At 34.8% G+C, this 71,559-nt stretch overlaps 8 protein-coding genes across 9 annotated transcripts in view; 4 read left to right on the forward strand and 4 right to left on the reverse strand.

Annotated features, from left to right (window-relative positions):
* The window catches only part of LOC131002324 (uncharacterized), a 2,799-nt gene extending 2,233 nt beyond the window's left edge, over window positions 1–566 (reverse strand). The window contains exons 1-2 of the mRNA XM_057928814.1: window positions 138–566; window positions 1–56 (exon numbers count right to left, since the gene is read on the reverse strand). The exon at window positions 1–56 is cut by the window's left edge and continues 175 nt beyond it. Of these exons, the coding sequence (XP_057784797.1) occupies window positions 1–56; window positions 138–566 (485 nt within the window). The remainder of the gene's footprint in view (window positions 57–137) is intronic.
* A 14,423-nt stretch (window positions 567–14,989) lies between these two features.
* LOC131002307 (NAD(P)H-quinone oxidoreductase subunit N, chloroplastic-like) lies at window positions 14,990–18,247 on the forward strand. The gene is made up of 5 exons (XM_057928802.1): window positions 14,990–15,319; window positions 15,533–16,050; window positions 17,598–17,714; window positions 17,811–17,896; window positions 17,980–18,247. The coding sequence occupies exons 2-5, from the start codon at window positions 15,691–15,693 to the stop codon at window positions 18,053–18,055; spliced, it is 639 nt and encodes a 212-aa protein (XP_057784785.1). The 5' UTR covers window positions 14,990–15,319; window positions 15,533–15,690; the 3' UTR covers window positions 18,056–18,247.
* A 1,052-nt stretch (window positions 18,248–19,299) lies between these two features.
* Window positions 19,300–19,977, forward strand: LOC131002309 (uncharacterized). Its single transcript, XM_057928806.1, has 2 exons — window positions 19,300–19,654; window positions 19,742–19,977. Exons 1-2 carry the CDS (start codon window positions 19,351–19,353, stop codon window positions 19,756–19,758), a joined length of 321 nt encoding a protein of 106 aa, XP_057784789.1. The 5' UTR covers window positions 19,300–19,350; the 3' UTR covers window positions 19,759–19,977.
* Window positions 19,978–20,347: 370 nt separating this feature from the next.
* Window positions 20,348–27,844, reverse strand: LOC131002308 (probable inactive purple acid phosphatase 27). Of its 2 annotated transcripts, none has more exons than XM_057928804.1 (12): window positions 27,486–27,844; window positions 27,328–27,358; window positions 26,158–26,424; window positions 23,029–23,140; window positions 22,474–22,588; window positions 22,260–22,392; window positions 21,806–22,180; window positions 21,667–21,734; window positions 21,471–21,570; window positions 20,901–21,089; window positions 20,723–20,803; window positions 20,348–20,593 (listed from the first exon to the last, which is right to left on the reverse strand). In XM_057928804.1, exons 1-12 carry the CDS (start codon window positions 27,809–27,811, stop codon window positions 20,531–20,533), a joined length of 1,860 nt encoding a protein of 619 aa, XP_057784787.1. In that variant the 5' UTR covers window positions 27,812–27,844; the 3' UTR covers window positions 20,348–20,530. The 2 variants fall into 2 exon arrangements, with proteins under 2 accessions (XP_057784787.1, XP_057784786.1); XM_057928803.1 differs by having other exon boundaries at window positions 27,328–27,415.
* Window positions 27,845–39,838: 11,994 nt separating this feature from the next.
* Window positions 39,839–43,307, reverse strand: LOC131002310 (protein trichome birefringence-like 38). Its single transcript, XM_057928807.1, has 5 exons — window positions 43,009–43,307; window positions 42,726–42,903; window positions 42,137–42,312; window positions 40,318–40,476; window positions 39,839–40,233 (listed from the first exon to the last, which is right to left on the reverse strand). Exons 1-5 carry the CDS (start codon window positions 43,293–43,295, stop codon window positions 39,921–39,923), a joined length of 1,113 nt encoding a protein of 370 aa, XP_057784790.1. The 5' UTR covers window positions 43,296–43,307; the 3' UTR covers window positions 39,839–39,920.
* Window positions 43,308–54,460: 11,153 nt separating this feature from the next.
* Window positions 54,461–57,859, forward strand: LOC131002311 (NAD(P)H-quinone oxidoreductase subunit N, chloroplastic-like). The gene is made up of 4 exons (XM_057928808.1): window positions 54,461–54,903; window positions 57,195–57,311; window positions 57,404–57,489; window positions 57,574–57,859. The coding sequence occupies exons 1-4, from the start codon at window positions 54,544–54,546 to the stop codon at window positions 57,647–57,649; spliced, it is 639 nt and encodes a 212-aa protein (XP_057784791.1). The 5' UTR covers window positions 54,461–54,543; the 3' UTR covers window positions 57,650–57,859.
* Window positions 57,860–58,711: 852 nt separating this feature from the next.
* Window positions 58,712–59,300, forward strand: LOC131002312 (uncharacterized). Its single transcript, XM_057928809.1, has 2 exons — window positions 58,712–59,063; window positions 59,152–59,300. Exons 1-2 carry the CDS (start codon window positions 58,751–58,753, stop codon window positions 59,166–59,168), a joined length of 330 nt encoding a protein of 109 aa, XP_057784792.1. The 5' UTR covers window positions 58,712–58,750; the 3' UTR covers window positions 59,169–59,300.
* A 600-nt stretch (window positions 59,301–59,900) lies between these two features.
* LOC131002325 (probable inactive purple acid phosphatase 27) lies at window positions 59,901–68,690 on the reverse strand. Its single transcript, XM_057928815.1, has 12 exons — window positions 68,194–68,690; window positions 68,036–68,123; window positions 66,824–67,090; window positions 63,244–63,355; window positions 62,134–62,248; window positions 61,924–62,056; window positions 61,143–61,517; window positions 61,000–61,067; window positions 60,804–60,903; window positions 60,293–60,481; window positions 60,121–60,201; window positions 59,901–59,963 (listed from the first exon to the last, which is right to left on the reverse strand). Exons 1-12 carry the CDS (start codon window positions 68,517–68,519, stop codon window positions 59,901–59,903), a joined length of 1,917 nt encoding a protein of 638 aa, XP_057784798.1. The 5' UTR covers window positions 68,520–68,690.
* Window positions 68,691–71,559: the final 2,869 nt, after the last annotated feature.

Consider the following 71,559-nt stretch of genomic DNA (forward strand, 5'->3'; position numbering starts at 1 on the left):
ATGAAGTAGTGACTCGACAGATCGTCAGCATCGGGCTCCAGGGGCATGACACCACCCTAGAAAGCAACAAAGATAATATATTAGAACATAAGTAAAACCAGTAACGGTGTGGAGGATAATCTTAAATAACTGATTACCTGTCCCTCGAATAGATTGCGCAGACCATGAAGCTTCGGCTTACCCCTGAAAGTCCATCTCAAACACCGAGGGTGCGCTGTCGGATCACCGCTAGATGCTGCGACCATGTGTCCGAAGCCCGGGACGCGCTCCAATGCCCAGACATATAAAGCCCACGAAGGACCGTAGAAGTGATATTTCTCGCCGGTTCCTACATCTGTCGTATAATGGCATAACATCTTATACGAATACGCGCCCCAGGGGAATCTATCAAACGCAGCCAGATCATCCACCAAAACCCAAAGCCACGGCTGTACCCGCGCATCCAACCCAAGAACAAGGGTGTGAGCCACACACACGAGGACAGCACGAAGGTACAGGCTCCCATCCTCATCATCCACTCGACGATCCAAATCGCACACGCGTTTGATGAGCGACTGTATGGTCATGCTTCGCGTACCGCAGAATCGTCGGTATGCCTCCACGCGACTGCAGTCGTGCTGTAATGTCGCATCGAACCTCGATCCCCCGAAATTGAGCCCAGTCACTAATGCGTAGTCCGCAGGGGAAAATCTGACTCGTGCTCCGCACAGAAAGAAGCAGATCTCATTTTCTTCTGACACAATCTGCCTCGATACAATCTGGTGTAATGCTTTATTGCTCTTCGCGCCGGGCCTCCAATCAGTGAAATGCCCAAAACATGATGCTCTAAATCTTCCCAATAAATCTGAATTGCACTGTTCGCCGACCACATTTAAAGTTTCAACCAGGTCCGGAAAATGTGAATCCCTATAGTAGGTGCTGATAGCAACCTCCGTCTGGTCTATAGTGTCGCGACGAAGATATGGGACATTCGCCTATTCATTTACAAAATGAATACCATATTAAATTCAGTAAAAAAATTAAAAAATAATACAAATAGGCATAATTAAATAACTACAATTTAATCAATACCAACCAATTTAATTAAACTGCAATTTAATACTAAATTCAGTAAAATTCAGTAATATTAAACTGCAATTAAATTCCGCAAAATATTAAAATTCAATAATTCAGTAAAATACTAAAATTCGAGAAAAATAGTCAAATTCTGTAAAATATTAAAATAGTAATTCAGTAAATTCAGTAATATTAAACTGCAATTAAATTCAGTAAAATTCAGCAATTTAATATTAAATTCAGTAAAATTCGAGTAATTCAACAATTTAATATTAAATTCAGTAAAAATTCAGTAAAATATTAAACTGCAATTAATACCAAGCAATTTAATTAAATTCAGTAAAATATTAAAAAACTGCAATTTAATTAATACCAAGAAATAACAGTTTCATTAATTAATAATTCAACAATTATAATTAAATTAAATTCAGTAAAATAGTAATAATTAACGTAAACATACAGATAGACGGAAAAAAGTATTTTATACCTAAATAACAACTATCCGGCCGGCGAAGTGTCCGGTAAAATGAATCCGGCCGGGTAAATTTCAGATTGAAACTGTCCCGGCCGGACTCATTATTCCGGGCATAGTGCCGGCCGGGTAGTTGTTCTATCGGCATAAAATACTTTAATTTATTAAATCGCACAAAGCCCACATACACAATGCAATTATAATTACTTAAACAAATATTTCAGATTGAAACAAATTCAGTAATACCCAGCAAAACTCGCAATAATAATTACTTAACCAAATATAATTAAATTAAATTCAGTAAATTACTAACTGATTAATATAAACATACAAATAATTTTAATGGAATATTTTATGCTAAAAAACGATCGGTCCGGCCGGTGAAGTTCCCGGAAAACTCAATCCGGCCGTATATTTCATTTAAATAATGAATTCGGCCGGACCGATTTATCCGGCCACTTCACCGGCCGGACCGATCGGTTTTTAGCATAAATTATTCTATTCTATTCAATTTCATGAAAATTAAAAATAAAAACCTGTGAAGAAGATGCCATTGATGAGTACGACGTGCTTCAATATTTTGAACTCTCTCGGTGGGTAAAAAAAAGTGAAGAAGCCGATATGTGTGGTGAGTAAAAAACCCTAGTGAAGGAAGGTAAATATAGTGGTGTTAAAAGCTTCGAAAAAAATGTGATTGAAGCCGATTGTATCGGCTTTATGTCTATCAAAAGAGAATCAAATTTTTTAGAAAGATATTTTTGACCTTTATGTATCGGTTGTTGCAAAATTCACTTGGTAACATGCATGATTTTTTTGGGTAACACGCATGCATTTAATTGGGACGGATTTTGAGTGTATATATATATATATATATATATATATATATATATATATATATTTTAAATTTAAAGATATGGATTAATTAACACGATATATATAGTGTTATATACTATATATCAACATTCAAGAATAACACAATATATACAAATAATTTCAAAGAATATATGTATTGAAATTAAGATATTAAAGGGAAAAAAAATAAAAAATTTAAGATAGATACGCATGGATATATATTATTAGCTTCTTGATTTTTTTTTTTATGAAATTGAATAAACTATAATATTTTATGCCTAAATAATATCTATCCGGCCGGTAATTTTCAAGGAAAAATGTATCCGGCCGGGTCATTGTTTTTCGGAAATGTACCCGGTCGGATACATTTCTCTGGCCATTTCACCGGCCGGATCGATGGTATATCAACATAAAAGTGTTTTTTCTATCTATTGCTATCTTTATATTAATTTTTACTATTTTGCTGAATTTAATTTAATATATTGTTTAAGTGTTAATTAGTGTCCGGTCGATAATATTTACACTTTAAATTATCCGGTCGATAATATATATATACAGTTTAAAAAAATCATATTACACACTCAGTGTGTAATCATTTCGGTCAACATCACAAATTATTGTACAAAAATGCATTGGAACTTAAAAATGTGTAAGATTGTGTAAGAAGACCGAAATGATTACTTAAGATGTTGACCCACTCAAGGGTTAATTAGTAATTTAGGGCATGGATAGCTTTGTATGATAAGGGTGGGCATTTTTCAAAATATGAATAAGGAATGGGGCACTTTTGCCTATTAACTCATTAAGGAGAGATAGTTTAAGTGATAAAGTGTTGTGACCCACATCATTAGTGTATTTGATTCAAGGGTTGATTAGAAGCTTTATTTACTTTCATTTTAAATTTATTCTGAAAATATAACAAATTAAATTAATAAAATTTGAATTTTTTAATTAATTAAATAAAATTATTTTTTTTAATTTACTGTTATCCAATTTTTTTTATACTCCCGCGGTCAAGGGCGGAGCTAGGGGCGGGGCAGGGGGTCACTGGGCCCCCCCTGGGATTTTAAAAAATACTAGGATATTTTCGTAATTTTATATTAAAAATAAAAAATATATAATTTTATCTACATTATTATCTTGTTGAGCTATTTTATACTGTAACTTATATGTAAGCTTTAGAGTTAAGATACTTAGAATAAGTAAACACATAATTAATTTATGCATATCATGTTTGGATTTGATTCTAGAGATTTATTTTTTGAATTTGACATTGAAAGTTGCTTTGCCTTACAAAGTTTCATGGGATTTTGGAAAATAAAAGCACAAACTATTTTGAATTTGCAATTTTAATGTCTTTTGAGTGTGGCGAATTAAATCACTATTTTTTCAAGTTTTGCAATTTCGTCCCCTAATTTTTTTCGATCGCTAGAGTGTTGAATTGGAGCTTATGTGGATTAGTAAAGACGACGGCGTTTTTGTGAGGCCTAAACGACATCGTTTCGTAACATTTCAATTAAAAATTTCTCCAAATTAGAAAGAGACTGTATCCTGTATTTGCACTATATATAATATTCAATATTTAGTAATTTTATTTCAAAATACATCGTAACATGAATATGAGCTTGAAAATCTGTTAAAATGTGTTTTTTGTAATTTAAATAATATTATAATTATGTTATTGATTATCACTTATTTTTAATTTAATTTAATTTTTTTTTATTTTTTATTTAATTATTAATTTTCTTTAAAAAAATTTAGACCCCCCTAAATAGAAAGTCTGGCTCCGCCCCTGCCCACGGTCAACAATTGCAAGTCAAATAGGCTGTGATTCTAAAATGAACAATGGACTGAAATAAAAAAACTGAAATTTAAAGGCAGAGAAAGTGAAAATCTGAAAATGCACAAAAAAAGGGCGGTTCCCTTCACTTTTTATTTCCACCGAAAATTTGTTCAAAATTCCCACTAAAATCATTTACAGCCTTATAAAGGCATTACATTTTCTGCCAGAAGGAGAACAATCAGCCTCAACTTCATTCTACCAAAATCCAAACCAAAAAAAAAAGATAACTAGAAGAAATGATTTAACAAGTGAAGAAAGACAAGTCATTGCATTGTTTTTTCTTCAAAATTCAACTGATGGGACGCATATGGCTGCCATGGCGAAATGGGGCTGTTGTAGGAGCTACATCGCCGTTTATGGAAGGCTGCAAAAGAGGAACAAGCACAAGTCAGTTAATAAGTGTTCAAAGCAAAAAAATCAACAAGATTAGAAGAAAAAAGAGTTCAAATAGATTTAGAACTCATATCAAGACTAGAATTACACAAAAGGGGGACCATTCGAAGGTTAGCAACCGGTATCAACTGCTCAAAGAGTACAGTGGGTAGATGGATTTCAAAGGGGCTGATCAGAGCTCATACTAGTGTTATCTGATCTGATTTGATAGCCCCCAACAAGTTACTGAGGCTTCGGTTCTCTCTTGAACAGATTGAGTATGATAGGATATGCAGTGTCCTAAAGTTCAAGAATATGCACAATAAAGTGCATATTGATGAGAAGTGGTTCTACATCACCAAAACAAACCACAGATTTTACATGACTCCAGCAGAAATTGAATCACATCGCACATGAAGAGTAAAAAGTTCATTAAAAAAGTTATGTTCATGTGTGCAGTGTGTAGACCTTTATTCAATGAAGATGAGAGTGTGTTATTTGATGGCAAGATAGGGATTTTCCCTTTCACTGAGATGGTACCAGCCAAAAGAACAAGCAAGAACAGATTGGCTGGAACACTAGAGAAAAAGTAAATTGAGTCCATCACTAAACAAGTGATGAAGGACTGCTTTATTTACAAGGTATGGAAAACAGCAGCCAAATGTATGCATTGTACTTCTATTTAGTTGGTTTTATTCTTTTGAATTCATATGTATTTTAATTTTACATGTAAGGAAATTTATTTTCAGTTTCTTGCCTATATATATAAACAATGCCAGCAATTATGGCCAAATGGCCCCAATTTGCAAGCAAAACAATATTTATACAACAAGATAATGCTAAGTAGCATATTAAAGACAATGATCCAGATTTCAGGGCTGCAGCAACAGCAAATGAGTTTGATATCAAGATTGTTCATCAACCTCAAAATAGCCCAGACACCAACATCAATGACTTGGGTTGGTTTAGGGCTATTCAAAGCTTGCAATTACAATCAGTTTGCACAAATGTAGGGGAGCTAGTAAAGGCAGTTCATAAATCATTTGAGGACCTTAGTCCTAGTACTTTAAACTCTGTATTCTTGAGTCTACATGTATGTTTAACTGAAATTTTGAAAGTAAGAGGGCAGAATTGTTACAAGCTCCCACACATGAAGAAGGGAATGCTTGCAAGACAGGGTGCACTTCCAATGGCATTGGAAGTGTCAAAAGACCTTGTGAAAGAGTGCATTGGATATTTGCTTGAAAAATGAGTGGTGGAGGGCATAGACCAACTGAAAGTGCAGTTGGGATTAGAGCCTAATGCATTTGCACATTATTCACAACTCTGGGTCCCTGCTCATTTCGTGGAGGTTGGAGAGCCGCTTGTATTTCTCCCTGCATCACCCTAGGAGGTAGCCCTCGGAACGGTGCCCGCCCCTGGTATCGATTGCCAACTTGACTCTCCTTGGCCTCTACATTTTTTGGTTTCTAATTCTCATACTCTGTCCTCCGAGCACTCTGGCTTCTTCCAGCTGTATATACCCTGGCAGACCAACCATGATATCGTCGAAGTCCTTTGGTGGATTAACTTGTAAGTTGTCAAAAAAAGCTCCGAGTCTTAGCCCCCTAACAAAAGCGTAGCCCTTAATCTGCGATTCAGCTCTGGGTACTTCTAGAGATGCTGTTGAAGCGCGCGGTGAATTCCTTCAATGTCTCATTCTGTCCCTGTCGCATGTCCATTAGAGACATCACGGTTTTTACAGTACGTCGAGAGCTTGCAAATTGGCACATGAACAAATCGTGAAGATGTTCGAAAGACTGAACTGAACTGGGTTCCGAAGTTCGAAACCATTGTTGAGCAATCCCTGTTAATGTAGCAGAGAAGATTCTACACTTGATCTATTCGGTGTACAGGTGGAGCACTACCATAGTTTCAAATCTGGCCATGTGCACCTCTAGATCTTCCGAACCATCATAATCCATAGTAATGGGTTTACAATGGCGGGGCAGTGGGTCAACCAAGATGTTATTTGAGAATGGGCTTGAGTGCAGCTTTGAAATAGTTTCAGGATTAACTGGACGGTGTTGACTTTCTCCCCTTCCCTCCCGTGGGAATTGTTGGGTGGTATTCTTTCGCTTACTGCCCTCGGCATAGTTGGTATGCCTCTCACTCTCCCTCTTGTGTGGACGAGAATCTCTTTCACTATGACTCTTAAAGCTTCAGTGTACCATACTTCTTCTTCCAAGACATCTAACATCCTGATTGCTTTCCTCATATGCTCGTTCTGGGCAATGTGTGATTTATGCCTAATTGTTCGTATTTTGGGGGTTTGATTGTGCTATATTTGAGCTAAATATTCTGGAAGTTGGTGCGTTTATGAGTTTGTTAATGCTTTGTAGGAGCTTTTGATAAAACAGGAGGAAGAATGCTAAGTTGGAGTTTTTGGATCAAAAATTGATATTTTGGGCTTAAAGTGGTGCCAGCGCTGACTCCGCATACTTGCTACCTCGCCAGAGCTGATGTTCATTCGTCAGAGTGGATTTCTCGTGCAGAGCCAGAGCTAACAATTCCAGAGTCGGCAGAGCTGAATTCCAAAATCGACAGAGCTAAAGTTCCAGAGCTGACCAAGTGGAGCGCCAGAACTGACCAAGCTCGACAGAGCTGAATTTCATATGCCAAAGCTAGAGCTGAACTTCTATGTCAGAGCTGAACTTCTTATGACAGAGCTGAACTTCTTATGCCAGAGCTGATCACGCCTCCAGAGCTGAATACATCTCCAGAGCTGACTACGTCTCCAGAGCTCACCGCTTCTAGAGCTGACAATTCATACCCAGAGCTCACCGTATCCAGAGCTGACTACTTCCAGCTCTACCATGACAAACTCCAGAGCTGGAAATCTCCTTATCCAGAGCTGACTATTTCTACAGAGCTGACTTCCAGCTCTGCCATGACTTGCCGGAGCTAGGGGTGTAAGTGAGTCGAGCTAGCTCGCGAGCTACTCGGGATCGGCTCGAAAATTACTCGAAATCGACTCGATATTAGTCGAGTCGAGCTCGAGCTCGAGCTACTCGAATTGGTACCGAGCTCGAGTTCGAGTTTCGTGATACTCGACTCGTTAGGCTCGCGAGCCTAATCGAGCTCAAGCAATTATTATATAATATATTATATTATATATTGGGCCAAAATTAAATATATTTAAAATACACAAAATGGCCCAAACCCTAAGCCCATTATAACAAAATCTGAATTTGAATTCACTAGACTTGGAAACCCTAAATCCTAACTCCTAAGCTATCAGCCGCCCCAAGTTCCCAACCCCAATCGGCCAATCCCCAATCTCTCATCTCTCTCTATCTCTCAGCTGAATCTAACCGGCGACGCGCACCCCGGCGCGCACGAGACAGTAGCAGTAACAGAGCAACACGGAGCCGCTAGCCTGCCACCTTTAGCTCTCATTTCCCCAATCTCTCATCTCTCTCTCGACTGAATCTGACCGGCGACGGTGACGCGGCACCCCGGCGCGCACGCGACAGCAGCAGCACCAGAGCAGCACGGAGCCGCCGGCCTGCCGCCTTTAGCTCTTATTTTTCCAATCTCTTATCTCTCTCTCGGCTGAGTCTGACCGGCGACCGGTGACGCGCCCCCGGCGCACGCGACAGCAGCAACAGTAGTGCAGCACAGAGCAACAACATCTACCAGCATCAACTGCCCTTTCCCAGCCCGGCGCGACTACTCTCCTTCCACTGCACTACTGCTCTCCTTTTCCCAACCCCGCGCAACTGCTCTCCACAATCGAGCTTAATCGAGTCGAGCTCGAGCTCGAGAATATGGCATCGAGTCGAGCTCGAGCTCAAAAAAATCAAGCTCGACCGAGTCGAGCTCGAGCTAGAGCTTCATGAAAGTAGCCGAGTTCGAGCCTGAGCTGAGCAATACTCGACTCGACTCGGCTCATTTACACCCCTAGCCGGAGCTGCCAAACTTTCCAGAGCTGACTACTTCCAGCTCTGCCAAGACTTGCCGAGCAAGTTATCCAGTGCAATCCCCTATGCACGCACGCTGCTTTGATGCTTATCTTTTAAGCCCAGTTTTGATGGGCCGTTTTTAGAGTTTTTAGGGTTGATCGGTAGTCTATATATAGGGCTTAATGTTCTTCATGATAAATAATCCTTTAGCCTTAGGAACAAGAATAACTTCGACCTTAGGCAATCAAAACAATCTTTAGTTTAATTCTCGTTTTTCATAGTTCTTTAGTTTTGAGTTTTAGTTAATATTTAATTCAGTTTTAGTTAGTTCTTCGTTTAGAGTTGTAATCAAGTGACAGATTTGCTTCTCGAGACGATTTCGGTATTTGTTTTATTTACGTTAATTCCTTGATTCTACTTTAATTATGTTTTGCTTTCAATCATGCAATTTCGTTGATGTCTAGTTAGATTAGAAGCTTTTAATACAGTTGTTTAAATTCTTAGCGTAGTAACTTTTAAATTCAACTCGCCTTTACTTTATGCTTTTAATTCTGCCTAGGTTTAATAGTTTATTTCTACATAAGTTTTTATGCTTTGTTATTTTCTGCCTAGTTAATTTTAAGATTAAGTTTTAAGTTTAAGTTTTAATTACAAGCACTAGTTAATGGTTCTTTTCTGCCTAGTTAATTCTTAAGTTTAATTTACAAGCATTAGTTTAATTCTTTTCCGCCTAGATAATTCTTAAGTTTAATTTCAAGTTTCGCCTAGATAATTCTTTAGTTTAAGTTTCTAGTTAAGTTTTAATTCCAAGCTTTAGTTAATTTTACTGCTTTCAATCCAATCTTTACCGCTTTCTTGTGATACAATTAGAAGCCCTTTAAGATCTTCCTTGATAGACGACTTTGGGTCAACTTACCATTGCTAGAGTGTCCTTGTCCTATTGCAAGTCAATCTAGAGGTGTTTTAGGCTGAGTTAATATGTTTTGTCAAGCCTCCTTGAATCACTACATCCATTGGATCGACAGATGTTATTTGAGGTAACTGATCCTCCACAATTTGCTCTACCAAATCCATGCTCTTGACAGTCTCAGTGTACATAGGGTGCTTCATGGATTGATATATATCGAAGGTTACTGTTTCCGCCGCAAACTGACATGTCAATTTGCCCGTAGTACAATCTATGTGTGTTCTGGCGATTTTCAAGAACGGTCCCCCAAGCAGCATCACCGGTTCTCGTGCCTTCGATTTCCACATATCTAGTATGTAAAAATATTGAAATTCGATCTATCCCACTTTGAAAGATTTATCGTTGACATGAGAATAGCCTGGTATGTAGAGGTTCTCCCCCACGCCAACGCCATTCCATAAGTAAATCTGTAGAAAACGTCTCGTCAAGCATCCACTTCTGCTCGAAATGGAATTTTTTCATACCCCCGAACGCCGAACCTTCGTCACGGGAGTCCAATCTCATTGCAACGGCTCTATGATCAGAACCGTAACAGTCCAATACACTAGATCTCTCTACCTCAAAAGCCATAGAAGCTTATTCATTTATAAGAAATCTATCCAGGAGCTTCGTAACCAGTCCACCACCCTTCCTCTGATTGCTCCAAGTAAATTCAGCGTCTCCTTCAATAGATTTCAGCCCGCAATCATGGATGGCAGATCGGAAAGCTATCATTTGAGGCCAAGGCTTTTTCAGACCTCCACGTTTCTCTGCCTGACACAAAATCTCATTAAAGTCACCCCCAACCGCCCACAGGATCGGGAATTGATTCTCGCGTCCAAGACGTCTCAAGAGCTCCCATGAGTGATGACGATTAGGAGTCTCCAGATTACCATAAAACCCCGTAAACCTCCAAATATTATTCTCGCTAGAAACCATGCAATCAATGTGACCACTTGAAAAGCTTTTGATATCCACATTAATCGGTGACTTCCACATCAACATTAAACCGCCACTAGACCCACAAAGGTTAAATACGAAGTGGCCATCGTAGTCCAGAATATGCTTCCACCTTTCGCTTTTGTTTTCCGTAGTCTTTATTTCCAAAATAAACAACAAAATCGGGGACACGCCGGACACCAGCCGGCGTAACTCATGGAACGCTCGTGATTTCCCCAACCCCTGAGCGTTCCAGATTACACAATTCATTGTGATCGGCGGGATTGCTCCGCAATCTCCACCGTTAGCTCATTTGAAGATCTTATGTGATCCGAGGAATTTTGGTACTGGGAGTCTTCGCTTCCTCGTCCACAACGGGACTCCCCGCCCTCTTCTTGCCCAACAAAGTCACCCCATTCTCCCCCTCCAAAACTCCCTCAAACCCAGGAGGTCCCCATATCTCCCCCTCACCCTCTCCTATGACCCCTCTTCCATCCTCATGTATCACCTCTCCAGCCTCTCCCACCCCGTCTTCCACGCCCGCCACTGCTCGTCTTCTCCCTCACCTACCCCCTCACTCGTTTCCCCTTATTTTTCCTCACTCTCCTCTTCCAAGTAAAACTCCCCCCCACCCATGACTGCTCGCTAGCTGCCCCCATGAGTCCAGATTTCTCGCATACCGGTTCCATGTCATATGTGTTGTCTGCTGCCATAATATCCATGTCCTGCACTTTAGAAGTGGTCTCCCTTTCAATTTCTACCTCATGACCCCGCTCATCCTTATTCCTATCTTCTTCTACGGACGAAGTAGCGTGAGATGTGTGTACGACCATATCTTTAGCTTGACCCTCCGGTTGATACCGACTGTTCCCTTTCTCAGAGTCTACCAGAGATGGAGATCTTGGAACACATCTATTAGTCGTTTGATGCCTTCTCCTGACTTCGCTTGGTTTTGCTGCGATCAACCACGTTCCATTAAATATCTTGATTATGTGAAATATCTCAAAATTTTCACACCATTAAATTACACAGCGAAAATGCCACACTTAAAATATGATTGTTCGACTTTTCAATACTGAAAATTAGTACTCCCTTCATTCCTCAAACATCTTCTTAAAAGATGGTGGCACGAGTTTTAATAAAAATTAGGGAAAATGTGCAGATTGGCCCCCGAAGTAGTAGCCCCTATAGCGTAAAACCCCTCTTACTCACTGTGTGTGCAACTAAACCCCTAAACTCCGAGAAAATGGTGCAAATTCCCCCCTCTGACCTAACGCCGTTAAGTGTCCGTTAACGTTTGGGTTTAATTGCACCCTCTACTTCAGGGGTGGATCTACACCTTAATTTTTTTTTTTAATTTCAGCAACCCACCTCCGGCATCAACTTAACCACCCCCGTACTCATCGATTCTGACTTGCACCTTGTCAGCTCGCACGCGCCCAATCTCTTGGTTGTCGACTGCCCACCGCTTACATGCAGCAACGCCACCAGCTTCTTCACCGCCTCGCACAACAGCATCTCCTCCAATACCTTAACCTTTTAGGCTTATCTTATGATATTAATTGTGTACATATTTATCTATATAATATATATTTAAATTTTATTTATTTATTTTTGAATAATTATTAAAACTCTAGATAATAATTATGATTTTATTTTTGGTTAATTTAATATTTGTAAATTTATTTTAAAAGAGAAAAAAGAATGGATCCGGGTCAGGACTCGAGACCCTATGAATCTAATGGATCTGGACATGAATCTCGGTTTTTTGGACTTAATAGATTTGGACCGGATCCTGACCTAAGTAAAAAAATACGGATATGGATTTGGACCAAGCAGGATTGGATCCAGGTCCACATCTGGAGTTGGTGATGATGCTGCATGTCGGCGATAAGCAGTCGACGATCAAGAGATTGAGCGCGTGCGAGCTGACAAAGTGTAAGTTGGAGCCGATGAGTACGGGGGCAGTTAAGTTGATGCCGGAGGTGGGTTGCTGAAATTATTAAAAAAAAAAAAACAAAACAAAATAAGGTGCAGATCCACCCCTGAAGTAGAGGGTGCAATTAAACCCAAACGTTAACGGACACTTAACGGCGTTAGGTCAGAGGGGGAATTTGCACCATTTTCTCAGAGTTCAGGGGTTTAGTTGCACAGTGAGGAAGAGGGGTTATACGCTATAGGGGCTACTACTTCGGGAGCTAATCTGCACCTTTTCCCTAAAAATTAATTGTGTATATATAAAAATGAAAATTGTAAGAGTGATAGTAAATGAAATTATTATCAAAATTAGGTTAGGAAAATGTTTTGGGACCATCCAAAATAGAAAAAGATGAAGATGTTTGAAGCCGAGAGGGAGTTGTACACTAAATTATCATTAAATCAATTTATAATACTTGCATAAAGTATTAATTGGAGTTGTGTAACTAATTTCAGTAAGAGGTGATCTTGTGTGCACCCAGGTGTACGGTACAACCGGGTCAAATCTGACCCGGTTAAAATTAAAAGATATATATTAAATGTCCACAACCTTTAATATCTGCATAGGCAGCGGAGTTGGTTTGAACCCACACCTCACAAAGGAAGGTCGCGGGTTCAATTCTCGTTACAGACGACTGATTGTCATTGTTTTTCTTCTCTTTATGGCGTTGTTTTGTTTCACTTTCTTTTCTGTTTTTTTCTTTTCGTTTCTTTTGTTTCTTTTCTGTTTTTTTTTTCCTTCTTTTTTTCTGGCGTTTTTTTGCTTCACTTTCTTTTTCTTTTTCTTTTCCTTTTTGCATTTTCACTTTTAATATATTTGAAAGATACTATTTTTCTTAGTAGCTAACACTATATGCATTAATAAATGATACCACATTAATATTTAAATGACACTATCATATTATATAAATAACACTATATAGTTCTACAAATGACACTATTATAAATAATACTTTTATGTTCTACAAATGACAATAACACCATCATATTATATAAATAATATTATCGTGTTCTACAAATAACACTATATAAAAATGACAGTAACACTATTATAAAAAAAATTATGTTCTACAAATAACACTAACACTAACACCATCATATAGTTTCATTCAAATTCTTGTAGTTTTAACTTGCATTGTTTCATTATATAAAAAGATATAGTTTCATTCCACACAGATTGTTTAATTTCATTATATAAATGATATAGTTTCATTCCAATTCTTGTAGTTTTAACTTGCATTGTTTCATTATATAAATGATATAGTTTCATTACAATTCCAAATGAAAATTTAAGATTTCAAATGACACTATAAGAATTCAAATTACATTATGACATTTCAAATGATACTATGAGATTTAAAATTACACTACGACATTTCGAAATGAAACTACAAGATTTCAAAAGACACTATGACATTTAAAATGACACTATGAGATTTAAAATGATACTACGACATTTCAAAATGAAATTACAAAATTTCAAAAGACAATACAAGATTTCGAATAACATTTTAAGAATTTGAATGAAACTATGACACTACAAGATTTAAAATGACATTTTAACATTTGAAAAGACACTATAAGAAATTAAATGACACTACAAGATTTAAAATGATACTTTAACATTTGAAAAGACACTACAAGAAGTTAAATGACACTATGTCGTTACGAAATGACACTACAAGAATTTGAATGACACTATAAGATTTCAAAATGACTCTACAAGAATTCAAAGGACACTACAAGATTTCGAAATGAAATTTTAAGATTTCAAATGACACTACAAAAAGTTGAATGACACTACAAGATTTAAAATGACACTTTAACATTTGAAAAGACACTACAAGAAGTTGAATGACACTATGACATTTCCAATAACACTATGACATTTCGAAATGACACTATGATATTTTGAAATGAAACTTTTAAGATTTTCAATGAGACTACAAGATTTCAAAAGATACTATGATATTTCGAATGACACTAAAAGAATTCAAATGACACTACAAGATTTCGAAATGAAACTTTAAGATTTCAAAATGACACTACAAGATTTCGAAATGACACTATAACATTTGAATGACACAACAAGATTTCAAATGACACTATATGATTTCGAATGACACTATAACATTTCGAATGAACGACACTATGAATTTCGAAAGACACTATAACATTTCGAATGACACTATAACGTTTTGAATGACACTATCATGTTATATAAATGACACTATTTTGTTATACAAATAACACTATATGAAAATGACACTATTATTTTATATAAATAATACCAACATTATTTTATTTTATAAATAATATTATATAAATAACACTATATATTTATTATAAAATAACTCCATTAATTTATAAAAATGACAATCGAAATAAAATAAATCACAACAAACTGATACTACTATTTATGTAAAATTCGATAAATTTAGATGTAGAAAGTAATACTCCATAATACTAGTAATAAGCAAGCTAACTTCGAGAATTACAATTTGAATAAAAACAAAGAAGGAAAAAAAAAAAGAGAGGAAATAATGAAAATGATAAAATGGCGCCACGTAAGGGATGAGCCCCAACCAAACCCACACTATTACCACGTAGGAGAATGCAGATTTCCTTTTCATTTCTAGTTGTATTTCTATTTCCCCAGTTTTCTCTCTCTCTAAAATCTGAGTAATGGCGAGCCTCGCAAGCCTCGAGAAAAAGGATGTCGCCGACGAGCAGATCGGTGGGGAGGGGGTCGGGGAGAAGCAGCTGCCGTGGCACAGCCTTAAAGCCGGCGCACCAAGACCGACAGCCAAGGCGTGAAATCAAAGAAGATGAAATGAGATTTGAGTTGGTGGAGCAGATGCTCGATGAACGCTGCGTGAGATCCATTGCACGCTGCAGAAGTTTGTGGAGATGGAAAGGTACGCCGGAGAGGACTTGAAAGTTGGAACGAAGCATGGAATGGAGGATGATTTTTTTTTTTTTAAATTCAAGCGGGTCTTCGGTATGGATCTGGGCAGGGTACAACCCGGGTGTACGGTACACCCGGGTGTACACAAGATTTTGCCTTTCAGTAAATTGTGTAGTAAAATCGAATCCACGATTGGAGTTAAAACGGTTTTGTTTTATTGCAGAGAAAGTTGAAGTCAGAAAGAGGCCGCCTTATCTTGTTTGTGGACCAGAGAATCTTGATGAATTTCTTTCTTGAATACTTCCATTTTCATGTATGGCATTCTTGCATATCCACTCACACACATAAATCAAAAGATAGAAAAAGAAAAAAAAATAGAAAATGGCGAGTGTGAGTGCAAGCGCAGCATGCTGTTTTCATCAAGCAGCAATGAGCAGCCGCCACAATTGTAAAAAGCTTGTCCCAGTCCAGCACACGGGAAGAAGGGCGAGAATAATGACAAAATGTAGGCGTAGTTTGGGAGACTTCATCGGAGGAGATCTGCTGAAATTGGACATAGGGCAATGGCTGTCGGACGTGGAGGAGCACAAGGCGTTGGCCATCTACTCCCCACACGAGGGGGGCTACGAGGGCCGCTACCTCATCCGCCTGGCCCACCAAGGCTACCACTTCCTCGACCTCTCGGCTCGCGGCCTAGGAGACCCCGAGACCACCCTCACCAAGTTTCACCCCGTCTGCCCTGTAAGCCTACATTTACTCATCAATAATTTATATCCTCACAACTAAATTTATTCTTCATGCTGAATTAAGGGATCCATTAGTAAGATTGACTTTTTTTTTTTTTTTTTATGTTGTGGGACGTTTACATTTAAAAATTAGTTTAGATAGATAAAAATAGTAAGTTTAATCTATTATTTAATTTTAAAGATTGATTAAAATTTTAGGATATCTCAATACTTATATTAATTAAGTTCTATGATTTGAACTAATTTTACTTGATTTATATCCCGTTGAAAGGGTGGATGATAAAAATATATAGCCGATCATGTATCTTACTGATCATGCAATAACGTTCCATTATGAGACGTTTACTCTTGGGATTAGCTTTACCAAATTAAAAGAGTAAGACCAATCTCTTGTACACTAAGATAGATTGGAATTTGGGATATCTCAAGACCCTTTAATTATTTATATCATTTGAGTTGGTTTTGCTTGATTCATATACTATTGAATGTGAGATTGGAGAAATCGAAGTTTTGAGAATAAAAGTACCCAATTATACAAAATAAATGCCCCGTTAATAACTAATTTTTATCTTTACTATCTTAAACCGACTATTTTATTAGGTCACTATGTATAATACTTCATTTGTCCCACTTATAATGACACAATTTTTTTGAGCATAAAAAATTTAAGAAAAATGTGTTACAAGAGTGTAAAATGGGTAAAGATAACTTATTTAATGAGTGTAAAGTGGATACAGACCATATTGTATTTTTAGAAAGTGCTATTATAAATGGAACAACCTAAAAAGGAAATTGTGTCATTATAAGTGGATATTTATCGGGGTAATTACGACAAAACCTATGAAGTTTAGCCCGATTTTAAACTTTTTCACGAACTTCAATTTTTACCTTCAATTCCCTGAATTTAAGCGCTTGTTCAAAATTTTCACATTTTTAAAAAATCCCCAAATTACGAGTTGACATGGCAATTTTTAAGTCACTTGCATAAATGACGTGGCAATGCTGAATGGCAAGAAAAACGACGTCATTTAGTTGGGGGTAGAACGACGTCGTTTTGAGCCCAAACCTCTTTCTCAGTTGGGGGTAAAACGATGACGGCAAAGCTCTTGCGAGCTCGCTGGAAGTCAAGCACAACAGCAACAACGGTTCGCGGAGCCCAGAGCCAACGGTGCAACGGCTCGGCGTTCTTCATGTCAGCTTGATACTGCCACATAAGAGCTATGTCAGCTCAGTACTCACCGAAGTTCAAAAGTGTGAAAAAATGGAACAAGCGTTTAAATTCAGGGAATTGAAGGTAAAAATTGAAGTTCATGGAAAATTTAAAATCGGGCTAAAGTTCATAAATTTTGGCGTAATTACCCCATATTTATCCTATTTGAGTGTGTTTGGTTGTAAATATACCTGATTGGCCGAAAATCAAATTTAACTTGATCGAAATATTTGAACATAAATGTTTTCTTTTCAGCTTGACTTTGGTTTTATTTCAAAATTTAGTGTTAGGAAATTTGTGTAAGATGGTGTGACTGGAGTTAAATGTTACAGCCTCATGTTGGGAAGCAGCCGATAGCCCGGTGGTACTTCCCTCCGGAGGTGGACTATAGGCTGTCTTTGCTTCCTTCGGATGCCAAAGGCCTCGTGGTTTGGATCATCGAAGCTAAGGTCCTTTGCAGAGTTTGAGGTTGTTGTGATCATCATGTTTCATTAATATCACAAAATGTGACGATATATATCTACCTATATATGTTGTTTAATTAGGTTCTGTCCAAGGCAGAGCTGCAGTTTCTGGCCTTGCTTCCCACGTTGCGGCCTCGAGTTAGGGTGCTTGCTGAATGCGGTAACTGGTGCGTGCCTCCCTTTTTTCGAGTCGAGTCTCGAATAGCTTTGTAACATAGAAACGGCTCACCCAAGTTGTGTATATGTGCAGGAGAAAATTCATGTGGACGCCGTTGAAAGATATCGCGGGACTACCAGCTACGGGAGAGAAGGTTTCCACTCAGTGACATTCATGGCAATAAAAGCAGAGTATATATATATAATCATGAAAAGATGAAGAATTCAAAACTCCAACTTACTATGTAATTATAGCATTCATTTTACATTATTGCCATCAGAAATTAATATTTCTTGTAAAGATTAGCATTTTAGTTGATATGTACTCCCTCCGTTTTTTTTAAGTATCCTATTAAGATAAATTTATTGTTCCTTTTTAAGTGTTCTATTTCAAAATTTGAAAATAAATAAATGACAAAATTCCTACTTTACCCCTCTTTAAGTGTCCTATTTCAAAATTTGAGAATAAATTTATTACACTTTGAAAATAATAAATATGGGCATAAAAGTAATACTCAAACTTCCCTGATATATATACTTTTGTTCAAAACACATTACATGAAATCTGGGAAATTAACCTCACTCTCCGTAAATTTGATTGATTTTGGTTTCAAAAGCAACAAATAATTGCTTTAATGAATTATTCATCAAATGTGGAAAACAACTCCTGCCGTTTAGATGGAAAATATGTAAATTCATGTATTCGACTCCTCACCAAAGCAAACGAATAAAGTTAAGTTGAACTTACAGTTCTCACTCTTTCATTTTTTTTTTAATAAATGAACAAATAATTTTGAAAATAACCTAATATTGCTGAACTCGAACACCAGAGATCTACCATTATCCCAACATAACCACACCCACACAAATTTACAGTTCTCTTGAGTTACAGAAAAGTCATTTGTATAAATCTGACGTTCAATTCATTGAAGATACACTTGGTAGGGCCGGAAACTTATCTTAATTGTTATACATGATAGATTTTTCCATGGTAAAAGAAAATAATTTATAGATTTTGATACTATATTATAGGTAAATTATAACCATTTAAATTGGTTTCCAGGTCCATCCAAATTCTAGCATAAATATATTGCATATTCAAATTAATAAGCATAAGTGGACAATGAAGGCTTAATTAATGTTAAATAATTTAAGTTGATGATGAGAAATCCGATCCGCAACTATTAGCTCATGATCTTTCCATTGCAAGCACATCCCATGCACACCCCACCAAATGATAGTACTTTTTTTTACAAGAAGGGTGTGCCAGCTAGGAGGCAACTCAGACAAACCTTTTTACCACAAAATCAGCATCTTTTAAGGCATGCCATGCACAAAACAACACCAAACTTCACATGCTACACCACTTTCAAATTCCTATTTAAACACACATATATGCATTAAACCTCACATCTACTCAAGCAAAGAAGTAGTAACCAAATATAGCAGCATCAAGCAAGGGGCTATGGCGAAATTAGGGTTTGCAACATACCTAATGCTGCTATGCACAAGCATGATCATATCCACTGCCTCAGCGCAATGCCAAGGCGATTTCCAAGGGCTGATCCAGCAGTGCTCCAGATTCGTCCAGAAACCGGGCCCTCAGCAGAGCCCGTCCCAAGGCTGCTGCAACGTCGTTAGAAACGTGGATCTCCCGTGCGTTTGCCAGCATGTAACCACCCAAGTTGAGAACATAATCAGCATGGAAAAGGCTGCATTTGTTTCAGCATCCTGTGGCAAGCCACTAGCTCATGGAACCAAATGTGGCAGTAAGAAATTCAATTATTTTTTAAACATTAATCTCATTATTATCTGTATACATTTTGATGTTTTACTAATCATTTCTTGTTTTGCAGGTTATACAACTCCATGAGGAATTGAAGAGCAACAACTGATGCAGTGATCATCTATAATAAATTAAGGAGAGTTTGTTGCTTTCAATCAAGTTGTATTGTTTGAGATTTATATATATATATGAATTAAGGGTGGTTGTTCTAAATTAATCTATATGTACTGAGATTTATCTTGAAAAGATAATGTTTTTTGGAACAAGGTTTTAACCCATATAGTCATAGAAGATGTTTCAATTTAATTTCTAAGCGTTCCTATTTTTGGGTGGAGAAAGTGAAAGACATCGATATATATATCTTTACTGAATATCAATTTAAATGAACAAAACTCCAAAATCTGCAAGAAATTATATATATTTTTTTCTTCTTTTTTGATAGTTTATTTAGTATACAAAGTCGTACATGCTGATTATAGACTGCAGATCGCTCACCAAGGGCTAATTGCTTAAAGGTTCAAGAACTTTGACCGATTTGGTTTTCAAAATATTTTATAAATTGTTGCAATAAAATATAACACTACTTTTAGTTTGTATATCTGTTGCAAAATAGGCATACACATAAATTTTCTGTCAAGGTGCAACTCATGCCAAGTCATTCTTTTGGTCGTCGAAAAATTTGGATGTGTCTATTTTGCTACAAATTAAAAAAATGATGATATTACTGCAACAATTTATAAAACATGTCAAAAATTAAATCTGATGAGTTGGTGAATTTTTAGCTATTAACCCTTCTTAAAACTACTACATTACATATACATGGCTCATGTGGTACGTGGAGATGCTTTTGGGCGCAGTATCAAGTCCCTGCTTTAGTGATTCGGAAACTATCATCCACTTTTCTTGAATCTGCATTCACAAACTACAAACCCAAAATAGAAAAGAGTACCAAAAAAAGAGAGTTTAATTTAGTAATATATATATATATATATATATATATTGATCAAAATTGAAACTTTGATTATTTTATATATATATATATACCACTGACCTCGACATGAAGCTCACTCTTGGTGGCGTTAACTCTTATATATCCAAACTTGGAAATCCTAGCCAAGCTCCAGCTATTATCCTACACATAAAAATAACACAAATTAGTTATTGAATGATTATATATGCATATTAATAATAATAATAAAAAAATAATTAAGAGGGTAGCTAGGCTATACGTTTTGTGTGAAATCGTCGAGTTTAAATCCGGCCATTCCAATAACAGCATGAACCGGCGCAGTGTAGTTGGAATGATCGTATGTGTCGACTCCATTGGCATCTTTGGTGGGCATTCCTTTGCATGATCCATTATAGACGCCACATGTTCTCTCATAGTTGTGGACATGCCCAAACAGAACCAGATCCACCTATTATAAAAGTGCATGTATATTCTTACAAATCTTGATTATAATTATTATCAACTTTATATCATCTTAATACATCATACCATGCAAACAATATATTATATTTTATAGAATTCTACAAAACATGATATTAATATGACATATAATAAAAAAAACTCTCAGTCAAATATATCACACGTCATCCCATATTGCACACTCTAAGAGTTATCCGATTCCGTAGGAAAAAGATCAATATTTTATTCACATAAGATCAGTAAAACAATTCATATTAACTCCATACATAGCCTTCTAAAAACGAAAGATTTGTTGATTCTCAAACTTTTTGTAAGCAAGTTTTGTCCAATAAGATTGTATTTTTCTTATTTAAATCCATTTAAGTCAAACCTTATTTTGTAGTAGCAACGGCTCTACTGCATCAACGAACCAATCGTCGACGCTGGGAAAAATGGGGTTTCCAGGAGCAGATGTATACATGGGCCTGTGCCTGAACATTCATTAATTTCATCAATTAAAATTTTCAACACTATTTGGTAATAAAATCCTAATTGTGATTAATAATTGGTGCAGGCTTCAGACTTACCCTGTGAATATCAGCCATGGAGTTGTTGTTCTATTCACTGCAGCCATGTCCTTATTCATCCATTCATACTGCCGAGAAGAAAAGAATGAAGTTGTAACATGAAAGTGGAGTTAAGGATGAAATGAAGCTATATATATACCTGTTGAGAATTTAATGTCCAATTATGCTCGGTGGAAATGACAGTGAAATGAACAGGCCCTTGCTCTATGGAGTACCAGGGCTCATCCTTGGCCGCTGTGGGCATCGGAAAATAAGTCTCGTACGCAACCCCGCATTCTCCACCTGAATCCGGGGTTGGGTAAACGGAGCCGGAGTCAACGTAGTCCCGCTCGTGGTTGCCGATGGCGGTCAAGTAGGAGAGTTGGGAGGCGAGAGGGGAGATGAGATGAAGGAAGAAATCCCACTCCGCCATGAAACCGGTGGCGTAGCTAATGTCGCCGATGTGAAATATAGAGTCTACGCCGCCTGAGGATACTTGCTCTTCCATTGCTTTGATAACAGATACCGATCCAGGCTATATTTATATATAGTATTGATTATTTAGAGGGAGAGAGAGAGATTATATATATGATGCAGTGGGAATGATTAATTACTTGTATGTAGTGTTCAATAGAGGAATCAAGAGGAGCCTTGCCCATATCACCATAAGCAAGAAATTTGAGGGCATCTGTTCCAGACGCAGGTGGAGTTGTCAACTTCATTTCATCACTCCATCCCACTAAATCGCTGTTCAACACACAATTCAATCATCTTAATTTCATCATATATATATATATACTTAATATTTCAACTAGCTGAAGAAAAAACCTTCCATATTTGTAGGAGTAAGAGGTGGAGGGATGAAGTCCGGTGAGTAGAGCTGAATGGATGAAACCAGGGTCATGCCATCCGAAATCAACAGCTGGACTTTCCATTGCTGGACCTGAATATATAATCACATCAAATTCATAATTACTATTTCATTTTCCCCCGGCCCTCTAAATATAACAAGAAATTATAAACTTAATTATAAATAATCAACATAGTTTATTCTTTTCCATAATATCCGTATAGCTGTACATCATATTGTTACGCAAATATTCCTCCGTCTCGACTAATTAACTTGATTAAATTTTCCATAATTAAATTGATTAATTTTTTTTATATGAAATAAATATAAACTAAAAAACATTTAATCATCTTAAAACACTAATATTTTAAATTTCATGCCAAAAAAAAGTTAATTAACTTAACGGAGGAACATCTCAAAATTTAGTAAATCACATTTACAACAAAGTTAAAAAGAATAAAGCGAACGAACCAAATAAAATTCAAGTAAAAAAGGGGGAAAAGAAAGCGAAAATGGAAAAGGTGAATAGTTACTTGTACACATGTCAGCTTGGGAAAAGGTAGAAACTGAGGAATTTGCTGTTTGGGCATCTCCATATTGAACTTGTTGAGGACTTTGATTCCCACTCACCCATGTCAATCTCATCTGCCATTTCAAACCAACACAAATCTCTAATTACATACTATACACACACATATATATATATATCAATAAAATATTGTGTGAGACTCTCTTACAACGAGACACTACGAGGTATGTTTTCTATATATCAAAAAATCATTTTTCATACAATTCAATTAGGTGAAAAAGCTTTTGCATAATGTGTTGCACGGAATATATACTAACAATTTGATAATTTTATTATTTAAAAAAAAAAAAAGAAGAAGAAGAAATGGTTGGTAGGGGATTAAGCCACCCTAGCTCCACGGGGGCTGCCACTGACGTACCCATGCTGGAAGCTAAACCCTTAATTTGTAATTTTCTTAACATTTAGATAATTTGGGTCTAAAATATAGTATATGACATATGAGCATTGTCTTAGGAATCTCGACCTTTGACCAGTAATATGTTTCAATACAAGACTCTCATTATATTTATTTCAAAATGTCACACTACATGAATTTGTTAGATTAGTTTCCAGGCTTTTGCATGACCCAATATTTGAAAAATCTAAGTTTTTTTTTTTTTTAATAAAAAAATGTTAACACGATTAGGATCAGTTTCGTATTGATATTAATCAATTCGAATTTGCATAGGACCAAACATCAGTAGAAATTGAGAATTTTGATGTTTCTAAAGATATACTTCATATTTCATATTTCATATTTCAGAGTCATGAGTGCTAGATTTCTAATACATAATCCAATAACCAGTCAGAAAAATGCATAATCCAGTAAACATGTGCAATTTTAGTTATTTTTACAATAACTTTTCCAGTTTTCGTGTCAAATTCAAAAAGTTTGGGGGTTTCAACTTTCACGAAAAAAAACACGAAGATTGATAATTAAGCAATTTATCAATTAAGTTTTTTTAATGAATAATTATGAAACTCTATATCATCGGATATAGCATGACCAGATGGAAATCGGAAGTTTGGGTTATTGTTTTTCAAAAATTGGAAACGGCAAATAGGGGCCGAAATCGTACAACTGATTAAAATTGACATTCCTTAATTGTGGAGCCGGCCAGGACCCAGTCCGATACTACCCAAATATGGGTCTAGGCAGGATTTGGGTAGGGATCGAATTGGATTTATAATTTAGGTCGGATTCGAGCCAACTTAAGCCGGGCATGCACATAGTAACTTAATATTAATATAAAATTAATATCAACTTAATTATCATATTTATAAAAATAATAAAAATAAATTTAATGAATTTGAACTGAATATTGAAAAAAATAAAAAATAAATAAGAATTCATAATAATAAAAGTTGATATTATGAAAAGACAAAAAAATCTTAAAATGAAAATAAAAACAAAAATAAGAAAAATAAAAAATAGATTTATTAAAAGAAAAGATGAAAAATGAGAGAATTTTTTAAAATTTTAATTTTTAAATAATATAACATTTATATTTTAAATCAATTATTTAAATAAAATATATCAAATTAATGCTCCCATCATAATCTTTATATTAGATATTTTATAACTAATCAAATTATTTCTTATTTTTTATATTTATATAAAAATTAATAGTACTAATTTAATTATCATACTCATAAATATAATAAAATTAATTTTAACTAAATATATTTGGATTGTATATTAAAAAAATAAAAAATAACAAGAATTTACAATTATAAAATTTGATATTGTGAAAAGCAAAAAAAAAAAAGTTAAAAAAATAAAAAAAAATACTAATAAAAAAGAATTAAAGATATATTTTTTTTTCAAAAAGAGGAGAAAGGAGAGAGAAATTTATAAAATTTTAATATTTAAACAAATTTAATTTGTACATTTTAAATCAAATAATTACATAAAATATATCAACTTAAAGCTCTTATCGTGATCTTTAATTTGATATGCATATTAAATATTTTATAATTAATCGAATTTCACAATTCTGGAAAGAAATAAAACAACAAATAAGAAGTTAAAGAAATGAAAAAAAAAATATAGTTTAAATATAAACTTTTAATTTTATTATAATTAAAAAACTACCATTCAATTTTAAAATTGATTTCAAATTGAAAACTGCTTTTTTAATATAGTATTGATATCGATTGCTACCACTATTTTTCGGTCTTATTATCGGACTTTCTTATGTCTCAAGAGTCAAGAGTATATCTGTAACTAGTATTTACTCCGTTTTGTTTTGTTTCTTTTGAAATAAGATATGTACCCCTCCTTCCTTTTCAGGAAAACTATTTACTCAATTACTCCTTCGCCCTTTAATTAAAGAAGAAAAATTATTTACTCCTCCATCCTATCTATATAGATTTTGTTAATTTTTTTAAACATATAGACTGATTTTTTATAAAAGTAATGTTTTTTTTAACTCATTTACTAATATACTTTGTTTAACTTTAACATTAATTCATTACAAAAAAATAAATATGAATAGTTAGAAAGTTTGTTTATTAAACTTTTTTCTCTTTTTTCTAATTCGTGTACAAATTTCAATCTATCTATATATATAATTAGGATAGAGGAGTATTAATTTCTTTTAGAGTAGGCGTACGTTACATACATATTCCACCACCAATTAGATCATCACACCTAGTGTTTAGCTGTCAATACACATAAGGAAATCGATCCTATCGATCCGAACGTACTTAAATGAAATAATACTCTCTCCATTAACCTGACTTGGTTTATTTTCTTTTTAGTACAATTGTTTAGCAAAGTAAATTAATGTAGTGTAAAATAATTACTTAAAATAGAACCAGACAACATCCAAATGTATTGTGCATCTATCCTAATTAAAATTTAATTACAATTAATAAATTTTAATTAGAAATTTAATCAACTCTAATTAAAAATTAAGATTGACGAACACAAAGTTTTATCGAAAATTAATATGAAAAGTTTATCAAACAGTCTAACTAACAAATATTCAAATTCAAATTCCACATGTCTAACACAATACTCAAGTGCAACTTGAAGTGATGAAAAGATAAAAAATAATGCATTAGAAAGTAATAGAATTAGTAGACGCACCGAAGTAGCAGTGGAATCGACGCTGGCCACATGGGCATACAAGGGGTGGTTCGGGTTGGCGAAGCTAACCGGATCAGATCTTCTCAAGATGCAGGGCGTCCCAAACCCGCCGCCGAACATCACGAACTCGATGTCCGTCCGTATGTTGACAACATGGAACAACAGCGTGGCACTGCAAGTCTTCAACACACATTTTCCGGCCACGTGCGCCTTGCATTCCTTCTTCCCGCACTTTAGGTATCCCGGATCATTGCTCACATATTGAGCCTACATTCAAAATACTCACATAAATTTTTGTGTTCATATATATATATATATTTGTGTTCTTATTATTTAACCTGAATTATATAGGATTCGATTCGATTCGATGCGATGAGATCGGATGTCACCCCGTTCTACTATTATATTTATTATTTTAATAATATTTTTATAAAAATAGAATTTATTAGTATAATATAATGAGTTATATTTAATTTTTATTTAAAAAATTGAAATTTAAGAAAATTAAATACCCTAACTTTTGATTTATCAACTTTAATAATGAATTACTAAAAATAAATGATAAAAAAATCATTATACCGTTAATAATTACAAAATTATACAAAATTAATATTGAAAAAAAAGATGAAAGGAAAAAAAAAAGTGGAACACTAAAGTCATGAAAATGTATGGACACCCAACTTTAATTAATTGAGCGGCAATCTAAATAAATTGTTGGAAATTAAGAATCGGCTACTTTTTGGGTTGACCATTCAAGTTTCGATTTGAAGCAAAATCCGAATGAAATAAAATTATTCGAAACTCTAAAAATAAAATCGAACCACTCCTACGCAAAGAGACCTGAAAATGTCTTTAAAAATTATTTTTTATTATTACTTATAGTTTTATTTAAAAATTATAAACAAATTATTTAAATAAAATTAATATGATGTATATATATACATATAAAATTCAAATTTCAGTTTTATTGGACCCAAATATCAATTAAATCGAAGCTAACAGAAAAAAATAAAATTAAATTAATAAAACCAAATTCAATATTTGGACTCAGCCCTAGCTAGCTAGTTTTGGTGATTTGAGCGTATTAATGGGCAGAATTAACGAAAAAAACATGACACAAAAGAAGTAACATACTCGTAATTAAAATATAGTTAGGCAAAACGGTCTGACCTTAACAGGATAGTGGCATAGAAGAGGAAGACTGCTGAAATCACCCGTTTGTTCATACATTATTGCATTTTGCAAGCACGTCTTCACACTATAACCAAACATTAATCGATATTTCACGTGTATATTAATTCATGAGATGATTGAGAAAGAGCACGTACTCGGAGTGAGAAGGGGAGATCATGGCCACCCAATCGTTCTCGGAAGGCAGCAGAACTCCGGTGATGTTGACCGTCACGTATTCATCGTCCGAGAGCCTCGGGTTGGACGTCACGTTCACCTCGAGGTACGGGTTCGGGTCGGGGCAGTCCAGCAGCTGCCTCCGGTTGAGGAGCCGGAACTCCGATATCGAGGTGTGCTTGCGGAGCTCCGCCGTGGATCGGAGCAGCCTTTCCGGCAGGGAGGAGGCGTCTGTGTTTGCGGCGAAGAAGAATATTGAGAATATTGTTAGAACCCTAAATGAAAGGCTTGGCATCTTGATGATCATCAAACCTTGAGGAAATTAAAGGGAATGATGGAGAGGGAGTTTTATAGGGAACTTATTACTTATGTGTCATATATATGTGTTAAAGCGCCAAACTTTAAGTAGATTTTTTATGAATTGAGAAATAAATAACAAAACGTAAATGAGTTTATTGGCGCCTAGATATACGAATTTTGGGTCTATTTTAGTTTTTTCCACGAACTTTGAAAGTTGTCAAAAAAATACACGAAGTTTGACTAATTCTTTTGTTTATTTGACAATTCTCAAAATTCATGGAAAAAAAATAAAATGTGTTAAAATTCGTGTATTTTTTGATAATTTTCAAAGTTCGTGGAAAACAAAAATCAAAATGTGTCCAAAGTTCGTGTATTTAGGAGCCAATAACCCAACATAAAATTAATTACAACTAATTTAATTTTTAACTATATTAGCATACAAAAGATAAATTTCTAGGTTAATATACATCTTGAGATTATATTAATGAAATACACTTCCATACAAAACTTAAATAATATTCGTATTTAATTTTAAAAATATTAGTTAAAAATTAATTATGCGATTGCACATTAAAGTTTTTAATTGCGTTATATTATAAAAGGATTTACATTTATTAAGAGTTGCATATTAACTTCAAAACTTTAGGGTTTATTTATATGATATGCATTAATCTCTTTAATATATATATATATATAATTGATAAGAAAAAAAATTGTAATAAGAAAATTAATTAGTTGACTAGCTAGACATGCATCCTCGCTTCGTAAATTAATTAGTAATCGTTTCCTTCACCAATTATGCATCTTCTTCGCTTAAAATTAAATTCTATAATAAATAAATGATTCAATTTGACTCACACCCATGTAAATTTTTAGAGAGAGGTTGCCATAGATCACGTTAGAAATAGAACATTGACACACACACACACACATTGTACATATTAAATACTACATTTTTGGTAATTAGGATTGATATATGGGTATTAATTATAATTATAGGAGGAAAGCATGCTATGACGTGCATGATTAATGGATTATTTTCCTTGTTGTAATGTTGATAATACTTAGGTGGTTAAGTGTCGCAGTAGTTGCGTGTTTCATTAATGGTATATGCTAATTCCTCAGAGTTATCAGCTAGCCTTCTTGTTCAAACTCATTTAATTCTGCCGATTCATCTCTTCCAACTATTGATACCTAAATCACTATCTAGCTCCACGATTACATGAAATAAAAAATAACAGCTCTGAATTTTGTTGTTATTAGCTAGGTTTTAGATACGTTTGGGCCGATTTCAACTAATAAGCCATATATGAAGAATTGATATCTAAAGTCCTTGAAATGAACTACTCGAACACAATTCAATCAAATGATAACGACCGAATAATTAACCGAAATAATAAGTTAACAAGCCAATTAATTTCTTAGTGGTGTAGAGTTTAGAGAATTCGTAAAAATGCATAATTGATGATATAAATGAATCTTATGACATTCTGAAGCCTATATAATAAGAACTTTCTAGAAACTAGTACGCCCTCCCGTGCGATGCACGGATAATGACATATACTTCCTCCGTCCACAAAAAATAATCATAAATTGAGAAATACGTATTTTAATGAAAATGGTTTAGTTTATTGTGAGTGGGTGTTAATAATGATAATTAATTATATTGTGAGTGGAGAAAATAGCTCATTATGTGATATAAAATTTTCAAACGTGGAAATAAACTAATTTTTGTGGAAGTCCCAAAATAGTAAAAATGGACTATTTTTTGTGGACCGAGAGAATATTTTTAATTTTAATTTTTCAAGTATGTAAGAATATTATAATATCATCACTTGTGAATTAGATTAAGACTGGGACACGGAGATACACGGTAAATTATTGGACAATGGATTCCATCAGTAAAACGGAAAAATGATAATTTTTATTATATAAAAATCACAAATATGTTTTTTTTTTTTAAATCCATTTCCTAAATTACTATTAGTCCATACCTTTTCTTGCACTTGCTGTTTCCTAAATAAATTTCACAGCAGGCAGTTTTATGCAAATATTAATGAAGCACATTCATTTCTCAAAGTCCAAACGTAAATATATTTACATGAGAATGTAAAAATCCTAACATCTAGTATTTGTTTTTGAGAAGGGAGTGTTGAGAATAAAAAGTCAGCAGACAAATAAAGTTAGTCAAAAGATAAAGTTAGTCAAAAGATAATTAAGAATCCCTTAATTATAGGGATCCTCATGATGTTGTAGGAATCCTCATGATGTTGTAGGAATCCTCGTGATGTTGTAGAAGTAATATTGAATATCAGCTCCCTTCTTAATACTATAAAAGGGATGATTGTATCAGCAGGAAAAAACAAGAAATACAATTACAATCTTTAGCTTCTCTTTCTCTATGCATTATGATGATACAATGTTTCAACATGGTATCAAAGCAGGTTTAACCATAGGAACTCAGAAACGAATCATCATCGTTCATAATCCAAAACCAAAACATTCCTAGCCAATTCAAATCAGTTTGTGGAGTAACTCACCGGCGACAGTTTCGATCGCCATTCCAAAAATGAAGAAAGCTTCCAAAACCAGCGGCAGCGGCAAGCCCAACGCCCCTCACAAAGACCTCCCCAACCTCGCCGCCAAGCCCAAGAAGAAGAAGTCCAAGCAGAAGCCCACCCCTCCCTCGCCGTTAAAGGACGAGAGCGCCGCCGACGAGCCTACCCCGCCGCCTAAGATCAAGGTCTACCTGCCCAAGCCAATCAGGGTGTCGTCGGCCTTCTCCCGCAGTAACAGCTACGACAGCTTGGCCTCCAACAGCGACGGCGAGAAGCCCGCCGAGGAGCTCTCCTACATGACGCTGCAGTGGCCGCCGATATTCGAGCTGGAGGAGGGTGACTACGGGGTGTGCGCTGCCGTGGGAGGCGGCTCCGACGATTTCCTCGACGGTGGATTTATCTTACCGATTGATGGCCGAGGACACAACAGCTCGGCGTCAGCCGGCGCCTCTGTCGGTGTAGATGGCCGAGGACGCAACAGTTCGACCGCTGCCGGCTTCTCCGCCGGCGTTAATGGCCGAACAACCGAGAAAAATGGTGAAGGTGGAACCAAGGGAGAGAAAGAGGTGGAGAGAATCGGTCAAAAGGAAAAAGAGGCGCATGATTTAGGTATAGGGTTTGATGATTATTCATCAAACCCTCCCACTTTTCCATTATCTCAAATTCAGTCCCCTATTTTCAGTAAATTACAAAAGAAACCCCATTCTTTTGAGTCTAGTCCCTCAAGTTTATGGAAATCCCAAAATGAACCCCATGTTATTCAAAACAGCCCAATAGTTATGCCCAACTCAAATTTTGACCCAAAACTATCTGAAAATTCGAAAATAATCCCCACTGTATGTCAAGTGTCAAATAAACAAGTCAGTAGAAAAACAAATTGGATTTTTGATTGTGGGGCTACAGACACTATGACTTTTGACAAATCAGATATACTTGAGTCATCAAAATCCTTTAGAACTCATGTACAAACTGCTAATGGTGACTTAACTCAAGTAGAAGGGGCTGGAACTATAGAAATCTCCCCAACCTTGCGATTATCCAATTGTCTATATGTTCCGTCCCTATCTCATAAGTTGTTGTCAATTAGTCATGTTACTAAAGAACTCAATTGTACCATAATAATGCATCCTCACTTCTGTTTACTTCAGGATATCAGGACGGGGGAGATTATTGGGCGTGGCACTGAGCGGAATGGATTGTACTATGTGGATGAGATAGCTCAACAAGGCAAGGTGATGCTGGCTCACGGAATTGCTGACCGGGAAGCCTGGCTTTGGCACCGTCGGTTAGGGCATCCATCCATGGGGTATCTTAAGCTTTTATTTCCTAAATTAATAAAAAATGGTGAGAATTTATCTTGTGAAACTTGTGTTTTAGCTAAAAGCCACCGAAAATCTTTTAAGCCTAATGACACACAAGTAAACTCCATATTTTCTCTTGTTCATTCTGATGTTTGGGGTCCTTCACCCGTGGTAGGGGGACAAGGTTTTAAATATTTTCTGTTATTTATTGATGATTGCACTAGGATGACATGGGTATATTTTTTAAAACACAAATCTGAAGTTTTTGAAAAATTTACTCATTTCCATACTATGGTTCAAACTCAGTTTCAGAAAAACATCCAAACCCTTAGAACTGATAATGGAGGGGAATTTGTTAATAATTCCATGAAAATATTTTGTCAAACAAAAGGGATTATTCATCAAACTACTTGCCCCCACACTCCTGAACAAAACGGAGTTGCCGAAAGAAAAAACCGAATTTTACTTGAAATGACTCGTTCTATGATGATTGAGTCTCATGTTCCCTCCTCATTTTGGCCCGAGGCCGTAGCAACCTCGGCTTACCTTATTAACCGTCTCCCTACTAGGACTCTTAAACTTCAAACACCATTACAGAAATTGTCTACTCTGGCCTCCATACCTCTTGCCCTTACACTTCAACCACGGGTCTTTGGGTGCTCTGTTTTCGTTCACATTCCTAAATATGAACGCACCAAATTCTCTCCTTGTGCAGTCAAGTGTGTGTTTGTAGGATATGGAGTTAATCAAAAAGGATATAGGTGTTACAATTCAAAAACCCGTCAAATCATCACCACCATGAACTGTGATTTCCTTGAAACTGAGTATTTTTACGATAACCACCTTACCAGTCAGGGGGAGAGTGAGAGTGAGATCGACTTGTTAAGTTGGTTACCAATACCAGTCCCGGAAGCAGATCCAACAGAAAAGGTTAACCTAGCCACCGAGCTTACTTCATCCACATCTGAGCAATCCAATCCACCGCCGCCCCAAATATCTTCTTCACCACTGATATCTGAGGTAAGAGATTCTGAACCTATTACTATGATTTCGGGTTCTACTGATCCTGTTTCTCAAGTGGTTGAAGAAGAAGAACAGGAAGTACAGGAGGAGCATACAATGGGTGCAGACAAGGGGAGATATGTGTTACCCCCTAGAAGTACTCGAGGAATTCCTCCTAAACGTTATTCACCAGAAAAGTTTGGGAAGAACTCTCGGTATTCTATTGGGGGTATCGCCAAAGGGAACCTATCCAAAACTGCAGCTGCCTATGAAGTAGCTTTGTATGACGAAGAGATCCCAAAGAATGCGGAACAGGCCTTAAAGATTCCACATTGGAGAGATGCCATGAAGAAAGAAATAAGTGCACTGAATCGAAACCATACATGGGAGAAGTGTAGACTACCAAAGGGGAAGAAAACGGTAGGATGCAAATGGGTCTTCACAATCAAAAGGAAACCGGATGGATCTATTGAGCGTTACAAGGCTCGATTGGTCGCAAAAGGATACACACAGATGTATGGGATCGACTACGAGGAGACCTTCTCACCTGTTGCAAAGATGAACACTGTCAGAGTGCTCCTCTCAATTGCTGCTAATAAGGACTGGGATCTTCATCAGTTCGATGTTACAAATGCTTTCCTTCATGGAGAGCTTGAAGAAGAGAGAGAAGTCTACATGGAGGTGCCTCAAGGTTTTTCAGGAGATTTTGGAGAGGGTGAAGTCTGCAAGTTGAAGAAAACCTTATATGGGCTCAAGCAGTCTCCCAGAGCTTGGTTTGGAAGATTCACCGCAGCCATGAAGAAGTTTGGGTACCAGCAAAGCAACTCAGATCACACTTTATTCTTAAAGAAACGAGGTGATCTGATCTCTTGTTTGGTCATTTATGTTGATGATATGATTATAACAGGGGATGACACAGAGGAGATTCAAAAGTTGAAAGAAAGCTTGTTCAAAGAGTTCGAAATGAAGGACTTAGGAAAACTAAAATACTTCCTCAGAATTGAAGTTCTCAGATCAAAGAAGGGGATCTTCATCAACCAGAAGAAGTATACTCTAGATCTCCTAGCTGAAACTGGGATGCTAGATTGCAAGCCAGCAGAAACTCCTATTATCGTAAATCATGGGCTACAAATTGTGGAAGGAGCTCAGTTAGCCGATCGAGGACAATATCAGCGTCTGGTAGGGAAACTAATCTACCTTTCCCATACTCGACCTGACATTGCTTATGCTGTTGGTGTTGTTAGTCAATTCATGCACCAACCACAGGCTGACCACATGGAAGCTGCGCTCAGAATTGTGAGATATTTGAAGAAGACTTTTGACTATGGAGTGTTGTTCAAAAAGGCTGGACACCTTGAGATACAAGCTTACACCGATGCTGACTGGGCAGGAAACCCGAATGACAGAAAGTCAACAGCTGGATACTTTGCATCTGTGGGAGGAAATCTTGTCTCATGGAGAAGCAAGAAACAAAAGGTAGTTGCTCTCTCAAGTGCAGAATCAGAATTCAGAGGGATCAAGAGTGGGTTAACTGAAGTCCTTTGGCTAAGAAGATTGTTGATGGAATTAGGCCTTCACCCAACGAAGACGTGCAAATTGTACTGCGACAACAAGGCTGCCATTAGCATCTCAGAAAATCCTGTTCAACACGACAGAACAAAACATGTCGAAGTGGATAGGCACTTCATCAAGGAAAAGATTGAGGAAAAGATTGTGGAGCTCCCGTTTGTGAGGTCCGAAGATCAGCTCGCTGATATCCTAACCAAAGCTGTAGACTTCAAAAGTTTTTCAGAAGTTCTTTCCAAGTTGAGTATCGGAAATCCCGTCACTCAACTTGAGGGGGAGTGTTGAGAATAAAAAGTCAGCAGACAAATAAAGTTAGTCAAAAGATAAAGTTAGTCAAAAGATAATTAAGAATCCCTTAATTATAGGGATCCTCATGATGTTGTAGGAATCCTCATGATGTTGTAGGAATCCTCATGATGTTGTAGAAGTAATATTGAATATCAGCTCCCTTCTTAATACTATAAAAGGGATGATTGTATCAGCAGGAAAAAACAAGAAATACAATTACAATCTTTAGCTTCTCTTTCTCTATGCATTATGATGATACAATGTTTCAACAGGGAGAAGAGCTCATATATTGATCAATACAACCAGTGAGGAAAACGATTAGTCCAGCTAACAAACTCTGAACTTAATCTCGCATGCTGGGCGAGTCTATGTGCTGCCACATTTGCCTCTCCATACACATGGTTGATGCTCAGTAAAATATTTTGTCTTGCCATTTGTAAAATGTCTCTAAGATCATCGGGTAGACACCGCGCTTTCTCTTCCTCATCCTCTCATCCACCATGGTTCTGAGCACCGAGCAGGTGAACATCTCGACCGGTGCAAGCTCGTGCTCCACACACAGCAGAATGCCCTGCATGATCATCATGATCTCCGCCATCATAGCACTCGATACTGGGTTCATCTTCTTCGCCGCTGCCACAATCACTTTTCCTTCATGGTTGCGACCGATAATTCCCACCCCATGCTCGCCTTATCCGGATCAAACATTGCATCAACATCAACGCGAATAGAAACATGAGTATGAATTATAAAACCACCCATTTGGATGCGTTTCACCATTGTTTTTGAAACTATTATATAAAAGAGATTTCAAAATAGAATAGGAACCTTTTCAATGTTAATCACTCTTCGACAATATGGTCGTAGCCTACCACTATGATCATTTATGATAATTTTAATTTTAGAAAAATATCCACTAAATCATATATTTATGGTGTAGATTAAAGAATTTAAAATTATCCCGTAGCATGACTTACAATGAAAACACAAACTAAAAACCTATCATTTACTGAAACATATACACACATCTATACATGTAAACTTTTTATAAATAACAAATACCTTAGAGGATGGAATCCTCATGGTATAGCACTACACCTTAATATTATTCAACTAAGATAGGAAAAAGAAGAGAAAAATTATAAGAGGATGCAGATTGCACCAGGCAGATAACTGTTGTAGATGTCGTTGTTGCTGCTTGCACTGAAACAAATATAAAAGCTGCAAGTCATAGTTTAAATTTCATGAATAAGGTGAAAAATAAAAATTGCAAAATATTAGAAAAAGAAAAATAGATTGAGATACACCTTATCAACAACTGTCTGGCTACCTAGATATGTGTCTTTCTTCCCAACTTCTATTACTTTCTCCATATTAAGGATACCAGTAGAGCCATTAGCTCCTTCTCCAACCTGCAAAACACATTGAAACCGATGCCCATGACAAACTATATATCACTCATCTCGATTTTGATAAAGTTTTCTACAAAAGCACAACAATCCTGAAATTCCCTTAAAAAATTTCCAAAACTGAAAAAATATTCACGCACCGACATTGACATATATAAAGAATCAAGAGTGAACCTTTGGTAACAAAATTGGTATCGACATGATTCGGAGAAGAGTTTAGTTTACTTTGACTCAGTACCTAGCAGATCGATCCTATTACCTTCTTGTGATGTGGAAGTTCAGAGTCATCTTTGGGCCGTGCCCCTCAATCACCTGACAAGAAGACTTCTTCCCCGTCTTCGTGCGGAATCCATTGCGGTAACGATTTCTGAAAGCGAATGCGGTGAAATTCTTTGCTAAATCCAGATCGTTGCTGTAGTAATTGTGAGAGAACGTGTGGGAGATGAAGATGGAGAAAGAGAACGTGTGGGAGAGGGAGAATTTGGGTAAAAACTGAATCGTTGTTGAATCCACGTTTCTGTAATTTATTTTTTTCATATGTGCTTGAAAACTTTGGGGAAAACTGAATTGCTGCTCAATCACGTTTTTTAAAATGCACCTAAAATTTTGGAAAAGAAACTGTCAAAATTTTGCCGGGAATTTTTTACCGTTAGAACTGGTGTTTTATATAATATATAGATTAGAGATCTAACTTTTATGGGCTTGGCGAAAAATATGGAACTTGGAGTGTTGGTGCATGATATTGTAATTAGTATTCTTGAAATGAATTAAATGTTGTGTGTTACTCGTAAAACATCCAAGAGAAATGAACTCTATATGTGGCTCGTGCTCCAGCTAGCATCTACGGATTTCTCTATCCCTCATGAGTGGGTTGAATCTTCGGATAATGAATATTGGGGCTGGTCGTCCTACGTTTGCTTGTTAAATTAAAAAAAAAAAAAAAACATTATGGGTCATATCACATATGTGACTCAAAAGTAGGGCAGAGCATGGACCGAACCGGACCGAAAAAACCGACCGAACCGACCATTTTTGGTTCGGTTTGGTTTTGGAAATTCTGGTTCGGTTTTCGGTTCGGTTTTTAAAGTTAAAAACCGACCATGTATCGGTTCGGTTTCGGTTTTCTGTTCTTGGTTCGGTTATGAACCAAGCATAACCGAACCGAACCGATACATATATATTAATATATATATATATTATTTATTATTTATTTTATATTACAACTAAAAGTCTAAAGGTCCAGCCGCGTCTCTTCCCTTCCTCCCAGCCGCGCCTCGCCGCCTCCATTCTCCACACAACCCAGTCGACACCTCTCTGACCGGCGACCGCCCCCACCCCGGCGTTTCTCCTCCAGGGCGAGCAGACCAGACCAGCACGAGCCACAAGCCACCAGCAGACCAGGGCGTTTCTTTCTCTAATATATCGTAAGGTCCTATATATCTCGGTTTAAGTTTTCCTTTAACTCCAAAACGGTGAACTCCTCTGGATGGGGAAACTTTTAGAAAAATTTTGTCTCCCACTTCAAATTGAATCTCCGTCCTTCTGGTGTTTGCATAAGATTTCTGTCGATCTTGTGCTTCTTTTATTCTCCGTCGAATCTGTCGTACTATGGAAATAATCTCTTCTATTGCGTTTGGTCCACGTACTTTTCTTTCTCCAACTTCGTCCCAATAAAGTGGGGATCTACACTTCCTTTACAAGGCTTCGTATGGAGCCATGTTGATAGTTGACTGGAAACTGTTATTGTAAGCAAATTCAATCAGGGGCAAAACTTGCTCCCATTGGTTTCCTCTATCAAGCACAACAGTTCAGATCATGTCTTCCAATACTTAAATAGTCCTCTCGGACTGTCCATCTGTTTGCGGGTGAAACGCTGTACTAAAATTCAATTTAGTACCCAACTTCTTCTGCATGCTCATCCAAAAACGTGAAGTAAACTTCGAATCTCGATCAAATGTGATCGTCATTGGTACTCCATGCAATCGCACTATTTCTCGAATATAAATGTGAGCTAGCTTGTCAGATCCATAAGTAATCTGAATCGGTATAAAATGTGCACTCTTCGTCAATCGATCGATGATTACCCAAATAGCGGTATTTTCTCTTTTTGACTTTGGCAATCCCGTCACAAAGTCCATAGCTATATCACTCCATTTCTACTCTGGAATTTCCAATGGCTGTAACTTGCCATAGGGTCGTTGGTGTAGTGCTTTAACTTGCTGCCATGCCAAACATCTTTCAACGAAAGACGCTATCTCTCGCTTCATTCCTTCCCACCAAAACTTTGTTTTCAAGTCTTAGTACATCTTCGTACTTCCTGGATGTGCGGTATAAGGGGTGTCATGAGCTTCACTCATGATCTCATTCTTCAACTCTTCTTTATCAGGCACACACAGTTTTCCTTCAAACAAAATGGCATTATCTGCCGCTTCTTTATAGCTCTCCACTTTCTCGGTTCGAATCTTCATTCGCAACTTTTCCATCTTCTCTTCCTCTCTTTGAGCTATGACTATTCTCGATCGTAAGTCAGGTGTAATGCTCAGTGTAGCAATCACTATTTCTATCTCTTGTGGTGGTATTACTACCTCCAAATTCATTTTCTCGAATTCCTTGATCAGGTTCGCTTCTCGAGTAAGGAGAAATCCCAATTCCCCTTGATTCTTTCTGCTCAAAGCATCAGCTACAACGTTAGCCTTTCCAGGATGATAATTTATCCCACAGTCGTAATCCTTCACTAACTCTAACCATCTTCGTTGTCGCATGTTCAGATCTTTTTGCTCAAAGAAATATTTGAGACTTTTGTGATCGGTGTATATCTCACATCGTGCTCCGTAGAGATGGTGTCTCCAGATTTTCAAAACATGCACTACGGCTGCTAATTCTAAATCATGCGTTGGATAATGTGTCTCATGCGGTCTCAGTTGTCGCGAAGCGTACGCTATAACTTTTCCCTCTTGCATCAGTACACAAGCTAGACCATTCTTTGATGCATCTGTGTAAACTGCATACTCTTTATCCGCCTTCGGAACAACTAAAACTGGGGTAATAGTGAGTCTCTTCTTTAACTCTTGAAAACTTCGCTCGAATTCGTCCGTCCAAACGAACTTGACTTCTTTCTTTAGCAGGTGCGTCAATGGTTTAGCGATTTTCGAAAAGCCCTCAATAAAACGTCGATAATACCTTGCTAAACCAAGAAAACTGTGAATCTCATGCGGTGTGATTGGTGATCTCCACTCTTGTACCGCTTGAACTTTCGCTGGGTCTACTTCGATTCCTCTCGCGGAAACGATATGGCCAAGAAAAATAATTATAAAGTGGACAATACAATAAAATAATTATTTTTCGTAAAATAAAATCCTTTTTTAAAATAAAAAAATAAAAGTGGATAATTTTTCTTAAAATAAAATCCTTACGAAATAATTATTTTTCATAAAATAATTATTTTTACTAAAATGAGATAAGGGAAGTATAGGTAATTAACAAAAATTGGGGATGTACTTAAAAAGTTAAAATTGTGTGGACCACACCATTTATCTATCTAAAAATGAGTTTCTTAATCTCTGTGCCGAAAAGAACTGAGCCTATTGGACTGAGACGGAGGGAGTAGTAGATTAGATTTTTTTTATATTTATTAATAAAATATTAAATTTATCATACATACGATGCACGGGAGAAGTACTGGTGTGAATTAATAAATATATAAGTTGGTTTATAATTGAGTGATGCAATGCGAAACAAGATTGGGAAGAGCTGTGTTTGCATGTGCATCGAGTTGGGCGTGTGTCCAAATCCATAACAAAACACTACTGCATCTGCATGTGCACATCACCACATTCACTTTGCTTCCTTCAATAATAAAACCTCTGCCTTAATAGCTCATAAGTCATAACCAACATCAACTGTAGTTTCATATATATGTATAAAAGTTTTTCCATATCATGAGATGTAAAAAATCAAGAAATAAAAATAGAATAAATAGTATGCATATATGATCAGTGAGGAGATCGCAGCAGCTCAGTGTAGAGCAGGAGGTTCCAGGTGTCGGGGACGCCGGCGAGGCACCAATGGGTGCAGTCCATTCCCCCCAATAAGTTGTACTTGCTGGGATGCCCATCTTTCCTCAGCTGAGACAGAGTCGTGATATCAAGCAAACCAACTGGCATTGATGGTGATGATGTTTTCCTCTCTAACACTGATTTCAACACTTTTAGTGCCAAGGGCTCCCCTGCTGGATATGTTGATCCCTCAACTGGTGTTGTTTCTCTCGAGCAGTCACTCACTCCTTTCTCGTTCCAATCTTCACCCCTGATCACTTCAATCATAAATCACTATATATGCATCGATACATCATGTGTCTGAGTTTGAGATAATTAAGATAAATTAATTTACTTGTAATGCGATGGAGAGATCCCTTGGAAAAAAACTTTGGTCTTGGAAGGACTGAGATTTGCATCGGCCCAATTTTTCCAAGTAGTTAGACCTCTACGAAATGCTTCCATTCTGTCCATGTCTTTCACTATCTTTCCCTCACTTTCAATATAATCCCACCTGCAATATTCAACATTATTAAATTTATTACTTAGAACTCCAAAATTAAAAGGTTTGATGAAAACTCAAAGTTTAATGTAGTGGGTTTTTCTAATTAATCGACAATAACTATCACGCCACAAATAATTAAGTGTCAAATTAATTATAATTTCCCAATTTTGAAAATATGGATTGAAATAAAACTGTTTATTAAATTATTGACATGACAAATCACAGCCAAATATACAGAGACAACTCTACTGATATACTCCCTCCGTCCCATTATTGAAGACACACTTTCCTTATTGGGACGTCCCAATAATAAAGACACACTTCCAAATAAGGAAATATTTAGGACTTAATTATAACTAATTAATTGAACCTTAATTATGGTATAAATTAGTACAAAACCCTAAATCTACACATTTCAGCCGCCTCCCTCATTTCTCTCCACTCCCAACCCGCCGCCCATCTCCTCCCCCTTCTCGGCGGAGTCGCCGCCGGCGACCCACGGCCACCGCCGAGCACCCCTCGCCCCTCCGACCACCGAACACCCCTCGCCCCTCCGGTGAGACTCTGATCGCTCGCGCAGACACTGACGGGGGCAGAGGGCCGAGCCCTAGCCCCGCCGAACAGCATCGGCTCCGGTCTCCGGTCTCCTTCCCCCAAAAACCCAGATCCGCCAAACCACCACCCTCAATTTCTAGGTTCGATTTGAGAGAGGAAGATAGTGGTGGATATGGTTCTGGGGAGGCGGAGGCAGAGGCGTCGCTCGAGATACGTGCGGGTCTGAAACCGCCGCACATCCTCTTCTCTTTTTCTTCTCCGGCCGCCGCAGCAGTGAGGCCACCACCCTCCTTCTAAAACCCTTCATCTCCGCCGCCATTCTCATGGTTCAAATTTTGGAATCGGGGAGAACAAAATTTCTAGCTGTGTTGTTCCGATTTCTGGATTCAATTTCTTGTTGTGTTGTTTCGATTTTCATGATTCGATTTTTCTGTTGTGTTGTTTCGATTTCTGGATTCGATTTTCATGGTTCAAATTTCTAGATTCGATTCGGTTTTCATGGTTCAAATTTGGGAATAGGAATGTGAGGAATGGGAATGGCAGATTTCAATTTTGCTCTTGCTGTTTCGACGGTGGTCGGCGGTCGTGGTCGCCGGCGATTCCGCCGGAGGAGAAAAGATAGTAAAATGAGGTTACAACAATGGTGGAACTAAGAGAGAAAAAAGAAGAATTAAACAAGTTTAATTAGATGTGGGCCACAATACTTTAGCACCTAAACTATCTCTCCTTAATCTCCGTGCCCAAATGAAGTGTGTCTTCATTATTGGGACGGAGGGAGTAATACAAATATTAATCATGGTATACAATCACTATATATGATTATAACTATCATATATAATGAATGAATCTAGGACGCAAACCCTACCACTATTGGTTAAATTAATTAACTTGTCTATGAAAGAAAAATTAATTACTTTCTATTTATTGATTAATCATCATAATACTATCCGAGCATAATTTGTACCCACAAAAACAATGTACACATATAATGATATAATATTATATATATACCGTGTGCGATGGTTAATGTTTGAGTTGAAAATATTTAAATTTGAATTAACGGTAAGTTTTTTTGTTAAAATTATTTATCCAGAAAAAATTGTATGATACGTACGGTTGTTTAGGCCCGCTGCGATACCACCAGAGCCACGTGTTGAAGATTAAGACATCAGCCTGCTTCCACGTTTCGCCATCTTTAATCGAATCGAGCTTCAAAACTCGACCGATTTTCTCATTTACGATGTCTACCAAATAATGCGAAAGGAAAATTGTAATGGAGACGTCATGTGCCTGCAACATATATGTTTAAATTAAACCACCCCTAATTAACATTTACATGTTAATTAGGTATTCATCACATATGCATGCACGATATATATTAATAATCCAAAGACAAATTGAATTAGTTCTCAATTGACAGTGGTAAGTTTCATATTTATGACCTATTTTAATCATGTGATACAACCAAACCCAATGGAACAAAAACTTATAATGTGAATACGTTGATTAAACGGTAGAGCAGTTAATGTTCAAGGTTAAATATTTTAAATTCGAGTCGATCGTGACGTAATTTTTAAATTTCTTTATTTAATACTATTAATTTATATATATAAAAAATATATCTCTATATAAATTAAAGATGTAGAAACGACGTGACATGTTACGTAAAGCAATAGAATAAAAAAGTAGTGAAAGAGAGGTACCTCAAATTTCACATTATTGATGACGGTGGAGTTATTTACGGTGTGGATGATCTGTGACGGCGCACCAGCCTGATTAAGCAGGCAAATAAGCGACTGCCCATGATTTTGACTCACGGAATCCCCAACAAACACAATCTTTTTGCCCTTCATCCTCCTCAGGAAATCTCCGGCATCAAATCTATATTTTTTTTTGAAAAAAGTGAAGAAGAAGAAGAATTCCCATATCATATGTACATATATTTTAAAATTAGAAAGGAATAAAAAAGATTAAAAAGATATATACTTGGGCAAGTTGCAGGCACTGGGCTGCCACCTATAGTTGAGAAACTGACGGTCGGGACGTTTGAGGCAGTTGAATTCGCCGCGAATGGCAGAGCATTTTGAGGAGTCGAAGAGAGGGTAGGATTCATCATAAACCCATTTTCCTTCGTAAATGTTGCATTTTTCGATCTGTTTCTGTCCCACAAATGAATCATTTGATGTGCTCACGCAGCTTGACACCATGCACATGCAGACAACAATCTTAATCAACACACTGTTTTTGAGTTTTCCTATGTTCATAATCATCATTTCCTCTGTTTGTCGTGGGTGGGGTGGGGATGTTAGTGTGAGAGACCAGGTTTCTCCTGCATTATATAACACTGGGGCATCATAATGAAAGTCAAATATGACAGAAAATCTTACTGGAAATTGCAATTCTTTTATTTTGGGTATCACATATGGTCTCATATTAAGGGCACGTTTGATAGTATGTCACATTATCTCACATATTAATTATATAGGGACAATTAATCCATCATTGGTGTGATTAATTATTTTAGTCTTTTATTTGATAGAAAGTAATTAATACATGTACAACTTGTTTTCCGTGTTTGATGCATTCAGCTATAATGCTTATAATCAGTACAAATGTAAGGTTTATCCCATGAAATTACCATATTACCCTTCACTATTTACAATATTGACCTAGCAGTCCCTTACATAATTGGGGGAAAATGAAGCCCCAAAATGGCGCCATTTTTTTTCAAAAATTAGGGCGCCAAACTATCAAAGGAATTAGCCCTCCAAAATTATTAATGCTGGTGTTTCTTCTACCTCGGTTTATTTTCGTTCATCAACTCTTTGAAATTGAGAGGAGGCAATTACGCGATTGTTAATGGCATCCCACTTTGTCTCCACACGACATGCAAGCTTCCTGAAGCACTTATAGCGCTTCCTCAGGAAATTGACACGATCGAGAACGTTGTTGTATGTTACGTCGGCGCCGAGTTCTTTGTTTAGTGCCTCCATGGCACATATATAAGCATGCGGCGAATCAGCAGGAGACACCGGCTTACACTCCTCTTCTCGCTCCACGAGCCGCTTGATTAGGTACGAATCAAGACCAATGTTCCATTTCCCATTATACATAAACCAATCTTGCGAAGGCTCACCAAATGGTTTCATTTTTTGTAGGAAGCGTAGAGTTTATGAAATGCAGATGTTCTTCACTTGAAGGAGGGGATTAGCATTTATAATGGATCACTTTTCGGTCTTATCCTTGACCAAAATTGTAAAAGATGTAGGTGATTACTAAAAATTTAAGCTTTGGCAGTTGGTGGGTGAAGTAAATTTATAATTGAAATGACATATTTCTTGAAAATCTTCAGATATTGTGCAGGCCAAATCTGGCTAATAAAGGTTTTATAAGTATTGATCTATAAATCAAGAATCATGTCAAGCAATCAATTTTATCCAACTACTACACATCTACTCCATGCAAGATTGAGAGAATTAATAAAGATGTTGTGTCCATAATTATGTACAAAATTACGGAGGCGAAGATCATATATAACACAAAAAATGAAACTTATATTTGTTTATTTATTAAAAATCTTTAGCTTAAAAAATGTATATATATATATATATATATATATCTATCTTTTAAAAAATAAATTTTTAAGCTTCAAAATGGACGGATCTGAAAGATGAAAATGTGGAGAACCATTATCGATTCTCTTTAAAAATAAATATACAAGAACTTTACTAATATATATCTTTTTATAAAATTATTAATTGGAGAATGAAATTTACTGAATTTGTATACATTTTATTTTATTAATTGGAATTGAAATTATCAAGGTAAGGTAAAAAATCTACCATTATTTTTGAAGTGGATCTAGGGGTAAATTCGTGAACAAAAGAATTAGTCTAAATCACTGTTCCACAAGGTATAACTAATTTTGGGGTATGCGGCTGATGAATTATGCTTGAGGAACAGTGAAATTGAAGCGGGCTTACTCATTTGAGGCGGGCCTTGACTATTATTCATGAAGCCCATCAAACATGCATTTTGGGCGAGAAATATAATTTATATCCCATAATACATGCCATCAAACGTGCCCTAAATTGAGTGGATTATCTTTTACTTTTGAGGAAAATTTTAGTGGATTATTGGATTTATGATGTTTGATTTTGTATGTGCACAAAATATGAAATGTGATCTAGCAAGTTGGCAAATTTACATGCTTTCTTTTCTTTTTGAAAAGATGGCAAATTGGCATCCAGTAAATCTCATTTATTGAGTTGCCCGATCAAGAAAATTTAGGGGGAGATTTGCAATTATTTACTGGGCGAATAATTAAAATATTCAGTTGAGATGTGAAAAAGTAATTAAAATAGCCATTCAAATAAAATAAAATAAGCTTTTCTGGCAATCTATATAATATACTCCCTCCGTCCACGAAAAAACTTTCTATCTTTCCTTTTTGGGTTGTCCACAAAAGAACTTCCTACCTATTTTTGGACTATACCCCACCACTTATAATAACTCTTACTTTCACTTTTTCACAACTCCCAATATTGATTATAATACTTTTTCACCACTCCCAATACACTCAACAACTTTTTCTCCACTTTTAATACACTCAATAATATTTTTCTTAAAACGCGTGCCACTCCCTCCTAGGAAGTTCTTTCGTGGACAGAGGGAGTATAAAATATGAGTTTAACTTAAACTTTTTCCCACCAAAATTTCTCTCTCTTCACTTTTCTTTTTTTATTTTGTTTCTCTTTTAAAAATCATCAATTTTGACTTATAAAAATATATTCAATATAGATGTTAAATTAAAGATAAAGAAAAGATCTTTAATTTGATATAAGAATTATAAAAATTTATTCTAATATAAATAAGTTATTATCGTTTATAGTCACAAAATTATTTTTTCTCTTCTCTCTCCTCTCTCATCTATTCTCTCCTCTCTCCTAAATCCATTCTTTTGAATGCCATTTATCTTCTTTCTATTTGACTCCTTTTTCTATATTATTTTATTTTGTTTTTATATTTTTATTAGATATCATTTTTAATATTTATGCAACTAAAAAGATTAAACTTATATTTGTTCATTTTAGAACTCTTTAACTTAATAAATTAATTAGTTTTATTTATAAAAATAAATCTCATCTTTTCGGCAAAATCAATTATTTGGATGTGCATAAGAACTTTATTTTAAAATTTATATTCAAACAAAATGACCGTATAAATATGATTTAAATATTCATTCAAAAATATATTAAACTATATGCAAATAAATAGTTTTGTACATCTTAGAATATTATATGATACATAATGATGATCATTATCATTTACTTGCTTTTGATATTTGATGATTTATATATTTATGCACAATATCAATTATAAATAATTAATTGGTATTTCAAAAATTAAAAATTCAAATATTTTAAGATTCATGTATTTATTGAGATTATGTCGTTCATAACTTTAATATTTTTGATTGAGATCCATGTTTACATTTGTTTATATTTAATATGTATATTTATTTATTTATTTAAAACATCGTTTACTTTCAATATCGATCGTGCATCGCACGAGCGGGCATACTAGCTAGTTTCTTAATTATAAACAAATTATTGGGGAGCCCACAATGACATTTTCTATATGGAAAATTGCTTTTCAATTTGTATTTTTTTGGACGTGATAATTTTCAAAAAATCGATTGAAAGGGAAATATAATTGTCTCTTACACAACGTACACAGACTTTGACTTAACCATAAGACTAAATGTGTATCACATATTTTATTTTATTTTTCCAATTTTCATGGATAAATTAAATTTGCAACATTTAATGGTAAGTGAAATTGAATCACACCCATGTATGTTAACATTGATCATTGGAGGAAGTCATTGTGAAATTGAATTTGCAATATTTAATGGTTCGGTATCACGATAATCGCAGAACAATAATTGGTTAATTAATTGTATTAAATTTTTTGGAGGTTTATAATTTTCAGAAATTGATTGAAAAAGATATATAATTGTTTCCATTTGAAAAAGGGATTTAAGCAAAAGATCCACTACAAAAAAACGTCGGAATACCGGGGAAATTACCGGCGGCGAACTTCCCGCCGGTAATTACCGGCGGCCCAACGACGGCAAAACAAGACGGGTCATTTTTTTTGTTTACCGGCGGCATTGTCGCCGCCGGTAATTAGCTGCGGCTCGCCGCCGGTATTTACAAAATAATTTAATTTAACTTTAAATTTAAAATTCACTGCAGATTACCGGCGGCATTGCCGGCGATATTTAGTGGCGGCATTTTGCCGCCAGTAATTCTGCAATTAAATTAACGTCCAGATCCCCTTTCACGCAGACTTCCTCTCAAACCCTTCAACCCCCTCCCTGCCGCGCCTCCCCCCGCACAGTCGCCGCCTCGCCGACCCCCAGCCGCCGCCGCCGAGCCACCGCCGCCGTCAGTCCACCGCCGCTGGCCAGCCACCCCTGCAGGTATTATTTCTTTCTCTTTCTCTTTATCTCTCACTTTCACATCTCATTTTATTAATTTCTTTAACATTTCAGTTGAACGACGCCGCGCCGCGGCCAACACCGCCATCGCCACCGCTCCGCCGCCGACCACTACCGTACGCTTTCGTTCTCGTTATTTGATTTATTTATTAATTATTTTGTTAGATTAAAATTAATATTAATTAGATTAATTTTAATTAATTTATAATATTTGAAGTATGATTAATTAATTTAAAATTTGTTTTTAAATATTATTTTGTTAGAATCTAATTAATGTTAATTTGATTAATTTTAATTAATTTATAATATGTGAAGTATGATTAATTTTAATTAGTTAAATTAATTTTAAATTTGTTTTTACAATCTAATTAATAATTTGTTGGAGTTTGATTAATTTTAAATTAAAGTTTGATTAATTATAAAGCATGATTAATTTTAAGTATGAATTTGTTAGAGGTTTATTTATGTTAAATAATTTTGTTAAATGAAGTATGATTAATTGAATTTTAAGTATGCTAGTATGTGTTTATCATGAAATGATATGATATTATATATTGTGGGATAGATTTAATCAATTTCTTAAAGATCTTCTCCCTTTGGGATAGAAATTGATTATTTCTTTAGGATCTTCTCCCAACAAATGATTGTTTTAAATTTTATTACTTTATTTTTTATTGTTTTATATGTATTGTATTATTGCTTCGACATTGGGGGGCCGGGTAGACCTAGTATAGGCTTAGTAAATTAGGACCACTATGGTCACTATAGCTGCTGGTAGAGTCGAGCACTTGCTAGTTAATATAAAGCTGTCAGAGCTTTAATTAATTAATTAATGGATGTCAGATATTTTAAATACGAAGATTTAATAAGTCTAAATACAAGCTCCGACTCATTATCGATAATACAGTGGTAAGTCAGTATTGATTCTCTAGTGCTACGAAAACATCTAGTTATAGACCTTTATACTGATGCGTGTCAGCAATCTTTGGACTTGTTGACTACTGTTAACATTTAACAAAATTCACATCTTATTTAAAAAATAATAATAATAATAATAACAGGTTACTCACATGTACTTGACATATTTATTATTAATGTTATGAAGTGTTCACACCTTAACACATTAACATGTACCGTCTTAAGATATGATCAGAAGCTTCTTTTTACAATTTTACATGTGAAAGTGGCCAAATGAATGGTAATGTCTATCCTAGGCCAATGCCTTGTAGGCCAATCCGTTGATCTTTTGACACGTCAAAAGTGTAGCAAACCGGTCCAAGAGCTTTGTAATCCTTCCAAGCCGGTTTTTAATTAAGGAATACCACTAGTTGTAATTGTACACATTATTTAATGATTATACCTTTTTCAACTTCGTTTTTTGTGCCTTTCTTTTTAGTAATTCACGTAATTGTGCAAAAATGAATAATGAAATGTTATCTAAATGTTTGATAATTTCTAGTATCGAATGTTATATTCTTTCTTAGAATGAAGCTCATGAGATATATTTCAAATAAACCAGTTATATATAATTAATGTTGTTACACATAAAATAATTTTGGAATTTTTCTTCTTCAGTGTGTATTACTATATATTTAGTCCATTTTATATACATAAATATTTATTTAATTTTTTTAAATAATCTCTTACTCCCTCCGTCCATCAAAGATATGTCACTTTACTTTCGACACGAGTTTTAATAAAATGTGAGTAAGTTGGTAGGGAAGTAAGGGTCTCACATTAAATGTGAGAGGAATGGTATGAACCCTACTACTAAAAATAGATGTGGCATATTTTTTGTGGACAAGCGAAAAAAGAAATTGTGGCATATTTTTGGTGGATGGAGGGAATATCATTTATTTATTTTAAAATATATAACTTATACATTTTAAATAATCTGATTATATTATAAAATATCTTATCCAATTAGTGATTTTTAAATTTATAGTTTTAGTAATCTGATTATATTTTAAAATAATATGGTTTCATTTTTTAATTAATATTTTTTTTAAAAAACATTAAAAATTTATAAAAAAAAATAATTTGTGAAAAAAATAATTTCAAAATTAATTAAAAATGAATTATAAGTATAAATTTGAAACTTGTATTTATAATGTTAGTAAACAATTTACTTGTTATTTCATAAATATCAAAATATAAGTAAAGGTTTTAAACTTATACTTGATATGTAAGTAAATAATTCACTTGTTATTTAACGAATAGTGGAAGTTCAATTGGGATTTTCAAATCCAAGTACGATTAGTGGAAAATGAATTGGAAATTCTCAAATCCAAATACGATTAGTGAAAATTGAATTGGGGATTCTCGAATTAAGTACGTTTAGTGGAAAATGAATTGAGGATTCTCAAATTCAAATAGGACTAGTGGAGATTGAATTAGGGATTCTCGAATCCAAGTATGATTAGTGAAAAATGAATGAGGCATTCTAAAATCCAAGTATGATTAGTGAAAACTGAATTGGAGATTCTAGAATCCAAGTATGATTAGTGAAAATTGATTGGGCATTCTCAAATTTAAGTACGATTAGTGGAAATTGAATTGAAAATTCTCAAATCCAAGTATGATTAGTTGAAATTGAATTGAGGGTTCTTAAATCCAAGTATGATTAGTGAAAATTGAATTGGGGATTCTCGAATCCAAGTATGATTAGTGAAAATTGAATTGTAGATTCTCGAATCCAAATATGATTAGTGAAAGTTCAATTGGGCATTCCCAAATTCAAGTATGATTAGTGTAAATTGAATTGGGATTCTCAAATCCAAGTATGATTAGCTGAAATTGAATTGGGGGTTCTAAAATCCAAGTATGATTAATGGAAATTGAATTTAGGATTCTCGAATCCAAGTATGATTAACTTGTTATTTAACTAGTGGAGGTTCAATTGGGATTCTCAAATCCAAGTACGAGTAGTGAAAATTGAATTATGATTCTCAAATCAAAATACGATTAGTAAAAATTGAATTGGGGATTCTCGAATCAAGTACGTTTAGTGGAAATTGAATTGGGGATTCTAGAATTCAAGTGTGATTAGTGGAAATTGAATTGGGTATTCTCAAATCCAAGTATGATTAGTGAAAATTGAATTGAAGATTCTCCAATTTAAGTATGATTAGTGGAAATTGAATTGGAGATTCTCCAATTCAAGTATGATTAGTGGAAATTGAATTGGGAATTCTCAAATCCAAGTATGATTAGTTGAAATTGAATTGATGGTTCTAAAATCCAAGTATGATTAGTGAAAATTGAATTGGGCATTCTCAAATTCAAGTATGATTAGTGGAAGTTCAATTGGGCATTCTCAAATTCAAGTATGATTAGTGGAAATTGTTCAATTGGGCATTCTCAAATTCAAGTATGATTAGTAGAAATTGAATTGGGGATTCTCGAATCCAAGTATGATTAGTGAAAATTGAATTGGAAATTCTCAAATTCGAGTATGATTAGTGGAAATTGAATTGGGGATTCTCAAATCCAAGTATGATTAGTTGAAATTGAATTGGGGGTTCTCAAATCCAAGTATGATTAGTGGAAATTGAATTGAGGATTCTCGAATCCAAGTATGATTCACTTGTTATTTATCGATTAGTGGAAGTTCAATTGGGATTCTCAAATTCAAGTACGATTAGTAAAAATTGAATTAGGGATTCTCAAATCCAAATACGATTAGTGAAAATTGAATTGGGGATTCTCGAATCAAGTACGTTTAGTGGAAATTGAATTGAGGATTATCAAATCCAAGTATGATTAGTTGAAATTGAATTGGGGGTTCTCAAATCCAAGTATGATTAGTTGAAATTGAATTAGGGGTTCTAAAATCCAAGTATGATTAGTTGAAATTGAATTGGGGATTCTTGAATCCAAGTATGATTCACTTGTTATTTAACGATTAATGGAAGTTCAATTGGGATTCTCAAATTCAAGTACGATTAGTGGAAATTGAATTGAGGATTCTCAAATCCAGATACAATTAGTAAAAATTGAATTGGGGATTCTCGAATCAAGTACGTTTAGTGGAAATTGAATTGGGGATTCTCAAATCCAAGTATGATTAGTTGAAATTGAATTGGGGGTTCTCAAATTCAAATATGATTAGTTGAAATTGAATTGGGGGTTCTAAAATTCAAGTATGATTAGTGGAAATTGAATTGGGGATTCTCGGATCCAAGTATGATTAGTGAAAATTGTTCAGTTAGGCATTCTCATATTCAAGTATGATTAGTGAATTGAGGATTCTCGAATCCAAGTATGATTAGTGGAAATTGAATTGAAAATTCTCGAATCCAAGTATGATTGGTGAAAATTGAATTGAGAATTCTCGAATCCAAGTATGATTAGTGGAAATTGAATTGAGGATTTTTCAATCCAAGTATGATTAGTGAAAATTGAATTGTAGATTCTCGAATCCAAGTATGAATTGTGAAAATTGAATTGGGGATTTTCAAATTCGAGTATGACTAGTGGAAATTGAATTGGGGATTCTCAAATTCGAGTATGACTAGTGGAAATTGAATTGAGGATTCTCAAATCCAAGTATGATTAGTTGTAATTGAATTGAGGGTTATCAAATCCAAGTATGATTAGTTGAAATTGAATTGGGGGTTCTAAAATTCAAGTATGCTTAGTGGAAATTGAATTGAGGATTCTCGAATCCAAGTATGATTCACTTGTTATTTAACGATTAGTCAAAGTTCAATTGGGATTATCAAATTCAAGTACGAGTAGTGGAAATTGAATTGGGGATTCTCAAATCCAAATACAATTAGTGAAAATTGAATTGGGGATTCTCGAATCAAGTACGTTTAGTGTAAATTGAATTGGGGATTCTCAAATCCAAATAGGATTAGTGGAAATTGAATTGGCGATTCTCGAATCCAAGTATGATTAGTGAAAATTAAATTGAGCATTCTAAAATCCAAGTATGATTAGTGGAAATTGAATTGGGGATTCTAGAATCAAAGTATGATTAGATAAAATTGATTGGGTATAATTAGTGAAAATTGAATTGGGCATTTTTTCGAATCCAATTATGATTAGTGGAAATTGAATTGGGGATTCTCGAATCCAAGTATGATTAGTGAAAACTGAATTGAGAATTCTCAAATTTAAGTATGATTAGTGAAAATTGAATTGTGGAATCTCAAATTCAAGTATGATTAGTGGAAATCGAATTGAGGATTCTCAAGTCCAAGTATGATTAGTTGAAATTGAATTGGGGTTCTAAAATTCAAGTATGATTAGTGGAAATTGAAATGAGGATTCTCGAATCCAAGTATGATTAGTGAAAATTGAATTGGGCATTCTCCAATTCAAGTATGATTAGTGGAAGTTTAATTGGGCATTCTCAAATTCAAATATGATTAGTGGAAATTGTTCAATTGGGCATTCTCAAATTCAAGTATGATTAGTGAAAATTGAATTGGGGAATCTCCAATTTAAGTACGATTAGTGGAAATTGAATTGGGGATTCTCGAATCCAAGTATGATTAGTGAAATTTGAATTGGGGATTCTCGAATCCAAGTATGATTAGTTGAAATTGAATTTGATATTCTCGAATCCAAATAGTATTAGTGGAAATTGAATGGGGGATTTTGAAATCCAAGTACGATTAGTGGAAATTGAATTTGGGATTCTCGAATCCAAGTAGTATTAGTTGAAATTGAATTAGGGTTTCTCAAATCCAAGTACGATTAGTGGAAATTAAATTGAATATTCTCAAATCCAAATAGGATTAGTGAAAATTTAATTGGGAATTCTGGAATCCAAATTCCAAATACGATTAGTGAAAATTGAATTGAAAATTCTCAAATCCAAGTAAAATTAATTGAAATTTAATTGGGGATTCTTAAAATCCAAGTACTTCATTGGTCTAGTAAAGTATATAGTAACATTTATTCCTCTAGAAAAAAATGTCTGTTAACATTATTCGTTATTTATTTACTAAGATATATATATTTATTCATGCCATAGAAATAATCTCTAATAATGATTAATTTTTTAAATTATAAATTTCAATAATTATAATTGTTACATTCGCATAATTAACTGTGAATATTAATGAGCATACATTGCAGGTGCAAAAAGTGTCAATAATAATAATAATTTGAGATATACTATAAAATACTAAAAAGAATAAGCTGTCATCCATTTTTTTTTTCTCTCTCTCTCTCTCACCCTCACCCTCACCTGACCTCTCCATTCTATCTCTAGAATAGCTTCTCTCTCCGAAATGGAAGAACCGACGCACCTTCCTTTCTCCTAATGTTTTTGTTCCTCTCTTTCCTTCAAAGTCACAGTAATAACTCGGCGACAAGGGACGTATTTTTGGACGGTAGCAGTACGAGGACCTCCTTGACGACGATCGACGAATCAACATCCTCCGCTCCCGCCGCCGTGGATCGTCTTTCCCCCCTCCCCCACCACTATCCCCACCAGCAGTACAAGTATTATTTTTGGGGGAAACCGGTCTGGGTTAATCAGTTGGAAGTGAACCGCTATTTTTAATTTTTGACGTGTCGCGAATCCAGCCTACCACGCTTCGGCCTAGGATAGACATTTCCCAAATGAATATCTGTCCATCATTCTCCAAAAAAAGAATCTGTCTATCAATATGGCTATAAAAAACTAGTATTTCTTTTCTCATATAATACCGCTTATTTATTTTGGTAAATTTATTTAGTCAAGATATAAAATTTTGCTTTCGAACCTATGTTTATTAGAGGGAAAATGTAATTTAATAGGATATCAGAGTAGATATTGGTTCCACCTCTCATTGCAGAGAAGCCGCCTTATCTTGTTTATTAGAGGGAAAATGTAATTTAATAGGTTTTGTTTTATTGCAGAGAAAGTTGAAGTCAGAAACAAGCCGCCTTATCTTGTTTCTGGACCAGAGAATCTTGATGAATTTCTTTCTTGAATACGTCCATTTTCATGTATGGCATTCTTGCATATCCACTCACACACATAAATTAAAAGATAGAAACAGAAAAAAAAATAGAAAATGGCGAGTGCGAGTGCAAGCGCAGCATGCTGTTTTCATCAAGCAGCAATGAGCAGCCGCCACAATTGTAAAAAGCTTGTCCCAGTCCAGCACACGGGAAGAAGGGCGAGAATAATGACAAAATGTAGGCGTAGTTTGGGAGACTTCATCGGAGGAGATCTGCTGAAATTGGACATAGGGCAATGGCTGTCGGACGTGGAGGAGCACAAGGCGTTGGCCATCTACTCCCCACACGAGGGGGGCTACGAGGGCCGCTACCTCATCCGCCTGGCCCACCAAGGCTACCACTTCCTCGACCTCTCGGCTCGCGGCCTAGGAGACCCCGAGACCACCCTCACCAAGTTTCACCCCGTCTGCCCTGTAAGCCTACATTTACTCATCAATAATTTATATCCTCACAACTAAATTTATTCTTCATGCTGAATTAAGGGATCCATTAGTAAGATTGACTTTTTTTTTTTTTTTTTTATGTTGTGGGACGTTTACATTTAAAAATTAGTTTAGATAGATAAAATTAGTAAGTCTAATCTATTATTTAATTTTAAAGATTGATTAAAATTTTAGGATATCTCAATACTTATATTAATTAAGTTCTGTGATTTGAACTAATTTTACTTGATTTATATCTAGTTAAAAGGGTGGATGATAAAAATATATAGTCGATCATGTATCTTACTGATCATGCAATAACATTCCATTATGAGACGTTTACTCTTGGGATTAGCCTTACCAAATTAAAAGAGTAAGACTAATCTCTTGTTCACTTAGATAGATATTTGAAATTTGGGATATCTCAAGACCCTTTAATTAATTATATCATTTGAGTTGGTTTTGCTTGATTCATATACTATTGAATGTGAGATTGGAGAACGAAGTTTTGAGAATAAAAGTACCCAATTATATCATTTGAGTTGGTTTTGCTTGATTCATATACTATTGACTATTTTTTTATGTCGTGGGATCGTTTACATTTAAAATTTAGTTTAGATCCATCCATAAAAATAGTAAGTCTAATCTATTATTTAATTATAAAGATTGATTAAAATTTTAGGATATCCCAATACTTATATTAATTAATTTCTATGATTTGAATTAGTTTTACTTGATTTATATCCCGTCAAAAGGGTGGATGATAAAAATAGTCGATCATGCAATAACGTTCCATTAGGAGACGTTTACTCTTATTAGGATTAACCTTACCAAATTAAAAGAGTAAGACTAATCTCTTGTTTACTAAGATAGATTGAAATTTGTGATTTCTCAAGATCCTTTAATTAATTATATCATTTGAGCTGGTTTTGCTTAATTCATATACTATTGAATGTGAGATTGGAGAAATCGAAGTTTTGAGAATAAAAGTACCAAATTATACAAAATAAATGCCCCGTTAATAACTAATTTTTATCTTTACTATCTTAAATCGACTATTCTATTAGGTCACTATGTATAATACTTCATTTGTCCCACTTATAATGACACAATTTTTCTGGGCATAAAAAATTAAGAAAAATGTGTTACAAGAGTGTAAAACGGATAGAGATAACTTATTTAATGAGTGTAAAGTGGATACAGATCATATTGTATTTTTAGAAAGTGCTACTACCTCCATCCGCCAAAATTATGTAAAATTGTTTGGGCACGGGATTTAATAAAATTGGTGATGATTTTTGATGTAGTGGAAAAAGGGTCCCACCACTTTATGAGATGTGTGGTTGAGATTGAATTTTGAGTGGGTTTTTTGTAAATAAAGAGTGTTAGTAAGGATAAAATATTAAAGAGGATGGTGGGACCATTGCCATAAAAGGAAAGTGATATAATCTTGGCGGACGCCAAATATAGTAATTTTTACATAATCTTGGCGGACGGAGGGAGTATTATAAATGGAACAACCTAAAAAGGAAATTGTGTTATTATAAGTCGATATTTATTAGGGTAATTACGCCAAAACCTATGAAGTTTAGCCCGATTTCAAACATTTCAATAGTTCAATTTTTACCTTCAATTCCCTGAATTTAAATGCTTGTTCAAATTTTCCACATTTTTAAAAAATCCTCAAATTACGAGTTGACATGGCAATTTTTAAGTCACTTGATAAATGGCATGGCAATGCTGAACGGCAAGAAAAACGATGTCGTTTAGTTGGGGGTAGAACGACGACGTTTTGAGCCCAAACTGCTCTCTCTCAGTTGGGGGTAAAACGACGACGGAAAAGCTCTTGCGGGCTCGACGGAAGTTGAGCACAGCAGCAGCGGCGGTTCGTGGAGTCCAAAGCCAACGGCGCAGCGGGTCGGCGTTCTTCATGTCAGCTCGATACTGCCACATAAGAGCTATGTCAGCTCGGTACTCACCGAAGTTCAAAAGTGTGGAAAAATGGAACAAGCGTTTAAATTCAGGGAATTGAAGGTAAAAATTGAAGTTCATGGAAAATTTAAAATCAGGCTAAAGTTCATGGATTTTGGCGTAATTACCCCATATTTATCCTAATTGAGTGTGTTTTGTTGTAAAAATACCTGATTGGCCGAAAATCAAATTTAACTTAATCGAAATATTTGAACATAAATGTATTCTTTTCAGCTTGACTTTGGTTTTATTTCAAAATTTAATGTTAGGAAATTTGTGTAAGATGGTGTGACTGGAGTTAAATGTTACAGCCTCATGTTGGGAAGCAGCCGATAGCCCGGTGGTACTTCCCTCCGGAGGTGGACTATAGGCTGTCTTTGCTTCCTCCGGATGCCAAAGGCCTCGTGGTTTGGATCATCGAAGCTAAGGTCCTTTGCAGAGTTTGAGGTTGTTGTGATCATCATGTTTCATTAATATCACAAAATGTGACGATATATATCTACCTATGTTGTTTAATTAGGTCTTGTCCAAGGCAGAGCTGCAGTTTCTGGCCTTGCTTCCCACGCTGCGCCCTCGAGTTAGGGTGCTTGCTGAATGCGGTAACTGGTGCGTGCCTCCCTTTTTTTGAGTCGAGTCTCGAATAGCTTTGTAACAGAGAAACGGGCTCACCCAAGTTGTGTACATGTGCAGGAGAAAATTCATGTGGACGCCGTTGAAAGATATCGCGGGACTACCAGCTACGGGAGAGAAGGTTTCCACTCAGTGACATTCATGGCAATAAAAGCAGAGTATATATATAATCCTGAAAAGATGAAGAATTCAAAACTCCAACTTACTATGTAATTATAGCATTCATTTCACATTGCCACCAGAAATTAATATTTCTTGTAAAGATTAGCATTTTAGTTGATATATTGTTCAAAACACATTACATGAAATCTGGGAAATTAACCTCACTCTGCATAAATTTGATTGATTTTGGTTTCAAAAGCAACAAATAATTGCTTTGATGAATTATTCATCAAATGTGGAAAACAACTCCTGCCGTTTAGATGGAAAATATGTAAATTCATGTATTCAACTCCTCACCAAAGAAAACGAATAAAGTTAAGTTGAACTTACAGTTCTCACTCTTTCATTTTTTTTAATAAATGAACAAATAATTTTGAAAATAGCCTAATATTGCTGAACTCAAACACCAGAGATCTACCATTATCCCAACATAACCACACCCACACAAATTTACAGTTCTCTTGAGTTACAGAAAAGTCATTTTTATAAATCTGACGTCCAATTCATTGAAGATACACTTGGTAGGGCCGGAAACTTATCTTTAATTGTTATACTTGATAGATTTTTCCATGGTAAAAGAAAATAATTTATATATTTTGATACTATATTATAGGTAAATTATAATCATTTAAATTGGTTTCCAGTCCATCCAAATTCTAGCATAAATATATTGCATATTCAGATTAATAAGCATAAGTGGACAATGAAGGCTTAATTAATGTTAAATAATTTAAGTTGATGATGAGAAATCCGATCCGCAACTATTAGTATTTGGAAACGCTGTTTGCAATAGCGCCTCATGATATTTCCATTGCAAGCACATCCCATGCACACCCCACCAAATGATAGTACTTTTTTTTACAAGAAGGGTGTGCCAGCAAGGAGGCAACTCAGACAAACCTTTTTACCACAAAATCAGCATCTTTTAAGGCATGCCATGCACAAAACAACACCAAACTTCACATGCTACACCACTTTCAAATTCCTATTTAAACACACACATATGCATTAAACCTCACATCTACTCAAGCAAAGAAGTGGTAACCAAATATATAGCAGCATCAAGCAAGGGGCTATGGCGAAATTAGGGTTTGCAACATACCTAATGCTGCTATGCACAAGCATGATCATCTCCACCACCAACACCGCCTCAGCGCAATGCCAAGGCGATTTTCAAGGGCTGATCCAGCAGTGCTCCAGATTTGTCCAGAAACCGGGCCCTCAACAGAGCCCGTCCCAAGGCTGCTGCAACGTCGTTAGAAACGTGGATCTCCTGTGCGTTTGCCAGCATGTAACCACCCAAGTTGAGAACATAATTAGCATGGAAAAGGCTGCATTTGTTTCAGCATCCTGTGGCAAGCCACTAGCTCATGGAACCAAATGTGGCAGTAAGAAATTCTATTATTTTTTAAACAATAATCTCAATAGTATATGTATACATTTTGATGTTTTACTAATCATTTCTATGTTTTGCAGGTTATACAGTTCCATGAGGAATTGAAGAGCATGCAACAACTGATGCAGTGATCATCTATAATAAATTAAGGAGAGTTTGTTGCTTTCAATCAAGTTGTATTGTTTGAGATTTATATATGAAATTAAGGGTTGTTCTAAATTCTATATTTACTGAGATTTATCTTGAAAAGATAATGTTTTTTGGAACAAGGTTCTAAGCATTCCTTTTTTTAGGTCATGAGGCTGTGAAAGACATCGATATATATATCTTTACTGAATATCAATCTTAAAATGAACAAAACTCCAAAATCTGCAAGAAATTATATATTTTTTTTTCTTCTTTTTTGATAGTTTATTTAGTATACAAAGTCGTACATGCTGATTGTAGACTGCAGATCGCTCTCTTACACCAAGGGCTAATTGCTTAAAGGTTCAAGAACTTTGACCGATTTGATTTTCAACATATTTTATAAATTGTTGCAATAAAATATAATTAACACTGCTTTTAGTTTGTATATCTGTAGCAAAATAGACATACACATAAATTTTCTGTCAAGGTGCAACTCATGCCAAGTCATTCTTTTGGTCGTCGAAAAATTTGGATGAGTCTATTTTGCTACAAATTAAAAAAATGATGATATTACTGCAACAATTTATAAAACATGTCAAAAATTAAATCTGATGAGTTGGTGAATTTTTAGATATTAACCCTTCTTAAAACTACTACATATACATGGCTCATGTGGTACGTGGAGATGCTTTTGGCAGTATCAAGTCCCTGCTTTAGTGATTCGGAAACTATCATCCACTTTTCTTGAATCTGCATTCACAAACTACAAACCCAAAATAGAAAAGAGTACCAACAAAAAAGAATTTAATTTAGTAATATATATATATATATAAATATATATATATATATTGATCAAAATTGAAACTTTGATTATTTTATATATATATATATATATATATATATATATATATACCACTGACCTCGACATGAAGCTCAGTCTTGGTGGCGTTAACTCTTATATATCCAAACTTGGAAATCCTAGCCAAGCTCCAGCTATTATCCTACACATAAAAATAACACAAATTAGTTATTGAATTATTATATATGCATATTAATAATAAATAATTAATTAAGAGGGTAGCTAGGCTATACGTTTTGTGTGAAATCGTCGAGTTTAAATCCGGCCATTCCAATAACAGCATGAACCGGTGCAGTGTAGTTGGAATGATCGTATGTGTCGACTCCATTGGCATCTTTGGTGGGCATTTCCTTGCATGATCCATTATAGACGCCGCATGTTCTCTCATAGTTGTGGACATGCCCAAACAGAACCAGATCCACCTATTATAAAAGTGCATGTATATTCTTACAAATCTTGATTATAATTATTATCAACTTTATATATATATCATCTTAATACATCATATATACCAAACAATATATTATATTTTATAGAATTCTACCAAACATGATATTAATATGAATATAATACAAAAATTCCAGTCAAATATATCACACGTCATCCCATATTGCACACTAAACGAGCCCTAAGAGTTCTCCGTAGAAAAAAGATCAATATTTTATTCACATAAGATGAGTAAAACAATTCATATTAACTCCATACATAGCCTTCTAAAAACGAAAGATTTGTTGATTCTCAAACCTTATTTTGTAGTAGCAACGGCTCTACTGCATCAACGAACCAATCGTCGACGCTGGGAAAAATGGGGTTTCCAGGAGCAGATGTATACATGGGCCTGTGCCTGAACATTCATTAATTTCATCAATTAAAATTTTATAACACTATTTGCAATAAAATCCTAATTGTGATTAATAATTGGTGTAGGCTTCAGACTTACCCTGTGAATATCAGCCATGGAGTTGTTGTTCTATTCACTGCAGCCATGTCCTTATTCATCCATTCATACTGCCGAGAAGAAAAGAATGAAGTTATAACATGAAAGTGGAGTGAAGGATGAAATGAAGTTACATATATATATACCTGTTGAGAATTTAATGTCCAATTATGCTCGGTGGAAATGACAGTGAAATGAACAGGCCCTTGCTCTATGGAGTACCAGGGCTCATCCTTGGCCGCCGTCGGCATCGGAAAATAAGTCTCGTACGCAACCCCGCATTCTCCGCCTGAATCCGGGGTTGGGTAAACGGAGCCGGAGCCAATGTAGTCCCGCTCGTGGTTGCCGATGGCGGTCATGTAGGAGACTTGGGAGGCCAGAGGGGAGATGAGATGAAGGAAGAAATCCCACTCCGCCATGAAACCGGTGGCGTAGCTAATGTCGCCGATGTGAAATATAGAGTGTGCGCCGCCTGAGGATACTTGCTCTTCCATTGCTTTGATAACAGATACCGATCCAGGCTATATTTATATATATATAGTATTAATTATTTAGAGCGAGAGAGAGATGGGTTAAGTACCAAATACCCCCCAACGTTGGGGCCCCTATCGCAAATAGGACCCTATACTCAGGGTAGGCGCTGTTTACTACCTCAACGTGGCTAAACCTAAGCAAATCCCCCCTGCGTTAAGTAACCGTTGGGGGGGTATTTGGTACTTCATACCTGACTATAGGGTCCTATACGCGATAGGGGCCCCAACGTTGGGGGGGGGGGGATTTTGCTTAGGTTCAGCCACGTTGAGGTAGTAAACAGCGCTAACCCTGACTATAGGGTCCTATACGCGATAGGGGCCCCAACGTTGGGGGGTATTTGGTACTTAACCCGAGAGAGATTAATTATATGATGCAGTGGGAATGATTAATTACTTGTATGTAGTGTTCAATAGAGGAATCAAGAGGAGCCTTGCCCATATCACCATAAGCAAGAAATTTGAGGGCATCTGTTCCAGACGCAGGTGGAGTTGTCAACTTCATTTCATCACTCCATCCCACTAAATCGCTGTTCAACACAATTCAATCATCTTATTTAATTTCATCATAGATATACTTAATATTTCAACTAGCTGAAGAAAAAACCTTCCATATTTGTAGGAGTAAGAGGTGGAGGGATGAAGTCCGGTGAGTAGAGCTGAATGGATGAAACCAGGGTCATGCCATCCGAAATCAACAGCCGGACTTTCCATTGCTGAACCTGAATATATAACCACATCAAATTCATAATTACTACTCCCTCCGTCCTGAAATAAAATAAGTTCCTCTTTTTCCTTTTTGGGACGTCCCCCAAATAAGTTCATCTTTCTTTCTTTCCATTTTTGGACAACTTCCACACCACTAATAATACTCCCTCCGTCCACGAAATGAGTACTCATATTTCCTTTTACGTCTGTCCACGAAATAAGTACTCATTTCCCTTTTTGGCAAGTGTACCCACACATCTCTTTAATTAATACACTAAAAAAGTGGGACCCTTAAACTATTCACACTACACTCCATACATTTCTTAAAACCCGTGCCGTCCACAAATGGGTACTCATTTCGTGGACGGAGGGAGTACTTTATTTATTCTTACATTTAACTTTTTCACCACTCTCAATACTAATTATAACACTTTTTCACATTTTCACCACTCCCAATACTAATTATAATATATTTTTCTCCACTATCAATACACTTTACCATTTTTCCTTAAAACGCATGCCGTCCCTAAAGAGGAACTTATTTTGGGGACGGAGGGAGAGTATTTCATTTCCCCGGCCCTCAAAATATAACAAGAAATTATAAATCTTAATTATATATAATCAACATAGTTTATTCTTTTCCATAATATCCGTATAGCTGTACATCATATTGTTACGCAAATATTCCTCCGTCTCAACGAACTTGATTAATATTCTTTTTTGAGTCACTCTAACTAAGTTGATTAATTTTTTTATATGAAATAAATATAAACTAAAAAACATTTAATCATCTTAAAATAAACACTAATATCTTAAATTTCATGCCAAAAAAATTTAATTAATTAACTTTAACGGAGGAACATCTCAAAATTTAGTAAATCACATTTATATGTACTTATATATTACTCCCATTTACAACAAAGTTAAAAAGAATAAAACGAACGAACCAAACAAAATTCAAGTAAAAAAGGGGGAAAAGAAAGCGAAAATGGAAAAGGCGAATAGTTACTTGTACACATGTCAGCTTGGGAAAAGGTAGAAACTGAGGAATTTGCTGTTTGGGCATCTCCATATTGAACTTGTTGAGGACTTTGATTCCCACTCACCCACGTCAATCTCATCTGCCATTTCAAACCAAATCTCTAATTACAAACTATATATACACATATATATCAATAAAATATTGTGTGAGACTCTCTTACAACGAGACACTACGAGGTATGTTTTCTATATATCAAAAAATCATTTTTCATACAATTCAATTAGGTGAAAAGCTTTTGCATAATGTGTTGCACGGAATATATACTAACAATTTGATAATTTTATTATTTAAAAAAAGAAGAAGAAGAAGAAATGGTTGGTAGGGGATTAAGCCACTCCTTAGCTCCACGGGGGCTGCCACTGACGTACCCATGCTGGAAGCTAAACCCTGAATTTGTAATTTTCTTAACATTTAGATAATTTGGGTCTAAAAGAGCATTGTCTTAGGAATCTTGACCTTTGACCAGTAATATGTTTCAATACAAGACTCTCATTATATTTATTTCAAAATGTCACACTACATGAATTTGTTAGATTAGTTTCCAGGCTTTTGCATGACCCAATATTTGAAAAATCTAAGTTTTTTTTTTGTATAAAAAAAGTGTTAACACGATTAGGATCAGTTTCGTATTGATATTAATCAATTCGAATTTGCATAGGACCAAACATCAGTAGAAATTGAGAAATTTGATGTTTCTAAAGATATATTTCATATTTCAGAGTCATGAGTACTAGATTTCTAATACATAATCCAATAACCAATCAGAAAAATGCATAATCCAGTAAACATGTGCAATTTTAGTTATTTTTACAATAACTTTTCCAGTTTTCGTGTCGAATTCAAAAAGTTTGGGGGTTTCAACTTTCACGAAAAAAAACACGAAGATTGATAATTAAGCAATTTATCAATTAAGTTTTTTTAAGGGAAAATTGCACCTAAATACACAAACTTTGTCAAAAATCCATATTTGACGCGAAGTTAGAATTTTACATTTTAATACACCAACTTTTGCTGTTGTCCAAATTTGACACGACTTAATTCTGAAAAACTCAAAAAACAACCCATTTTTGTAAATAATTATACAAAGACCCACTTATCTTATAATTTGGGACATTTAAACCAACACAAGATATTTCCTTATGATGTTTTCTTTTAAACCATTTTAGGCGCAGATCAAAGATTAAAAGAAAATATCATAAGGAAATGTCTTGTTTTGGTTTAAATGTCCCAAATAATAACATAAGTGGGTCTTTGTATAATTATTTACAAAAATGGGTTGTTTTTGAATTCTTAAGAATTAAGTCGTGTCAAATTTGGACAACAACGAAAGTTGGTGTATTAAAATGTAAAATTTTTGGCAAAGTTTGTGTATTTTCACGCAATTATCCCTTTTTTTAATGAATAATTATGAAACCATATATCATTGGATATAGCATGACCAGATGGAAATCGGAAGTTTGGGTTATTGTTTTTAAAAATTGGAAACGGCAAATAGAGGCCGAAATCGTACAACTGATTAAAATTGACATCCTTAATTATGGAGCCGGCCAGGACCCAGTCCGATACTACCCAAATATGGGTCTAGGCAGGATTTGGGTAGGAATCGAATTGGATTCATAATTTAGGTCGGATTCGAGCCAACTTAAGCCGGGCATGCACATAGTAACTTAATATTAATATAAAATTGATATAAACTTAATTATTATATTTATAAAAATAATAAAAATAAATTTAATGAATTTGAACTGAATATTGAAAAAATAAAAAATAAATAAGAATTCATAATAATAAAAGTTGATATTATGAAAAGACAAAAAAAATCTTAACATGAAAATAAAAACAAAAATAAGAAAAATAAAAAATAGATTTATTCAAAGAAAAGATGAAAAATGAGAGAATTTTTTAAAATTTTAATTTTAAAATAATATAACATTTACATTTTAAATCAAATATTTAAATAAAATATATCAATTAAAGCTCCCATCATAATATATCTTTATATTAAATATTTTATAACTAATCAAATTATTTTTTATATTTATATAAAAATTAATAGTACTAATTTAATTATCATACTCACAAATATAATAAAATTAATTTTAACTAAATATATTTGAATTGTATATTAAAAAAATAAAAAATAATAAGAATTTACAATTATAAAATTTGATATTGTGAAAAGCAGAAAAAAAAGTTAAAAAAAATACTAATAAAAAAGAATTAAAGATACATTTTTTTTTTCAAAAAGAGGAGAAAGGAGAGAGAAATTTATAAAATTTTAATATTTAAACAAATTTAATTTGTATATTTTAAATCAAATAATTACATAAAATAAATCAACTTAAAGCTCTTATCGTGATCTTTAATTTGATATGCATATTAAATATTTTATAATTAATCGAATTTCACAATTCTGGAAAGAAATAAAACAACAAATAAAAAGTTAAAGAAATGAAAAAAAAAATATAGTTTAAACATAAACTTTTAATTTTATTATAATTAAAAAACTACCATTCAATTTTGAAATTGATTTCAAATTGAAAACTGCTTTTTTAATATAGTATTGATATCGATTGCTACCACTTTTTTTCGGTCTTATTATCGGACTTTCTTATGTCTCAAGAGTCGAGAGTATATCTGTAACTAGTATTTACTTCGTTTTGTTTTTTTTTTTTGAAATAAGATATGTACCCCTCCTTCCTTTTCAGGAAAACTATTTACTCAATTACTCCTTCGCCCTTTAATTAAAGAAAAAAAAAATTATTTACTCCTCCATCCTATCTATATAGATTTTGTTAATTTTTTTTAAACATATAGACTGATTTTTTATAAAAGTAATGTTTTTTTTTAACTCATTTACTAATATACTTTGTTTAACTTTAACATTAATTCATTACAAAAAAATAAATATGAATAGTTAGAAAGTTTGTTTATTAAACTTTTTTCTCTTTTTTTTTTAATTCGTGTACAAATTTCAATCTATCTATATATATATAATTAGGATAGAGGAGTATTAATTTCTTTTAGAGTATAGGCGTACGTTACATACATATTCCACCATCAATTAGATCATCACACATTCACACCTAGTGTTTAGCTGTCAATACACATAAGGAAATCGATCCGAACGTACTTAAATGAAATAATACTCTCTCCATTAACCTGACTTGGTTTATTTTCTTTTTAGTACAATTGTTTAGCAAAGTAAATTTGTAGCGTAAAATATGTGATTTCATATTTAATGTAGTGTAAAATAATTACTTAAAATAGAACCAGACAACATCCAAATGTATTGTGCATCAATCCTAATTAAAATTTAATTACAATTAATAAATTTTAATTAGAAATTTAATCAACTCTAATTAAAAATTAAGATTGACGAACACAAAGTTTTATCCAAAATTAATATGAAAAGTTTATCAAACAGTCTAACTAACAAATATTCAAATTCAAATTCCACATGTCTAACACAATACTCAAGTGCAACTTGAAGTGATGAAAAGATAAAAAATAATGCATTAGAAAGTAATAGAATTAGTAGACGCACCGAAGTAGCAGTGGAATCGACGCTGGCCACATGGGCATACAAGGGGTGGTTCGGGTTGGCGAAGCTAACCGGATCGGATCTTCTCAAGATGCAGGGCGTCCCAAACCCGCCGCCGAACATCACGAACTCGATGTCCGTCCGTATGTTGACAACATGGAACGACAGCGTGGCACTGCAAGTCTTCAACACACATTTTCCGGCCACTTGCACCTTGCATTCCTTCTTCCCGCACTTTAGGTATCCCGGATCATTGCTCACATATTGAGCCTACATTCAAAATACTCACATAAATTTTTGTGTTCATATATATATATATATATATATATATATATATATATATATATTTATGTTCTTATTATTTAACTTGAATTATATAGGATTCGATTCGATGCGATGAGATCGGATGTCACCCTTTCTACTATTATATTTATTATTTTAATAATATTTTTTATAAAAATAGAATTTATTAGTATAATATAATGAGTTATATTTAATTTTTATTTCAAAAATTGAAATTTAAGAAAATTAAATGCCCTAACTTTTGATTTATCACATTAATAATGAATTACTAAAAATAAATGATAAAAAATCATTATACCGTTAATAATTACAAAATTATACAAAATTAATATTGAAAAAAAAAAGATGAAAGGAAAAAAAAAGTGGAACACTAAAGTCATGAAAATGTATGGACACCCAACTTTAATTAATTGAGCGGCAATCTAAATAATTAATTGAGCGGCAATCTAAATAAATTGTTGGAAATTAAGAATCGGCTACTTTTTGGGTTGACCATTCAAGTTTCGATTTGAATTTAGCAAAATCCGAATGAAATAAAATTATTCGAAACTCTAAAAATAAAATCGAACCACACCTACGCAAAGAGACCTGAAAATGTCTTTAAAAATTATTTTTTATTATTACTTATAGTTTTATTTAAAAATTATAAACAAATTATTTAAATAAAATTAATATTATGTATATAAATACATATAAAATTCAAATTTCAGTTTTATTGGACCCAAATATCAAACCAAAGCTAACAGAAAAAATAAAAATAAAAATAAAAACCAAATTCAATATTTGGACTCAGCCCTAGCTAGCTAATTTTGGTGATTTGGGCCTATTAATGGGCAGAATTAACGAGAAAAACATGACACAAAAGAAGTAACATACTCGTAATTAAAATATAGTTAGGCAAAACGGTCTGACCTTAACAGGATAGTGGCATAGAAGAGGAAGACTGCTGAAATCACCCGTTTGTTCATACATTATTGCATTTTGCAAACACGTCTTCACACTATAACCAAACATTAATCGATATTTCATGTGTATATAAATTCATGAGATGATTGAGAAAGAGCACGTACTCGGAGTGAGAAGGGGAGATCATGGCCACCCAATCGTTCTCGGAAGGCAGCAAAACTCCGGTGATGTTGACCGTCACGTATTCATCGTCCGAGAGGCTCGGGTTGGACGTCACGTTCACCTTGAGGTATGGGTTCGGGTCGGGGCAGTCCAGCAGCTGCCTCCGGTTGAGGAGCCGGAACTCCGATATCGAGGTGTGGTTGCGGAGCTCCGCCGTGGATCGGAGCAGCCTTTCCGGCAGGGAGGAGGCGTCTGTGTTTGCGGCGAAGAAGAATATTGAGAATATTGTTAGAACCCTAAATGAAAGGCTTGGCATCTTGATGATCATCAAAACTTGAGGAAATTAAAGGGAATGATGGAGAGGGAGTTTTATAGGAACTTATTACTTATGTCATATATATGTGTTAAAGCGCCAAACTTTAAGTAGATTTTTTATGAATTGAGAAAAAAATAACAAAACGTAAATGAGTTTATTGACGCCTAGATATACGAATTTTGGGTCTATTTTAGTTTTTTCCACAAACTTTGAAAGTTGTCAAAAAAATACATGAAGTTTGACTAAATATTTTGTTTAGATAATTCTCAAAATTCGTGGAAAAAAATAAAATGTGTTAAAGTTCGTGTATTTTTTGATAATTTTCAAAATTTGTGGAAAAAAAAATCAAAATGTGTCCAAAGTTCGTGTATTTAGGAGCCAATAACCCAACATAAAATTAGTTACAATTAATTTAATTTTTAACTATATTAGCATACAAAAGATAGATTTCTAGGTTAATATACATCTTGAGATTATATTAATGAAATACACTTACATACAAAACTTAAATAATATTCGTATTTAATTTAAAAAATATTAGTTAAAAATTAATTATGCGATTGCACGTTAAAGTTTTTAATTGCATTATATAAGGATTTACATTTATTAAAGAGTTGTATATTAACTTCAAAACTTTAGGGTTTATTTATATGATATGCGCATTAATCTCTTTAATATATATATATATATATATATATATATATAATTGATGAGAAAAAAAAATTGTAATAAGAAAATTAATTAGTAATCGTTTCTTTCACCAATTATGCATCTTCTTCGCTTAAAATTAAATTCTATAGAGAGAGGTTGCCATAGATCACGTTAGAAATAGAACATTGACACACACACACACATGTACATATTAAATACTACATTTTTGGTAATTAGGATTGATATATGGGTATTAATTATAATTATAGGAGGAAAGCATGCTATAACATGCATGATTAATGGATTATTTTCCTTGTTGTAATGTTGATAATACTTAGGTGGTTAAGTGTCGCAGTAGTTGCGTGTTTCATTAATGGTATATGCTAATTCCTCAGAGTTATCAGCTAGCCTTCTTGTTCAAACTCATTTAATTCTGCCGATTCATCTCTTCCAACTATTGATACCTAAATCACTATCTCCACGATTACATGAAATAAAAAATAACAGCTCTGAATTTTGTTGTTATTAGCTAGGTTTTAGATACGTTTGGGCCGATTAATTTCAACTAATAAGCCATGAAGAATTGATATCTAAAGTCCTTGAAATGAACTACTCGTACACAATTTAATCAAATGATAACGACCGAATAATTAACCGCAAAATAAGTTAACAAGCCAATTAATTTCTTAGTGGTGTAGAGTTTAGAAAATTCGTAAAAATGCATAATTGATGATATAAATGAATCTTATGAGTTATGACATTCTGAAGCCTATGATAGGAACTTTCTAGAAATTACAGATCTAACTTATGGGCTTGGCGAAAAATATGGAACTTGGAGTGTTGGTGCATGATATGGTAATTAGAGCATCTGCATCGGTTACACGATAGCTGCCTACTCGTGTAAGGCTGCTATCGTGTAAGCCGATGCAGCCCACACTTACACGAGGGCTACACGTTCTATCGTGTAGCCCTTACAACCGTTGAAAATAGGCGCGTGTTGTACACGCGCCTTTAAAAAAAAATGAATTTTGAATTTGAAGGCAGCTTTGACTGCCTCGGTTTCCGTGCCAAATTTGACCGTTCATTTATTTTATTTTTAAAATTTTTTCTTCTCTTTATATTCCATCTTCCTCCTTCTTCTTTCTCACTTTCTGTGATATCCAGACCTTTTCATAGAAAATATAGAAAAAAAAAATAAAAAATTTAGTATACTATTGATACACGCCCGATATTTAACAATTATATTATATTAAGGAAATTGATATAGATATACTCTCAATATTTTTTTTTATTATTATCGATCGATTTAAATTTTAATCCATTGCCAAATTATGTGAGAAATATTATAACTAATATTCCTCGTTTTATTTAATCATTTACCCATCATCTAGCTTGTTTATTATTATTTTGAGTCGAAGGCCCAAATATATGTTAATATATTTTAAATAGTTATGTGATAATTTTTGGTGCCTTTAAGCCCAAACAATTGTGGACTTGAAATTTTATTTTATTAAGGCCCAAAATAGTTACTGCAGCGTGAGAGGGTGTATGATTACAATCTGACAAGATCAGATTTCTTTTCCTACTGCCAACATCTTTACATCTATCGAGAAATCATTTTCTTTCAAATCTGCCCAAACCCTTCCTCTTCCCAACACTTCACTTTGCTGATATCTTTTTCACTCTTCCCCTTTTTAAATAACCACCCTTGACCCACTAGAACATTCTCACTCTTTTGCATCAAATCTGCAGTAACTTCATCTTCCTCCTTTCACTTTCTCACTTTCACTACACATACTTTTCAACTCAAAAAGGGCAGAATCTTCACTATTTTATTTCTACTTCAGGAATTCAAGACCGCAACACATTCTGATCAAGGTAGTATTTTATTCTTCGCTGTTACAAATCCACCAACCTTCATTTTGTCTCTTTCATTAAAATATATAGTGCTTTCATCCTTGTTACAACAAAACAACAAAATACAGTCAACCAAACAAATCCGAAACAAGGTTTGTTTTTTTCCATACTATAAACCTTGCATTTTCTTACCACTGCACTTTGATAAAATCTGGACTTAGAACTCAAATTCCTAGACCACAACAAGGACTTTGGCATGATTTTGCTCTCTGTACTGCCTTGAACTAATAAAATAAATACAAGAGAAAGAAGAAGCAAAGAATCGAATCTGCACCAAACCTTCACCAAGGTTCAATTTTTCTTCAAAATTCTATCTTCCTTTAAGAACAAACCTTTCTTCTTCCTTTGGACTGGGTTTGAATCGTCGAAAAGAGGGATTTTCGTTTCCCTTTGATGGTGGCCGGAGAGAAGGGGGTCTTCTGCCCCGGTGGTGAGGACGGCGGCGGCACGGCGGCTTTCAAGACGCCGTTGCTCGACCGGCCAC

Source organism: Salvia miltiorrhiza, unplaced genomic scaffold (genome assembly GCF_028751815.1).
Source record: "Salvia miltiorrhiza cultivar Shanhuang (shh) unplaced genomic scaffold, IMPLAD_Smil_shh fragScaff_scaffold_107_1, whole genome shotgun sequence".
Lineage (NCBI taxonomy): Eukaryota > Viridiplantae > Streptophyta > Magnoliopsida > Lamiales > Lamiaceae > Salvia > Salvia miltiorrhiza.

Bases quoted from the DNA above. Each gene is read 5' to 3' on its own strand.
- LOC131002307 (XM_057928802.1), top strand. From the start codon at position 15,691: ATGGCGAGTGTGAGTGCAAGCGCAGCATGCTGTTTTCATCAAGCAGCA. The intron at 17,715-17,810 runs GTCCTTTGCAGA...TTGTTTAATTAG, and splicing joins TTTGGATCATCGAAGCTAAG to GTTCTGTCCAAGGCAGAGCT. The intron at 17,897-17,979 runs GTGCGTGCCTCC...GTATATGTGCAG, and splicing joins CTTGCTGAATGCGGTAACTG to GAGAAAATTCATGTGGACGC.
- LOC131002309 (XM_057928806.1), top strand. From the start codon at position 19,351: ATGGCGAAATTAGGGTTTGCAACATACCTAATGCTGCTATGCACAAGC.
- LOC131002308 (XM_057928803.1), bottom strand. From the start codon at position 27,811: ATGATCATCAAGATGCCAAGCCTTTCATTTAGGGTTCTAACAATATTC. The intron at 22,181-22,259 runs GTAATTAATCAT...ATATAAATATAG, and splicing joins CTATTGAACACTACATACAA to CCTGGATCGGTATCTGTTAT. The intron at 20,804-20,900 runs GTATAGCCTAGC...TTTTATGTGTAG, and splicing joins TCGACGATTTCACACAAAAC to GATAATAGCTGGAGCTTGGC.
- LOC131002310 (XM_057928807.1), bottom strand. From the start codon at position 43,295: ATGATGATTATGAACATAGGAAAACTCAAAAACAGTGTGTTGATTAAG. The intron at 42,904-43,008 runs GTATATATCTTT...AAAAAAATATAG, and splicing joins AGTGCCTGCAACTTGCCCAA to ATTTGATGCCGGAGATTTCC. The intron at 40,234-40,317 runs GTAAATTAATTT...TGAAGTGATCAG, and splicing joins ATCTCTCCATCGCATTACAA to GGGTGAAGATTGGAACGAGA.
- LOC131002311 (XM_057928808.1), top strand. From the start codon at position 54,544: ATGGCGAGTGCGAGTGCAAGCGCAGCATGCTGTTTTCATCAAGCAGCA. The intron at 54,904-57,194 runs GTAAGCCTACAT...TAAATGTTACAG, and splicing joins AGTTTCACCCCGTCTGCCCT to CCTCATGTTGGGAAGCAGCC. The intron at 57,490-57,573 runs GTGCGTGCCTCC...GTACATGTGCAG, and splicing joins CTTGCTGAATGCGGTAACTG to GAGAAAATTCATGTGGACGC.
- LOC131002312 (XM_057928809.1), top strand. From the start codon at position 58,751: ATGGCGAAATTAGGGTTTGCAACATACCTAATGCTGCTATGCACAAGC.
- LOC131002325 (XM_057928815.1), bottom strand. From the start codon at position 68,519: ATGATCATCAAGATGCCAAGCCTTTCATTTAGGGTTCTAACAATATTC. The intron at 62,249-63,243 runs GTAACTATTCGC...TTATATATTCAG, and splicing joins CCAAGCTGACATGTGTACAA to GTTCAGCAATGGAAAGTCCG. The intron at 60,904-60,999 runs GTAAGTCTGAAG...ATGAATGTTCAG, and splicing joins CCATGGCTGATATTCACAGG to GCACAGGCCCATGTATACAT.